The sequence below is a fragment of the Punica granatum genome, chromosome 4 (genome assembly GCF_007655135.1).
Source record: "Punica granatum isolate Tunisia-2019 chromosome 4, ASM765513v2, whole genome shotgun sequence".
NCBI lineage: Eukaryota > Viridiplantae > Streptophyta > Magnoliopsida > Myrtales > Lythraceae > Punica > Punica granatum.
The window spans coordinates 20,986,757-21,058,845 of NC_045130.1; the positions used below are offsets into that span (position 1 = coordinate 20,986,757).

The window sequence follows — 72,089 nt, forward strand, 5'->3', positions numbered from 1 at the left end:
TTAATGCACATTTAATGTGCGAGTTTTACTTTACTATATATATACTAGGTTATTGAACCCGTGCATTGCACAGATTTTATAAAGAAAATTTTATTATAAGAATTATAATATGAAGACACTTTGCTATCATATTATAATTTATATTAGTGTATAGAAAAAAAAATTATACTATATAAACTTCAGTAGGTTAAATTTCAAAACCATACAAAATAATATTAATTGAAGAGATTAAGCAAATAATTTATGTAAAATACTTTATAAATATAATCACAATCATCAATCTTATTTATAGAAAAATAATTTTAAAATCCTAAAAAATTAAAATTCTTAGCTTTAATTAATGAAAGAATAATAATCATAAAATCTGTAAATATTTTAAAGTTAGTATTAAGCTAATTTTATCTCAATCACATTTCATGTATTAAGTTTCATGAGTTTGAATAATTTATGATAAAATAGGTTCGATGTGAGATTTTTCAATTGAACTATTATAAAGCTAACAATGATTTTTAAACTTTAAATAACTTTCCATTTCCTTAAAATTATGAATAATTATTCACTAATGACATCCTCAAAATTATGAATATTTATTTACTTAAGAAATAACGATAAGTGATTAATATATTTCATTGAATATATTTATTTCTTTATTGACATAATTAATTTATATATTGTATATTAATTTATTAAGACATTTACTATTGGATATATTTATTTATTTATGGCAATAATTATTATTATTTAATTTATATATTGCATATTAATTTTATTAAGACATTTACTATTTTTATTTGTTTCTTTATAATAATAATAATTATTATTATTATTGTGATTTAAAATATATATTGCATATTAATCTATTAAGTCATTTACCATTCTACCCTTGTTTAATAGGATAGATACAACTTTATATATTTATATAGATTTTATTAAGACATTTACTATTGGATATATTTATTTCTTTTTATTATAATAAATTATTATTATGATTATTATTATTACTATTGCGGTTTAAAATCTATATTGCATATTAATTTACTAAGACATTTATTGTTCTACCCTATTTATTTGGGTGCATACATCTTTATATATTTATATAGATTAATGATTGATTGATGAGGTATGTATAATTTTTTATTGTAAAATATATAGTCGAATCATTTATTACGATCTGCCAAAATTTCATTCAATTCTTTGGTGACAAAATTTCATTTTAAGGAATAAAAATTAAAAAGAATGAGTTTTCATTAGATCACTACAAATAAGCGTAGTTGAAATTAAAATATATTATTCTAAAAAAATTCATTATACTAGCATGTAAATAACAATTATAAATAACAATATTGAAACAGAAAAATCATCTTCAATAAATAATTAATTAACTCATTTTAATGTATTTCAACAATTAAAGCTGAAAGTATAAATTAGATAAAAATTATGGTTCTCAGAATAATAATGATTAAATATATCAAAATAATCATGAATTAAATGTTATTTAGACCATATGATGAGTGCATGTAATAACAGAGTATGTAAATCTGTATTTATATTAGTTTAAATTGAAACTTTAAATTTTAGGAATGTTTTATTATGTCCAAAAGATTCAAAGTGAATTCAGAATATCAAAATGTCTATTACAATTTCCATACTAAAATTTTGAAAGTTATTTTTACGAACCATAAAGAATTAAAAAAATATGTTAATTTTGGTTAAAATAACTTTACTGAATTGATATTACTATTCGTAAGCGAAATATATAAATTTAATGCTACTTATAAACAAAGTAATTTGGTAATTGAAAAAACATTAGTAGGAATGACTCATGAATTTAATGTGTTCTATTAATGGATAGTTTTAAAAAATTATCCAAGAGTAAATTGCATAATAAAAAAATTACTATTTTTTAAACCAAATGATATTAAATAATAAAATATATTAAACTTTGTCACAAACTGTCAGGGCCCAATTTTGGTACACCGGCTCCAGAGGGGCAAAATCGTCATTTTGTCACCCGTAAGGGAAATATTTCCGATTAATTACTTGAGTATTCGCGACTTTTTGGAACTAGCAAATTTTCATAATTTAACACCAATTTTATGATTTTTCAAAAACTAATACAATTTGTGACGTTTTCAAATTTCACATACATCGACGACAATTTTCAAAATCTGGGACAAAATTCAAGATTGAAAATAATTTTATCGCATAATATCGATCAACGAATTTTTCAAAGCACGAGATCTGGCTCTCTCTCTCTCTCGGTTTTTTGACAAAACGGCAGCTCACGGATTCTCGAGGGGGACCGGTAGCTCACACGAAAAAAGACCTCAGCTCGCTCATTGTTCGGAAACGAAAAAAACCTCAGCTCGTCCCGGTCCTCATGCATGGCCGACAGATCGATTTTGCGGATCCTCAGCTCGGAACGACCGGGATTTCTCGGAGCTCATCCACAGACACGGGGCTCACACTCTCTCAAGACCGAGAAAACTCCCAGCTCGACCTCACGCCCGAGACCCACAGCTCGCCCACGGCCGAGAAACTCCCAGCTCGACCTCACGGCCGAAACCCTGCAGCTCGCCCACGGCCGAAACCTCCAGCTCCCTCGCCGAACCCGTAGCTCTTCCCATAGCTCGACTCTCCGTCTCCCTCCTCCTCTCGCACACGACTCGTCCTCGACGCCCACAGCTCGCCCGACCCGAATTCTCCCTCGGTTCCTCACCCCGATTTTGCATTCTCTCTATTTCGTTTCCTTTCTAACCGGGGTTCCTCCTCTCCGGCCAGCACAGGCAGTAGCCCAGTCTAGCGGCCCAGACAGCGTCCGGCGGCCCAGCCCAGTTCTCCAGCGGCCCAGCCCGTTTCAACAGGAGTCCAGTCCGGCCCGGTTCTCCCCCATCCGTCCGAATCCCTTCGGCCCAGTAGCCAGTCCGGTCCACTCGGCCCAGTTCGGCCCAGTCCACCCCCACATGATCTCGGCCCGTCACAGCCCGGCCCAACTCGCCTGGCGCATTTTTAACCTTTTTTTTATTTTTTTATTTATAGAATCACCCCTCAACTTTCCGAACTAGTAACATGTTTAGGGCTCCATTTCTGAATATTAACGTTTACTTGGATGGATATGATGTAAAATGAGCGTTATTGGGTTGCGTGGGTGATTGGATTTATCCCGAACTCGATTTTACGAACTCTCTGTTTTGTCGCATTTCAGTCCAGAGAACGCATTTTTATTTTCCAGAACTGCCCCGAATTTTAAAATTCTTTTCAGTCAAGTCCCAGTCATTTTTATCATTTCCCATTCAGTCCTTGAATTTCCTAGAATTTTTCAAGCATCCCAAGGAACTTTTCAAGTTATTTCAGTTTAGTCCCGGGACTATTACCACCCTTTTCAGATCTGCCCTAAATTTAAAATTCCTTTCAGTCGAGTCCCGGCCATTTTCAGCACGTTCCAGTCAGTCCCCGAATTTTTCAGGATTTTTAAACCAGTTTCGGAAACTTTTAAAGTTGTTTCAGTTTGGTCCCTGGGGTAATTTTTCACTTTTCAGATCAGCCCGAATTTTCAAATCCATTTCAAACCAGTCCTGGGACATTTCAGCAATTTTCACACAGTCCCCATTTTTTTAGAATTTTCAAATCAGTCCCCTGAAACTTTATTTGAATTTTTAAATCAGTCCGTGTTCTTTTAAAATTGTTCAAATCAGTCCCTGGACATTTTCTAAAGATACCAAATCCTTTCCTACTTGGATATCCGACCGAGAACATGTGTGCCCCGTTTGAATGTGTTTATCATGATCATGACGGCACCGATTGCATAAAATATGTATGTTTTGTCGTGCTTGATGTGATAATGTGCTCTTGGTTCGTGTTTAAACGCTTTATTTTCTCGTTTTAATCGAAACCTCACATGAATTGGTTTAATCATGCAAACTCGACCTAAAATTAATTTTTAATCACAAGGTGGTCGGGAATTAGGATTTGCATCGGACGGTTCATCAATGATCGGCTCGACGGTCTAAAACCCGCATATTTAGAGCATTTGGCAAAACATTAACACTCTGTTTGGTTTCAGAGTTAAAATCACAAAAATTTTAACTTTAACTTTAACTCAACACACTACACAACAAAAACACACGTTTTCCAAGTCAAATTTATAATCACATCTCATTTGTCATTTTCCACAATCAAAATCAAAATTACTTTAACTCCGAAACCAAACGCACCATAATTGATTTAATCAATAAATCCACTAACGGGGTAATTGGGACGGTCATGCGATTAATTAACTCACTTGGCCCGAATAATTTTGCACGAATTGGTAATAAACCGGTGACACGCGTCTATAGATTGCAAACATGCGTTGGTGCCCTTTTCAAAACTTGCAAATTTTATAAAACCCGAGACACGTGGCTCGATGTGACATAGATGTCTAGGAAGGACTTACGCGTCTTGACTCAAGGCCTCACCTGATTTCAGGAAACTCAGGTCGGGACTTGGAAGATCTTCTTAGATCACTTCTGGATAGATTAACCGATCTTTTGGCTTTTTAGGGTTCTTGACAACCTTGGAAGGTCCAGGGGATCGGTTAGCGCCGGTTACAGGCCGAGGTGGCCCGCACCGCTTAATATCTCTTTTCCGAAAATAATTTTCATCTCAAGGGCAAAACCGTCTATTTGCAACTTAGCGACACCCCTAAGGTTAGAATAACAGAAACACTACGGTATCAGGGTAGGGATGGGCTACCTGTCTAGGCGCAACTTCATTTGCATAGCCCGCTCTATTTGACCGATGAGTTTTTATTATTCTAGCATAGTCTCGGGTAGTTAGTTCGGGTGGATTGGCTCAAAATACAAATACCGGACTACTTGTGTACTTGGTTAAGACAAAAACGGGCAATAGCGAGTTAGGCACTAGGTTCTAGGGTTTACGGGCGGAATCATATTCTGTAATAACCTGTAACAATCGCAGTGTCACAACATAGAACAATCCTAAAGTCACCCACAAACACAATACTTGACAACAGACATCATGTACGTCAGGTCCTCGAAAAATAATGCCAAATGCGAAATACCTTCCCGAGGCGATCCTTGATCGATTCAAATCTTGCACCCACTTTGTCTGCTTTAGGGTAGGATTTGCATGCCAAGATACCCCAGTTAATAATCGGTTAATTCACGTAAATTTGGCAATAATAAAACCTCATTGTTTGTTTATTTATGCCCGCTTGTTACATTCTTGTACTTGTTTGTTATGCGGATCAAGCCCGATCCTTTAGGACACGATTCATAGGGGGTCCAACGCCCAATCGTAGATCACGGGGTCCAATCCCCCTAACACTAAGCGCGCGTCTTAATTTCAATTCCAGTCATTTCAAACCACACGGTGAGCATGAGTGAAATAATAACCGAACGCGAACCGACCGGGATTCAGTTGTTGTAATTTGCATTTTTATTCGAGAGGACAATATAAGGATTTATGTTGTACATTTATTCATGTAAGAATCCCGGTCGGAGAGTGGACGGTTGGAGTGTTTCTTCGAATTTACGGTGTCAAAACACGTAAGATGAGCACAACTTAATTAAATGGTAATTGAATTAAAATGGCAAGCCTAGACAAGTTAGAGTACCGATAGGGCGTGCGAGATATAGGCTCGCATGTAACAGAACCCCCGAATTCGGAATCTCGGGTTCCGCAGACCATATGCCTTAGCAATTAGGTGTACCTCGTACCCTTAGACCCGGGTAACTTGCCGGCCCTTCACCTTCGGGTTGTAAAATGGCAAGTGGCGACTCCTTCTCACGTGCGTCCGTCGCGCGTCCCCGGGAAGGTGGACACTCATAAGCCGCTTTGCATAGGCACGCGCACGCGTGCCCCGACGAGATAAAATTCGGGTGCGTACAGCTTGGCGACTCCACTGGGGATACTTAGAGGGTTCGGGCTCGTTCTCGCTTGCTTTGTTTGCTTGTTTATTTACCGCTTTCCGCAATTTGCCGCTTATCTACTTTACGCACTTTTATTTCCCGCACACGCATTGCATATCACACTAGCTTCTAGGTACCTATGGGTCGCGTCCCACGACCGGTAATAGGAGCATAGGTTAGACAGGGGTTCAAAGTAGGGGTACGGCGCGCAGTTCGACTGCCGTTTAGGCCTTGAAAAGAATCCCGCTCGGTTTTAAGGAATTGACACCCTTTAATCGGGGACCCCCATCCCTAAGATAGCACGGTCCTTATAGCACCAAACCATGCATTGTGCTAAGCCTCCATGCAAGCTTCCAACCCGGCTCCGACAAATAGTCCATCGCATCGACTTGCATGCCACTTGAGTGTTTTCTATTTCAAGAGCGACGTACCTTGTAATTGTACTAAGCCGTGGGCATTTAGGCCCCGTTTGAATTGTTAAACTAATTTTAGAATCATGATTTTGATTTTAACTCAACACACTACACGACAAAAATACACGTTTCCCAAGTCAAATTTATAATACTATCTCATTTGTCTTTTTCCACAATCAAAATCAAAATCAAAATCAAAATCATGATTCTAAAATCACACTAACAATTCAAACGCAGCCTTACTTTCTTCGCACACATGCATCATCTGTTTTACAAAATTAGGGTGTCATCCATATAGACGAGTCCTAAGTCAGTCTTCCTTTTGTCTTGGTAAGAGATGCCTTGCTCAACTTCTTGTTCGCGCCTCGACAAAGTCCGTCAACACACAAGGATCCCACCGAGTCTCCGCAAACCATGACCCGCACACCTGCCAGGACATCCCCCACTTCAGGCACAGCCACCATAGTCTACCTCACCAACAACAGGATCGATCACCTTTATCGGTAAGTTGCTGAGAAAGATGAGGAACTGGTCGGCCAATTACAACCTCAGAGGGAGCTCGCTCAGACCCATGCCAAACTACAGAAACGCAATCAGGAGCTCAATTGAGCGAACGCCGCCTTGGAGAGGTCTAGGAAGAGAGCTCGTGGAGGACCATACATGCACTCTAGGATAGATATCTCCGCAGGGCCCTCACCTAGAACCAATGCTTTCCGAGGCTGCGCTGGCTCAAGCTCCGAGTGTAGTGGAAGATTGGCTCAGGACTTTATTACAAAATTTACATTGTACTTTGAACCTTTTGAGTCAATGTGAATGACGGTATTAGTTTTGAAAAACTCACGCATCGCATGCATCCTACTCATTTACTATTTTGCATAACAGCTAACATCCCACCATACAAGTGAGTGAAGACCTCCTTCGCAGGTAGACCAACCGCGACCTTCACTCTCCCCCACGGCAAGGCGAGCCGTGGCCCGAGGGCCGATCCACCTTACTTGGCAAAGCTAGCTTCTCACTAACCCCACGCAACCAAGCGTCATCGCCTGATCGAGCACACGTCTCTTCGCGCAACTGAGCACATCCACCAGCACAACCGAGTGCGTCCTTCCGCGTCGTGTGAGCATGCATCCACCTTACCCATGCACACACCCCGGCGTGCTCGCACGACGCCTACCAAGCTAGTTCGATCCTCTACGCCCTTGCGTTGAAATTGTGAACATTGTTTGCTCATTTATCGTTCCCCTTTTTCCCATTGCAGGAAATAACCGACAATGAGGTAACCTGAATCCCAAGCGACCACAATCGAGACAGGAAACACTTCTCTGCTACCTCATTGGACTCCAAACACTGAAGACCGACCCTCCCTCCACGAAAGATCACAGGCTACAGCTCTAACGAACATAGCATGTCCCAGCCCACCTGCCACGGGGCTCCCAGCACGATCACGCTGCCGATCGAAGAATAGGCCCAACCCACCCTCCGCTATGGCCACCGACTTGCTACCGGGGCAACACACACTCTCCTTCAAATACTCTTTTACATTTATTCGCATTTCCAAACAAGCTCTCGGCATGAACGAACCATTCAAGGGGCACTTGAACAGTCTTGAAGACGCCCTATTGGTTCTATCGGACCTGTCCGACTCGCATGTCCCAATGGGACTCGGCTCCTCGAGCTTTCCCTAAGACGGCTGCGCAGACCAACCCGCAATCGGGGAAAGTACAACTATGCGATTCCTAGTCACAGTCTAACCGCTCCAGCGTGGCGATGACCGGACTCCCGAAATTGAGTGTCCTGCAAGCGCGGCACCCCATGGGTCGCGCGCTGGATGAGGGAACTTCCCATGGGTCCACCTTACATTTCTTACCACATATTTCACCGTATAATCACCTAATATATCATCTTCTTTGTCATCTTTCATAGGGGCACGCCGGCTACAAGCGAAGAGCGATACACGGGTTCACACCTCCACGAGAACTCCTATCGGGTCTCTCTCCCTATACTTCAATAGGAAAGAGGCTTGATGCGGAAGTACCCCCCTTTTAATAACGCTGAAGACAAAAACGACTGAGTAAGCCACATGCTGTCAACCCAACCATCTCAGTCGATAGCAAGCATGGCCCCCGAAGCAAAGCACGTACGCCGACTTCAAGAGCATCTATCCTCCTAGGGGCACCCTCCATGGGAGCGACAAGACACGGTCAGGAACGACGTCCGATGCAAACCACGAAGGCCAGGGCATCCGCGTTCAACACTCATGCCGGGGCAACCTCGGTCATCTGCACCCCAGGGCAAATCTTATTCTTCTTCTTAGACGATAGAGGAAATCATTTGTAAAGTTTGCAAGGACAAGCAACACGAAGTTCGGCTTCCGAATATCTAGGAGCCAAACCTCCATGAAAGGCCAGCCCTCACAAAATAGGGCAAGGCACACCAAAGTGACCACGCAATGCAAAGTCGAGGAGTTTCCAACAAATACACGGGGCACAAAACAAACCCCAACTGCAAGAAAAAAACAGAGCGAAAAGAAGCGGGAAAAATCCGCCAATGAAGAGAGAGAAAAGACGGGGGAAAAACCTGCCAATAAACAAAACAAAGTACCGCCGAAATATAAAACTCCAGCACCGCCAATTCGAAGAAGAAATCAACAAACCCCGACAAAAAGGGGAGCAACAGACGCAACTCCTCGACGGAGACAGAACACAATACACTTGGAGGTCGAATCCTTCAAACCCTTCGCCCTTGCAAACTCGAGAGACAAAAGAATCGAGCCCGCTAAGTCGAAAACCCCTCGGGGCGACCTAGGCAAAAGCTAAGGCAAGAAAGAGACACGACTGAAAATCCCGAGGCGGGCAGTTGTGGCAAAATGAGAGTTAATTCCCTTTAGATTGAGAGGTACGACCCCAAGGTGGATAACCGTAGCAAAAGGGGAGTAAAACGAGAGATAAACAAAACAGTCACCCTAGGCTCTCGCACACTACGTGGACCAGGGATCCCTAAGGAAAATGACCAGGTTATCTACTCCAACATGATCCCCAATCGGCTCTCCTGCACTGCTCAACTGTCTAAAGCGAAGTCTCCCTCCCATACAGTAGGCAACCAAGCATACCATCCGAGCAGTTTGGGACAGCCTACGCAACATAAGGGCAAAGGAGAAAGGGGGGTACATGTCGCTGCAAGCATGAACCCATATATCCTTTTGGCTTGGGGCAGCGTGCTCCCTAAGCTTTATCTTTTCTCTTTGTTATAGCATAACTCCAAACGGGTCATAACTACCCTACAATCGGCTACCACAAAACCAAAATCCTAGACACTCATCTTTAAGAGTCAAGTCATAACACTTTGGAAATGAATAGACTGAGGTCTAACCAAATTTGCACGGAAACCCCCATGCGGGTCACAAGCGCAGCCGCCCTACTATACCCTAACGAGAAGGGTCCTAAGCCGACGGGCGTTTCGAATAATCGACAGAGCCACTATGGCATCATTGAGAATGTCTTGATATGCTCGTGCATGGCCAACAGGAGTCTTGGAGGCCTCGCATTGAGGCCTTCGAAAATGGGATCTCATTCGCATCGCCAAAGCAAAAACTTTCTACGCGACCCGAAACTGAAGAACATGCGTCGCGAACACATCCTTTTACCCGTGCTTACAAATTGCTAGTAATCCCATGACTTACTAATGATGTTAGGATCACAGGTACAACAAACGCGGGAACTACGGCGGACTCTGATTACCCATCCCTCGGGGTACGTGGGCACTTCGTCTAGAACTCGAGTCCTTCATTGCAAGACTGGGGCATCCCCAGCAAACTACAATCGCCCCTGCGACAGAGCCGGCATCCGGCAGAGCAACGAGCAACCGCCCTAGTAGTGAGGCCGGCCTCCGGTAGATCAGCACATTTGGGGTAGCATCAGCCCTGCACATTCAGCGTACACCACCGTTCACACGACTAATGGAAAGCGGTGCCTATCTCGGCGGGAGAGCCACGTGCAATTCTCACTCTCCACCGAGACAAGATGCGTCTTGGTCCCGAGAGTTAGTCCAACCCACAGCACCGCTTTACTATGGCAACGTTCACAAGCAACAGCATCCTCGGTGAACAGAATGATCAGACTATCCCCGCCAAGCACGCGACACAAGTCATCCAGCACGCACCCAATCATGCGACAAACTGCGAGCCACGCCTGCCGCTGCACCATCCCAACAAAGCCTTGGCTCAATGCCAAGTGCCCCTCTTCAGCGCCCTGCGCCATTCCCTAACACTAGTCGTTGCTTCTGCATTCTATGCACTTTCGCACCATGTCGACATTCACTGCTTTCAGGACTTCGCGTCCACATTTACTGCTTTCCGGACTTCGCGTCCACATTTACTGCTCTCAGGACTTCGCGTCCAAATTTATTGCTTTCTGGACTTCGCGTCTACATTTACTGCTTTCAGGACTTCGTGTCCACGGACTTCGCGTCCACATTTACTACTTTTCGGACTTCGCGTCCACATTTACTGCTTTCCGGACTTCGCGTCCACAGTTACTGCTTTCAGGACTTCGCATCCACATTTACTGCTTTTCGGACTTCGCGTCCACATTTACTGCTTTCCGGACTTCGCGTCCACAGTTACTGCTTTCAAGACTTCGTGTCCACATTTACTGCTTTCAGGACTTCGCGTCCACATTTACTGCTTTCCGGACTTCGCGTCCACAGTTACTGCTTTCAGGACTTCGCATCCACATTTACTGCTTTTAGGACTTCGCGTTCACGGACTTCGCATCCACATTTACTGCTTTTTCGACTTTGCGTCTACAGTTACTGCTTTCAGGACTTTGAGTCCACATTTACTGCTTTCAGGACTTCACGTCCAAATTTACTGCTTTCAGGACTTCGCGTCCACATTTACTGCTTTCAGGACTTCGCGTCCACATTTACTGCTTTCTGGACTTCGCGTCCACATTTACTGCTTTCCGGACTTCGCGTCCACATTTACTGCTTTCCGGACTTCGCGTCCACATTTACTGCTTTCCGGACTTCGCGTCCACATTTACTGCTTTCCGGACTTCGCGTCCACATTTACTGCTTTCCGGACTTCGCGTCCACATTTACTGCTTTCCGGACTTTGTGTCCACATTTACTTCTCTCAGGACTTCGTGTCCATATTTACTACTTTCTGGACTTCGCGTCCACATTTACTGCTTTTAGAACTTCGAGTCCACATTCGCGTCCATATTTACTGCTTTTAGGATTTCGCGTCCATATTTACTGCATCCATGACTTCACGTCCATATTTACTGCTTTCTGGACTTCGCGTCCGCATTTATTACCTTATGGGTTTCATCCCTGCCTTTGCTGTTTTGAGTTACAAATTCACACTGTATCGCTACCTTGCCATGACTCATTTGTCTTTTTCCTCCCACAAACAGGTCTGTTGCATCTGGGAGAATGTCAAGATGGTCGTCAAGACCAAACGGATGCTTCTCATGATCTTTGGCCGCGCCCCCTATCCGAGTATGCAACCAAAGAGGGGCAAGCTGTCAGCACCCAATTTTGGTCCGCCGGCTCTAGAGGGGCAAAATCGTCATTTTGCCACCCGTAAGGGAAGTATTTCCGATTAATTACTCGAGTATTCGCGACTTTTTGGAAATAGCAAATTTTCCTAATTTAACACAAACTTTATGATTTTTCAAAAAATAATACCATTTGGGACGTTTTCGAATTTCGCGTACATCAACGTCAATTTTCAAAATCTGGGACAAAATTCAAGATTGAAAATAATTTTATCGCATAATATCGATCAACGAATTTTTCTGAGCACGATGGCGGTCTCGAGTTATTTTTCCGATGTCCGATCAAGAAGACGGAATTTTCAATTTGTACGCGCGTCGAATTCGATTTTGAAAAAAAAAAAAGGAGGTCAAAACGGTCAGAAGCTGGTCATAACTTCTGACCGTTGCTGCTTTAATTTGACCTCTTCTTCTTCTCCTTCATTTTTTCTTTTTTTCTTCTTCTCTTCTTCTTCCCTGCTCTGCACGATCCTGACGGAGCCTGCGAACGGGACCCGATGCACGCAATCGGTTCACCGACCCTCTCTCTTCTCCATTTCGTCACGACAACGACTCCTTGGAAGGCGGCTTGCCCGAGATCTGGCTCTCTCTCTCTCGGTTTTTCGATAAAACGGCAGCTCACGGATTCTCGAGGGGGACTGGTAGCTCACACGAAAAAAGACCTCAGCTCGCTCATTGTTCAGAAACGAAAAAAACCTCAGCTCGTCCCCGTCCTCATGCATGGCCGACAGATCGATTTTGCGGATCCTCTTAACTCGGAACGACCGGGATTTCTCGGAGCTCATCCACAGACACAGGGCTCACACTCTCTCGGGACCGAGTAAACTCCCAGCTCAACCTCACGCCCGAGACCCACAGCTCGCCCACGGCCGAGAAACTCCCAGCTCGACCTCACGGCTGAAACTCGCAGCTCGTCCACGGCCGAAACCTCCAGCTCCCTCGTCGAACCCGTAGCTCTTCCCACAGCTCGACTCTCTTTTTCCCTCCTCCTCTCGCACGCGACTCGTCCCCAATGCCCACAGCTCGCCCGACCCGGATTCTCCCTCGGTTCATCACCCCGATTTTGCATTCTCTCTATTTCATTTCCTTTCTAACCGGGGTTCCTCCTTTCCGGGCCAGCACAGGTAGTAGCCCAGTCTAGCGGCCCAAACAGCGTCCGGCAACCCAGCCCAGTCCTCCAGCAGCCCAGCCCATTTCAACAGGAGTCCAATCCGGCCCGGTTCGCCCCCATCCGTCCGAATCCCTTCGGCCCAGTAGCTAGTCCGGCCCACTCGGCCCAGTTCGGCCCAGTCCACCCCCACCGGATCTCGGCCCGTCACAGCTCGGACCAACTCGCCCGGTGCATTTTTAACCTTTTTTTATTTTTTTATTTACATAATCACCCATCAACTTTTCGAACTTGGTAAATTCTCGACTTAGTGGCATGTTTAAGGCTCCATTTCTGAATATTAACGTTTACTTGGATGGATATGATGTAAAATGAGCATTATTAGGTTGCGTGGGTGATGGATTTATCCAGAACTCGATTTTACGAACTCTCTGTTTTGTAGCATTTCAGTCCAGAGGACGCATTTTTATTTTCCAGATCTGCCCCGATTTTTAAAATTCTTTTCAGTCAAGTCCCAGTCATTTTTACCATTTCCCATTCAGTCCTTGAATTTCCTAGAATTTTTCAAGCAGCCCAAGAAACTTTTCAAGTTGTTTCAGTTTAGTCTCGGGGCTATTTTCCACCCTTTTCAGATCTTCCCTAGATTTTAAAATTTGTTTCAGTCGAGTCCCAGCCATTTTCAGCACGTTCTAGTCAGTCCCTGAATTTTTCAGGATTTTTAAGCCACTTCCGGAAACTTTTAAAGTTGTTTCAGTTTCGTCCCTGGGGCAATTTTTCACTTTTCAGATCAGCCCAAATTTTCAAATCCATTTCAAACCAGTCCTTGGACATTTCAGCAATTTTCACACGGTCCCCATTTTTTTTAGAATTTTCAAATCAGTCCCCTAAAACTTTATTCGAATTTTCAAATAAGTCCCTGTTCTTTTAAAATTGTTCAAATAAGTCCCTGGACATTTTCTAAAGATACCCAATCCTTTCCTACTTGGATATCCGACCGAGAACATGTGTGCCCCGTTTGAATGTGTTTATCACGATCATGACGGCACCGATTGCATAAAATATGTATGTTTTGTCGTGCTTGATGTGATAATGTGATCTTGGTTCGTGTTTAAACGCTTTATTTTCTCGTTTTAATCGAAACCTCACATGAATTGGTTTAATCATGCAAACTCGACCTAAAATTAATTTTTAATCCCAAGGTGGTCGGGAATTAGGATTTGCATCGGACGGATCATCAATGATCGGCTCGACGGTCTGAAACCCGCATATTTAGAGCATTTGGAAAAATATTAATTGATTTAATCAATAAATCCACTAACGTGGTAATTGGGACGTTCAAGCGATTAATTAACTCACTTGACCCTAATAATTTTGCACGAATTGGTAATAAACCGGTAACACGCGTCGATAGGTTGCAAACATGCGTTGGTGCCCTTTTCAAAACTTGCAAATTTTATAAAACCGGAGACACGTGGCTCGATGTGACATGGATGTCTTGGAAGGATTTGCGCGTCTTGACTCGAGGCCTCACCTGATTTCAGGAAACTCAGGTCGGGACTTGGAAGTTCTTTTTAGATCACTTCCGTATAGATTGACCGATCTTTTGGCTTTTTAGGGTTCTTGACAACCCTGGAAGGTCCAAGGGATCGGTTAGCGCCGATTACAGGCCGAGGTGGCCCGCACCGCGTAATCTCTCTTTTCCGAAAATAATTTTCACACCAATGGCAAAATCGTCTATTTGCAACTTAGCGACACCCCCAGGGTTATAATAACAGAAACACTACGGTATCAGGGTAGGGATGGGCTACCTGTCTAGGCGCAACTTCATCTGAATAGCCCGCTCTATTTGACCGATGTGTTTTTATTATTCTAGCATAGTCTCGAGTAGTTAGTTCGGGTGGATTGGCTCAAAATATAAATACCGGACTAATTGTGTACTTAGTTAAGACAAAAACGGGTAATAGCGGGTTATGCACTAGGTTATGGGGTTTACGGGCGGAATCCATATTCTGTAATAACCTGTAACAACCGCAGTGTTACAACATAGAACAATCCTAAAAGCCACCCACAAACACAAGACTTGACAACAGACGTTGCGTACGTCAGGTCCTAGGAAAATAATGCCAAATGCAAAATACCTTTCTGAGGCGATCCCTGATCGATTCAAATCTTGCACCTAATTTGTCTGCTTTAAGGTAGGATTTGCATGCCAAGATACCCCAGTTAATAATCGGTTAATTTACGTAAATTTGGCAATTACAAAACCTCATTGTTTGTTTATTTATGCCTGCTTGTTACATTCTTGCACTTGTTTATTATGCGGATCAAGCCCGATCCTTTAGAACACAATTCATAGGGGGTCCAACGCTCAATCGTAAATTTGGCAATTACAAAACCCCATTGTTTGTTTATTTATGCCCGCTTGTTACATTCTTGCACTTGTTTGTTATGCGGATCAAGCCCGATCCTTTAGGACACGATTCATAAGGGGTCCAACGCTCAATCGTAGATCACGGGGTCCAATCCCCCTAACACTGAGCGCACGTCTTAATTTCAATTCAAGTCTTTTCAAACCACACGGTGAGCATGAGTGGAATAATAACCGAACGCGAACCGACCGAGATTCAGTTGTTGTAATTTGCATTTTTATTCGAGAGGACAATGTAAGGATTTATGTTGTACATTTATTCTTGTAAGAATCCCGGTCGGAGAGTGGACGGTTGGAGTGTTTCTTCGAATTTACGGTGTCAAAACGCGTAAGATGAGCGGAACTTAATTAAGCGGTAATTGAATTAAAATGGCAAGCCTAGACAAGCTAGAGTACCGATAGGGCGTGTGAGATATAGGTTCGCACGTAACAGAACCCCCAAATTCGGAACCTCGGGTTCCGCAGACCATATGCCTTGGCAATTAGGTGTACCCCGTACCCCTAGACCCGGGTAACTTGTCGGCCTTCAACCTTCGGGTTGTAAAATGGCAAGTGGCGACTCCTTCTCACGTGCATCCGTCGCGCGTCCTCGGGAAGATGGACACTCCTAAGCCGCGTTGCATAGGCGCGCGCACACGTGCCTTGACGAGATAAAATTCGGGTGCACACACAAACAATAATCTCACGCAACGAGTGGGTTAAGCAGCTAGTTAAAGCTTTTAAGAGGTTTATGGTATACCATCTCGGCTCGTTCCAATCCACTTTGGCAAGTTTCTGAATAGTCACTTCCGGGTTCGGCTTTTAAAATTTTGGCAAATATCACGACAAATCATTAAATTTTTACTTTATTCTCCGATTTGTTACCAGAAAGATGTCATTATTACCATAGAAAATCACCACATTTCATTTTCTTCTCAAATTTATTCCAACATTAATTTTTTTTATTTTTCATATGCTGACATAGAGAATGATAAAGCAAGTGTGGACCCCCAATCGCTTACGCGGCACACTATTCATTGCACGACATGTCGTCAATTGAAACTAAATTCTTCAAAATTAGAAAAGGGCACAAAATTTCAGAAATTCACAAAAATTTATAAAAATTTCATGAAATTCCAAAAATTATAAAATAAAAAGAAATGTTAAAATGTATTTAAAAACAAAGATAATTCAAAAAATTTTAAAAAAATGAATTCAAAATTTTTAAAATAAAATAAAATAAAAATAGGAAATTTAAAATGTTAAAAGGCAATGGAAACAAAAGAAAACTAAGAAATTAAGAAAAATAATAAATTTGAAAAATTAAAACCAATGAAGAAATATTATATAAATTTTAAAATTTTAAGTTCAAAATATAGAAGTAGACATTAAAAATGCAAAAATAAAATTAAAAAATAAACGAAAATATACAAAAATAAATAAAAGAAGAAAAAGAAAATTCAACTCTCTCATCTTATTACTGACACTTTGATGAGTTTATCCTCTTTTGGCTTTTGCCCCACTTGTTACTCGATGGTCCTTCAGCCTCCTCATTTTTTACTTGATCCTTCTATCTTATCCTCGCACTTCTTGCTTGATATAGAATAGAAAGACTGAGAGGAAGAATGGGGAAAGTGAGGACTAAAGGCGAATCAAATGGGGAAAGCAAGAGGATATGTTAAGGAATGCTCGGAGCCACGTCACAAGTTCAAAGAGAAAAATGAAGTTTTATGAGGTGTTTGGATTGCAAGTGTGATTTTAAATTCACAATTTTAACTTAACTCTACCCACAACAAAATAACACATTAAAAGTAAAAAAGGTGGGTCCCACACAAACATTTATATTACTCCATTATAATACAACTCAATTACAATTAATTCTCAACTTCACCCGTTCATGTCCATACTAAAAGGCTCATCCTCTTTCAGTGTGCCATATTTGATTTGCAATACAGTCACGTACTGCATCCATCTCTCTACTGCTAATGTCAATATCATTTCGGATTCCATTTCGTTGAGGCGGATTGTGAAATTCATCGTAATATTGTCATGCATCACCATACTCCTCAAATAATCTATCGTGATAATTATTGATCCGAATGAAATTGTACAACATAAAGCAGGCAAGCGCAATTTGTCCTTGGCGGCGCGGTCTGAAGTTTGACATTATCCGCAGTATTCCAAATCTGTTCTTGATGACACCGAAGCACCATTCTATTATATTACGAACGGATGCGTGTCGCTGATTAAACAGCTCTTCCATCGTCGTTGGAGGATTGTCATTATTGAAGTCACTGCGGTGATATCGTTGTCCTTTATAAGGGGCTAAATAACCGAGAATATTTGGGAAGCCCGTATCAACTACATAATATTGTTCTGCGTGCACACATGTACAAATAATGTATATATTTGTAGTTCCATGTGTTTATCGAAATACATAAGAGCTTGACAAGAAAACATTGTATATGGAAAATAACAGCTTACCGCATTGTGGTGCGGGGAATGCCGGTAACGTTGCGGCATCAGAAAGAATTCTGGAGTCATGTGCCGAACCCTCCCATCCAGTCATGACATAAGTGAAGATCATTTGATGGGATCAAATAGCAAGAACATTTTGCGTTATGTCACCGTTTCGATCGCGATACGCGCCTTTCACCGAGGTTGGCATAGTAGCATCGACATGAGTCCCATCAATTTCCCCGATGCAATGTTGCAATAATAATAAAAATCAATACGAATTAGAGTACATGTAATAAAAGAATAGAAGTTCATTTCGACAGTTGTGCGATAATTACCCTAAAGAATGGGTACCATTGTCAGCATCTGCGAATTTCAGGCTGCTCCTTAACGTTCCTCGGTCTTATGTACGTTGGCACTAACGAATGAATTCCTTGAAGTATTAAATTGAATACTCGTGAGACTATCTTCTTAGAATGCTAAAAGCGTTCGGCAATAACGGCGTATTGAGTACTATGTGCAACTACGAATAAGAACATTCCAAGCATCTCCTCGACGGTTATACCTTTCCTTATATTTCGAATACCACATTTTGCTCTTAACGTGTCGCACAAATTATGAAATACGTGAGGGTCCATCTTGAAATTCTCGTAACACCTTGTGTCATTTGAAAGCACTTCGTTAATGTACTCACTGCCTCGTAGTGCCGAAGTTCTACATGGACGTACACGGGGGACATGTTGTTCAGACATTGCAGACTGTATCGCCAAAAGGACGAGCAAATCATCTATGCTACTGTCGTCATCGTCGCTCGATTCATTATCATATCGTGGTGAGTTCACGTGCCTTGGCATCCTCCTCTTCTGTTGAGGTTGACGAGCTGTATGGACAAACGTTAACATAATAGATTATCAAAAATAGACACGAAATGACGAAGGGAATTATGTTTCAAACATATATCCAATGCATTATCAATGAAAACCATAAAAGAACACATCACAGATATTCACACGAAACAAATTAAAGTCAATCAGGTTCAAACATAACAAATGCAAAACAAGAGTTTGGTTAATGTCATAATAGAAAAACGGAAATCACAAATAAGAAACACATATGAGGAGAAACGTTCAGCCATTCAAGGACGAACAAGGCTGTGCAGCCATTTGCGCCTATCTTCATCGTACATGCAAACGAACGTCTGTCGCCATCGGTCATCCTCCGTAATATGTGCTGTACCGGTGAGATACTCGTGTACGGAAATTGTTCACTGCATTTTATTGAGCACATCCATGGCTTCGATGATGCTATCCGTGCTGGTTTCTCGGGGCTCGTCACTAACTTGCTCTTCTTTGACTCTGGAAGGGTAGAATTTTTCGCTTTGTCCTTCTTGGTCTTACTTTCCCTGTACAAGTCGATCAACTCCTGCAACTGCGTATTGGTGTGCGAACCACTCACCGCCTAGAGCCTGTAACGACAGGTTTATCAACTTCATGAACGGGATCATCACTGTCGCCGGAGCCCTCTGCTAGATCGATAGGCTCTTTGCCACGGCTGTTCCTCCTTTTTAGAAATTCAACTTCTATGCGTGCATAGGATCAGGGGCTCTGAGGTGGGTCGGTTGAAGAAATTCGTAGGCCCCTGATGTTGTAGCATATTTGTACATCAGTTTTAAGGCCTCATAATGCTTGCAGCCTTTCGACCGAAAAGTCCTGAAGTTGTTGTGCCTCTACATGTTAGACACATGCAATACTTTTAGTAAGAACAAATTTGCGTGAAATGGGCAAATTTGTAAAGAGTAAGCGGTAGAGTACCTTGATAAACTTGTCCCAAATATCAGGATTCGCCTTCACGGTGTTGGTTGGCCCATCCCATCCTACTCCAGTGTGCTGAATCAGCTCTGTGAACTGACTGTACTATGTCTTCAGCCTTTGTGCTTTTGTTTCCACCTTTTCGGCGTCAAGAATCACACCAGGAAATTTCTCTTCCAGTTCCCTACTGATATGTTCTCAGTCCTTCAATTTCCAACTTGATGTATGCGTCCTTTGGAATTTATCAACCATGATGTCAATGAAAGCAAGCTCGTCTGTCCACTCAACTATGCCTTCACCCTTGGGAGCCATCTCAGCTGCAGAGCAGTACCGATAACTTATAAAGCACATACAACAATGAAGGTTAGCTAGGCACATACTTGATGATCGACAATCTAACAAAAGGGATGACGCATAAACTATTGTCCGACCCTACATTTGACATTCTTCATAAGATACTAATGCAAGTAACATGCCCATTAGCACAGTTTCAGATTGAACCCTGGAGACCAAACGGAGTGGTAATTTCATACGCACAGTGGACGTTATACTAGCTCGTAAATTCCCAATTTTCTCATCGCCAGCTGAACACTCCATGGATCCTTAGCGGTTTTCTACAGCGTGGGTCTAAATCCAAAAGCATTGATTCTGTATATCAGGATTAAAGGAAAAAGAATTCTTGCACAGGAAACTGTCAGGCACTTAGCACATTGCCTAAAACCTCATCTAAGTTACCGCAGAGAAAACAAAGGACAACATTCACATGCAAAGAACAACTCAAAAAATTATCTACAGAAACTGTAGGTGCTTTCTTTGATATATATGGAAGAGGTGAGACGTTTGCGCAAATAACATATCATACTTCTAATGATATATTAGCAGTCTTTTTTTTCCCTAGTTTCCTGCTAGAGACTCGATCCATTCAGACCAAGCTAATCCATCAGGATTCGATAGGGTGTCACCCCTGTAAATCGTCACATCCTGCAGCTGTTAACAGATCAAATTGAACCCCGGAGACCACAGGCAAGCGCTCTCAAACACTCCTATTGGCTTCACTAACCTAACAAACTCAACATTGACAGCGGTATCAATCCTTCGATTCGATCAGCTCAGTCAAACAAGAAAATAACAGCATAAAATGTTCTGAATACCGTATCAGCTCAGCTAATTGGAAAAATTTATATCATCAACACTTAAAAGTATAGCACAGCTTTCCCACAACAAAACTGTCATCAGCCGCGGATCATCCCCAGAATGCAAGCACGAAAAATCACGATTGGACTCATTCACCAATCACATAGAACCGAAAGCGAGAAATGAGTTTTGAAAATTACCTTTGACTGGTTATGGGTATGATTGAAAGCATGCTGAATCCGCTTAAGAAGTGAAGCTCTGAGGTAGAGGCCCAGATTGGGATGCCCGGTTCCCCTTTATCTCGACTGTGACAGATGTGGAGATGCAGGGGTTGGGGGGCGGTACTTGCGCAGCTCACGAGGGTGTAGAATCTTGATTCCCGACAAATTTGAATGGAGAGCTGTCGAGCAGAGGAAGCAAGAGGGGCAGGGGATGGAGGGGGGCCGGCTGTCATCAGTAAGGGGAGGGGCATGAAAGAAGGAAGGGGGTGGGGGGGCGGGTGAGGGGGCGGGGTTCTAAAACCCTATGGTGGTCAAAGAGTCAACAGGAAGGATGGAGGTGGGGTCCACAGCTGACATTCAAATGGTAGGATGAAGGTGTTTTTAAAATCAAAGTGATACACTAACAATCCAAACAAGTCATAAAATATTATAACTTATTAACTACTCAAGATCCACCTGGATGTTATTGTTCATAAATATCTCTAGTGACAACTTTTTTTCGTGATGAATTGAATTTGTCACAAGATTTCATTAACAGTTTGTAACAAATTTTGGTCAAAACAATCATGACAAATTATTGTGACGAAATCAAATTTTATCACAATAAACATATTATTTGTGACAAAATGAAATAATAAAACACTTCTTGTTACAACTTAACACTTATTCTGACAAAATTATTTTTTGTCATTATATATATATATATATTTCTTCTAACAAAATTTTATTTGTAGCAAAAGATTTGTTAAGATATATGAAATTTCTTGTAGTGCGTCTTCGGTTCATTGCTGGCAAATGCATAGAAATTGTTACAAAAGAAAATGAAAGCGATATTTGCTTGTCTAAAGCCTCATTAAGTATGTTCAGATCATTGATTTTCAAATTTAGTTGGACATTTTTTAGACAATTTGTGATCGCTTAAGCCCAGGGTGTCTATTTTAATTACTTATATATGAATTTTCAAAATCTATAGAGCAAAAACACAGAAGGAGTATAATCATCGGGTTCATGAAAACAAGATCAAAAGATCTCCAAGTGCCACTTTGCTATCCGAAGGGATGCAAGGTAAAGTATCCATAGCTCAAATCTTCTCTTCCCTTCTTCTTCGTCATGTATAGATAACCTAGATTAAAGATAAGTCAACTAACTGAAAGCCTCATCAATTGAATAGCCTAAAGACAATATAGTATAATGTATTAATATTCCATGTAAATGATATGAAAAAGTTTGGTAGAAGCAGGACACTGGACTTTGCACTTGTCTCAAAATGAAAGCTCCGTCTTAAAAGGAAAAAAATATATGTATAATATGCATATGATTGTGTATCGATTAATTACTAAAAATGTTATCAATTGTTTGATACAAAATATCACTTATTAAAATTACATAGAATTCCTTAAAATGTTGAATTCCATAAATTCAAGAGGATCGAACTTTTCATTTACCGAAAATGGATATTGAACACAAAAACTAATGTAACATTTGGAACAACTAATGTATATATTCAATCACTGATTAAAAAAATGTATATATTTAATTTCTTACTGAAAATGTATGAATTTAAATCCAAAACTTAAAAGTTATTTTATCATAAACAAAAAAGATAGATGCATCAAAAAATTATAAGAAAGGCCCTTAATTTAAGATCATGAAATCATTAACTAAATATTATAATTAAAATGCCCGCACAACGCGTGAGTCATGAAACTAGGATGAGAACAAAGTGAAACTTGGTGATTTTTTGTATAATTTGCCCAAAATTTATGCATGGTTAGACTCACCAGGCCGCAATTCTAGGAAGATATAGCATTTTAGGGAATTCAATTTCATTGAACGGTTTGAGATACTATATGAAATTCTATCATTTGAGATAAAATCCGAATATTGACGCCCATTTTTGAAGCTATTTTTTATTATATACTTATTGAATTCCATTTTTTTAAGAGAGTGCCTCGCGTTATGCACAAGATGAGAGACATATCAATTTGTAAGAGCAGCTTTATATTGCACAAGTAATTCCCCATCTTATGAATTATATTTAAGATATTAAATTATTATTTAATGTAATACATTCTTTTTATGGAATCCGAAAGCCCAACGGGTCCCAACTCATACAAATCATGCCCGGTCAATCCACTAAGGTAATATATTTAAATTAGTGTAAATTGACTATGTGAGAGAATTTTGCTCACATGGCAACTTAAGGGACTTAAAAAATAAAATAAAAACAAAAAAAAAGAAAATCGAGATTGGGATTAGAGATAGGCGGGGATCGTGCTTTTCAGTGCAATTTTGGAAAGGTCATCTAGAACTAGAAAAAAGATGCAAAGGTCATACTTTTCTAAATAATTAAGTTTTAACAAATTGATAGAAAACAGTAAAATATTTTATAATTTGTTTTGAGTTTTAATTATTTTTTCTATTTAATTCTACTTTAATTTTAAAAATGAAAATTTTAAAAAATGGTGATTTCTCGGAACAGAGAGACTGGGTGGGGAAGATGGGGTCTGTGTGGGAAATATTGGAAGTGGGCACCTCGCTGGACACCGCACCTACATATAGCCTCGCCGAAGATATTTGATACATCCCTCATGGTCACTTGAGGGTTCAAAGAAAGAGAATGGGACAACTCTGTTAGTTATATGCCATAGAGCCAATATATATAATTGGATAATTCCTATGTTTTGGCAATGCCATTATTCTATTATTCATATATTGTTAGTGTATATTAAGATAAGCTCGTGAGATGTTTGTTGAATGCTTCATTCTTAAGAATTAAAAATATGAGTGGACTGGTTGTGTTTGGTTTTAGAGTTGAGTTTTGGTTTTTATTAGTTTATAATGATTGTGTTATCTAATTATGAGAAAAAAAATATGAAAAAAGTAATGAATAGTTGAGAGAAAATAATGATTGTGTTGTTGAATTGTGAAAAAAGTAATGAATAGTTGAGAGAATTTAATATTAAAAATTGAATTGAATGATTAAAAAATTGAAGAAAAAGGGAAAAGTAATAATTGTGTTGTTGAATTGAAGACAAGTGAAGTATAGTTAAATAATTTTGGTTTATCAAACGAGCCTTGAGTAATTCGATACAAATATCTTAAACTGTCCGCAGTAGTAGGAGACTTAATTGGGCATTATTTCTCCAAAAAAATCGTCACTTCTAGTTGGCAACAGTTGTCAGGACAGAGTGGACGGTTATGTGATAAATAGGTCGAACGTAACGTATAGATAATATTCACATTGTGACTTTACTAATGTCAATTAATACTATTTAGACCATATTAGTGCATTTAGTTCTTAGAACTGAAATGACACGGTTATTTCATGTATAGATAACTAGGATTTACTACTGCTAATGTACTTTGTGCTAAGCGTGCGTATCGGCAGACAATAGATCCTACTTAGCTATACATGGAAATAAGTGTCCAATTAAGACGAAATTCACTAACTTGAGTAAACAGGGAAAAGATCATATTGGTATGAGTTTGATTCTTGATTGAGAAATCCTTAGTCAATGTAGTTAATTAGGCTTGAATAGAAACAAGTTTTTATTTAAGTCATATTGATCTAAGAATAAAAACTAGAGATTCCATATGGTCAACTATAGAGTTTGACAATTACTATGGCCCTGATTAGACCAAGATCTTGTAGTGAAGGGCCTCGAGTGCATGGTATGTATGGTCATTGGTTCATCAGAATGTCTTAATCGCACATTTGTCACTATTTGAATTGTCATGATACACTGCTATGCATCACTCATGATCTTTGGGAATCAATGGCATTTTGATAATTGTGTTTTTTGGTTATGGAAAGGAGTTTCCGGTAATGTCAAAGAGGTTGACATTATAGTCTCATTGCCATTTAGTGATAAACTTAATTAGTCACACACAATATGATAAACTTAGTTAGTCACACACAATATGACTTGTTTGAGCCGAGAACGAATTGATTCTAATTAAGGCAGTTAATTACTAATCAATTATCAGATTAGACTTGCAATGTAGTTGTAGGGGTGCTAACATATCCGGAAGTCAAATCCAACATTAAGGTGGACTTGTTTAACAAATGATTATATTCGACATAATAGTTTCCTTAAATAGAAAGTTAATATATATATGTATATATATATATATATAAAGTCTATATATGAGGAAACTTTAGTTAAGAGCGTCGCGGTCTTCCTCTTTTGGGAATATCGTGGTTTTGGAAATATCTAAAATTACAAGGGCAAGATTGCAAATAAGTAGTTAATTAGATTTGCAAATAAATAGTAAATTTAGATTTGCAAATAAGTTCCTGAGGGTTGAAAGGCAAAATATATAAAGATACATGTTGTCTGGAAACCTTGGTGCAATTCTTTAGTTGCGAGACACCCGAAAGAGTGAGAGAGAGCATAGGAGGAGAATGGTTATCACCATAGCCACATGCTCCACCTCTCGAGGCCGATTGAAGGCAAACCAAGCCTCCTTTGGCCTCCACTTGCTTGAGCGGACCACCCCCTGCACCCGTTCGGTTCGTGGATGCCATCTATACGTGTGGACAGCCGTGTGGTAGTGTTCATGACGTTGACGAGCACCCCTTGGCGAGTACAAGTTTGAGTGGATGAGCTAGAGGTCAAACACTTGTGCGACTTCAAATGTTGTTCGGGAAGGCGACCTTATCATCTGGACTCCGCTTCAAGAGGTAATTCTGAAGAGAACTCCTTAATAGTGATAGGGTTAAGTTGTCTAAATGATTAAAATGTGATACCACGTCGCAATTAGATTTCGGTCTCGATCCTGAATTTGTGTGAATGGTTAAAATTTTAATTATTTGCTATTTTATTTTCCGCTGCATATTTTGCTATTGTTCTTAACAAGCTCGGCGGTGGACCACTACCTCAAGCAACCTCGTTGGACGCATCATAAGTCTTGAACAAGGTCAGTTGGGAGGCAATTTTCAGCGGGGGGCCACCACCGATTTATGGAGGAGGCTGATTAGTGGTGGCAGTACTCTCACAGGCCATCCCCGATCTCTTTTCCAAGGTAACCTCGTTGGAGGCTTCTAACGCTTCCATCGAGGTACCTTCGGAAGCGATCCCATCACCGATATGCCCCTCCTTTAACTTACAATTTTTTGTAAAATTTCAAAACTATATATTTTTGGGAAAATAGCACCATGTACCATGGTTTTTTGACTTTTCTCACATTGCAGCATAAATTCAAATCATTTTCTTGTACAACATGAAAAAAAAATTGCACCGCACAGCACGCCATCAGTTTTCCTTCGAAAATTGGACGGAATGCTAACATGACGACTTTTTATAGGGTATTCTCGCACAAAATATAACTTTGAGGGCCTATATTTAATTAAATAAACTATAAAACTTTAAAGAAAAAATAGGGAAAGGCTTGATTGGAGGGGCTCCCAACCCCCAATTCAGGTCGCTGGCCTTATCTGAGGAGGCCGACAACCCCAACTGGGAGGGTAGGTGGCCGGCGAGTGAGCCCCTCAATTTGAGGGAACCTAGCAGCGGGATCCCCCAAATTGAGGGAGTCGGGGGGGCTTCCCTGTGGGCTACCGACCCCCCAGTTGGGATCCCCGACCTACTCAGACAAGGCTAGCGACCCCAATTGGGGTGTCGGTGGATTGGGGAGGGAGCCCCGATCCTTGGATTGGGGTTGCAAGCTGGCGGCCCCAATCGGGGGGATCGATGGCCGGCCGAGAGGCACCGACTCCTTCTAATCAAGCCTTCCCTTTTTTTTTAAAAAAAAAAAATATAGTTTATTTAATTAAATTTAGGTCTCTAAAGTTATATTTTGTGCGAAAATACCCTAGAAAAAATCGCCACATCAGAATTCCGTTTGATGGAAAACCAACGGCGTGCTGTGCGGTGCAAAAAAAAATCATATTGTACAAGGAAATGATTTGAATTTGTATTGTAACGTGAAAAAAGTTAAAAAAATCGTGTTACACGGCGTTATTTCTCCTATATTTTTAAATTTAAATAATAGAATGATGAAAAGAAAAGGAAAAGAAAAAGAAAGTGCTTTATGTTCGTTTGTTAACAGAAAGGCTGAAAGGAGGAATAAAATATTGTACTTTTCAAGGGTCGGGAGCTGTAGAAATGTCAAAATGGGTAAGGACCCAACTGGCATGCTCTAAGTGATTGTTTGGATTGAGAGTTATCGAGAATTATAGAGAGGAGGGTTATGCATATATTGAAACTCTCATAACCCTTCCATCCATAACAATTCATAACCAGCATACCCCAAACAAGTTATAAAAAGATTATCCTAATTCATCTTAAACGATCCTTGGTTAGTATTAGCTCCTTCCTAACGAATTCTTATCACAATCTCAATCCTATCGTCATCAAATAATATTAGTATTTCAAAAATCCCATCCCCTCTTTATCTGGCCTACCCAACATGCCCTAGAGATGAAAAGCTTAGGAGTTTTGCTAATTTAATCAAGCAATTGTGAGAGAATTTAAATTCGTCCTGAGGTGTAGAATGTTTAATAATGGTTTGGTTTCCGCTCGGATTGGGCTTCAATAGAAAACCTCCTTGGATAATTGGCGTGTTCCTTTGCAAAACCTTCTCTTTTCAAAATAAATAAACAAACAACTGACCAAGAAAGAAAGGAGAGAAAAAAAAAGGGAACAAATATCACATCTTTCAAAAGCCAACCTGAATTTGATGCTAAGGTAGTTCATATACAACCAACAAGTAGAAGAAGGAAAAAAAAAAAGAAAAAAAGAAGCCAAATTGTAACATTATTCCGAAATAATATACACTTTGTCTGATTTGAGCTTCCATCATGTCAAATGCTAGCGAACGAATCAAAAGGGTGGTCCTCTTAAGCAAGAACTCGTTTAAGCGCAGCCCTTTTTATGAATCTCTGAACGCCCTTACAACATCCATTATCGGAGCTCGACATATTGGACACTTCCCGCTGCTCCACTGTAGCTCATGTGCGCACTTCAGACAAGTACACATATGCCCACATCTGGAAAATTACATGAAAACATTTAAGAGTATTACGTGAAGAGAATGTAAATTTGGTTGAGATAAAGATGAGATTATGCTATACGCTTCCAATTGTAGAACTTACCTGTAGAGCAGCGAGTCGACTTGCATCTCATAGCATATGCAACACATGCCTTTTCTAGGTGCCCCCTCCTGTGGTTTCATCCTTTCACCCCTGACTGCACAAATTAATTCGAGCTAATCGGTTATCAACAGGAAACCGGTGAGCTCTTATATATTCTAAGAAACATAAACCAGCTTAAAATCCAGAGCAGCCATTCAGTTGAACCAGCTGAATATGGGAGCTCTTCAATGTCCATGACATATTATAGTTGAAAATGAAAACTATTCGGTTATGGAAAATGAAAATACCGGATGAAATGAAGAAACAAACACATTCATCTGTACCTAACAGTACGTTTTATACACCATAAGGTCCTGTAACACTAGGATCCAAAACGATTTTGCCTTGGTTTTATAATGTTTTTATAGAACAGAAAATGAAACTGGAAGACCTCAGTTAGTAATTTCCAGCAAATTAACGAACCAAATTTCCTGACTTACAAGAAATCATGTCCTCTTTGATCGAGTCTTGCAACTTGACCTGCATATCCACGCAGCTATTAATTGATTTCCTGAGCTCAGACATCTCCTGGTACAGTTGCTTCATTTGTGCCCTTAGATCATTTATCAGTTCCATCTCCTGCAATTCCGCCGGCAGCATAACATCAAAGCTCCACATCAGAAATTAATGGCCCACCCGTCTGGCACAATGGAGAGGAACCAGTATATGCAGAGTCCCAATTCAAAAGGTCTATTTGTTATGACCGTAGATGATTTTAATGAAAACCTCACAATGGATGACATAGCTGAAAAAAAGTAAATTAAATAGAAGGAAATCTCACAATGGAAAGGCGATCGATGGAGTTAAAGTGCTGCCAAGCATCATGTTGATAAGGATGCGAGTTGAGTGGTTCCGGAGAAGATGTTGAAGCCACGGGTTGAAGATCATTATTGTTTGCCTCGCAACTTCGATAGCTCCAAGACCTCATGTATGTCGGGGAGCGCATCTTGAAAGATGATGTGTTGCTGTGGTTGAAGTACTCCCTAGCTTCGTGATATCTCCCGCCAATTGTGCTCTCATCTTCTTCCTCCTCCAAGTCTGCCATTGCATCATTGTCATTTTCCTGTTCGTATTCATTTTCTTCTATTGTAATGTGTCCTTGTTCCTCATCCTCTTGTCCTTGTTCCTCCTGCTCTTCTTGTTCCTCGTCTTCTCTATATTCCCTTTCCTCTATGCCCATATCGTCACCCTCTTCTCGACCTACGGCTGAGATTTCATTAAAACGGGATGAGACCAGTTGGCCCATTCTCTCTTGGCCTCTCAAGTATATTTGCTCTTCTTCTGCTTCTTCCTCTACCTCTTCTTCTTCCATCGATTGGTTCATTCTCTCTTGACCACTCAAGTAAATCTGTTCTCTTTCTTCTTCTTCTTCTTGGACTACTTCTTCTGCTTCCTCTACTTGTACCACTCCCTCTACTTCCTCCTCCTCGGGTTCTTCTTCTTGCTCGTCTCCATGACCATCAGCTGATTGAGAATGATATCGCAAAAAAGATGAAAGAAAACGATTCATCCTGTCATTATTGCTCGGGTCATCTTCTTGGTGACTCATTTGATGGTTCTGTCTTTGCAAATGGGATGCCATCAAACTGTTCATCCTGTCCCGAAAATCACTGGTGAGAAAAGTTGATACCCTTCTCCTGCAGAAATAACCTCACAGGTCAATTTCCTGAAAATGCTGATTACTAGAACATGCCTTTTATCTTGATTATTCTTAACAATGCTATAGAATTTCACTTTTAATATCTTCTTCCTACATATATAGACAATGGTGGATCGACAAAAAAGATTTTAAAGCACCTTCTTTGAAATCGCAAGGTAGTTCAAAATGTAATGTAGTTAAAGAATAGTGGAACAGCGTACCTCTCAACCAATCGCCGAATGTCCGAATTCTCAGACTCGGTCTCTAGCACATCCCTATATCGAGCCTCCCTCTGCTCCTCCCAATAGCTCCGTGGCCGAGACACACCAAGGAACCACTCATACCCACTCTCACTAGTCATCGGCTCCTCTTCCATATTACTTTCTTGCCTCTCTTCTTCTGCTGTCTCTTCCTCATACCAGCAACCATTCATTGAAGTAAATGACTCAGCTTTTTCCTGCAACTCGAGGCTGTTAACCTCAAACCCCGTCTCTTGGTAAGTGATGTTTGAGGTTAGACTCCTCTCATCTCGGAAATTTTCAGCTGTGGTTTGCTCGAAACCTGTCTCTTGGTAAATGATATTCGAGGTCAGACTCCTCTTGTCTTGGAGATCTTCAGCTGTGGCTGGCCCGAAACCTGTCTCTTGGTAAGTGATATTAGAGGTTAGACTCCTATCATCTCGAATATCTTCAGCTGTGATTGGCTCCTTCTGCTCTGAGTGTGAACTTCGTTGCAGAACATGAACTTCCATGTGATCACTCTCCCTCACAAAGCTCTGATCACCGCTGATGGAAGAAGAATCTTCTGAACTGGCACATTTCTTTGTCGGCTGAGCTTGAGGATTGTTTGCAGTGTTATTTGCATCATTTCTTGTTGTCACAGCTACTTGACTAGAAGTTACCTTGAATTTTTCCCTGCTTCAATTCGAGTCTCCACGTTAATTCAATGGAATAGTATAACCAAAATCCTTTCTATCAAGCATTAATTCTGAACCACTTGCATCTAAAGTGCCTAATTGTGAGATTGGTATCCTTGTATATGTGCAAACCTAGGGCAATCACAACTGAATAGAAATACGGGCTAACGACCAAACAATATGAGTAAACTGCCAGTGAGGTATCTAGTAGACGGATGGAACAGTTGCTAGATTTAATACCCGAGATGAACAACGGTGGAACTATGGGATGAGCTGCTCCCTTCAGCAGAACTCGAACTTCCTGGACGCTGTTGCTGTTGAGTTTGGAGATGGACACCCATCCCGCGCTGCAGAACTTTGAGCCGCAGCAGTGACTGCATTTATGCATAATGACGAAAACGGGATTACTATCATTTCTTCCCTACTGCTTTGTTTACACCTTTTTGGATGTAAAAAAAGTTTTGCATCTTTTAGGGAAAACAGATCTTCCAAACAGCAACCTGACACTCATTTCCTTATTCGCTTTTAAAACAGAAGAAAAATGGAAAACTGAGCAATCAGTGTAAGAACTCCGCAACGGCAAGATTATAAAAATTTTCTAGTTATGAAGATCCCAGTTATGACATAACTAGTCGAATAGTTGATCTTTCCACGGTAACTTTACCTGGATGCGACCTTTTTGAGAGAAACGTGAAACAGCTCGGCGTTCCCCTAGCGAGTCGAGTTCCCTCTGCCTGTCGCGCTCCATATGCATGAGAAGGTCATTTAAGGCCTGCCGCCCCCTCAGCCTTGGAGAATTCGTCATTTGCACCGCAAAGAACCTCTGCTCCGAAGAATGATCAGACCCCACAGACCGTTCCCGCTCTCGGTATGGAGACTCGACTCCAGCATTGGTACATGGCTCATTATCATTCTCATCACTGGAAACAGAAGTCAACCTCCGAATGATATCTGCCACACGTGGTGTCTTCAAGCTCGTTCCAGTATTGGTATCCCGGTCCTGGGATGAGGAAGAAGATGTCGAAGAAAAAGAAGAAGACGGAGGCCGGCCTTCAGGAACGGCCCAATCTGATTCCTGGTCCCCTATCGACCCCTCGTGGCTTGGTCGGCTCTCTTCAAACATTTCCCCGACTTCTGACTTCCTCGGGGGTTCCTCGTTGCTGCAGCTGAAGGGAGAATTGCCCCTGCTGCTGCTTGCTGTAGGTGTCCGGTTCAAGCCATGTGACTGGCCAAGCCGGGCCTCCCATATCTGCACAAGCGATGACGCCCCAAGATTCGATGGGCCTGCAGCCAAATGATCATAGGCAACTGATGCTGCTTCCTTCGAAGACAAAGCCGAAGTTGAGCACACCACATGCTCAGGCTCATCGCTTTGCTTCTCAATCGTGGAGATCGTATCTCGGGCCTGTTGTGTGGCCCACCGGTCCAGGACCCTGGACTGCCTCGGGCTTAGGGCCAATGGCGGTTCCTCCCCCACGTACTTTTCTTGATTGCCACCCAACAACTTCAAGCTCTGCCTTTCGCCCCTCTGTTCATTGTCCTTGGAATCTGGGGAGATGTTGATGCAAGTGACAAGGTCCTGAAGGTTCTTCCGGAACGCGTTGCTTTCTCTGCACCGGTCTCTCCGGTTGTGGTCCCGAAGAATGCAACCGAAGGGTGCCGAAGCCGCGATTTCCACCTGGGAGGAAGCCATTTTCCTCGTTGAATTGAATCGAATCAAATTCACCCGATCACGAACAACACGAGACAATACTGATTATTCATCCCATTTCGGAGATCTTGTATCCGAGGCAGAGACTAGAAACAATAGGAGATAACCCATTGAGAGGGAATGGGTGGAGAGATTGAAAAACCGATCAACCTCACAAGGAATCCCCCAAAGAATTGAATCTCTCTTTTCTACAACGATTACGAGGACAAAAAAACCGACAGAAGAAGCCCGAGAAAAGAAAAAGGAAACTACTTCAAGGAATAGGAACAGAGGATGTTTTGCCCCCCACCTTGTTTAAGAATGTCCTTCAAAATCGCCAATCCTCTGTCATCAGCCACCCATTAATCCCACTCCCTCTGCCTATATTTAGACCTCCCCTTGACCAATCTAACAGAGAGAGATATAGATATAGAGAGAGAGACAAACAATATTCTTAAATGAGATATGACATAGATTATATTAGAAGTAAAAATGACATGTTTGCGTTTTTTAGGATGAACAGAAAACAGAGGGAGGGCTCCCTAAGAGACAGAGGAGGCTTCGTTTGTTTATTTTGTTTGGTTGGTTGGAGATGTTGGGGTTTTCGAGGGGGGAGAGAGAATTAAGAACCGTTATGGTTTCAAGGCTTTTATTTCATGGGAGAAATAAGCAAGATTTCGTTTTTTTTTTTCGGTTGAAAGAAATAAGCAAGATGGGCACTTTTAAGAGCCTGCAGTTATTTTCTATATTACAGTATTTATGATATATATGCAGTAATATGGGTCTCTACATCACATCAATTACTTTACCATTTCGCATCAATGGCTTCGATTTCCAATCCATCCTTTATATTTGTTTCCATATGTTTTGTTTGTGTTATCGTCTCGTGATATGAAAAGCCTATAAGTTTAACTTGACATATAATTACTGCGAGAAAAGAAACCAAATATGACATGTCGCAAATATGTCGTAAACGTAAGCTACTCAGAATCAATGCTGGTCCCTTTTAGTTAGTTAATTCATGTGTTGTCGAATGTTCACCTTTGTTTGTTTATATGTTAAGGCTCGGGAATTAATTAAACAAACATATGTAATCCAAGGACTATAAAAACTCACTAAGGAAATGGGAAACAATCTGCGCTAGTACTCTATATACACTTTGAACTATCAGGTTCTAGGTGGTCTTCTATTGTCACTTGTGATGGAGTCTGAGCCCTGAGACTGCGGAGATGGCGGCGGTCATGACTGGTAGGACGATGGAGATGGAGATCTCCGGCGAGATTGATGTGAGAGAGACCTTGGATGGAGAGAGAGAGCGCTTAATTGGGAAAATGGATTGTTTCCTCCCTTGCCATATCGGGCAGAGCCCCTTATATATAGCAGTTGAGCCGGACATTGTCTCAAAGCCTTGGGTTTTTACTAGGGTGGGCCCATCCTACGGGGCCAATTATAGTGGGCTAAAGCCCATCCGAAGGCCCAGTCCATGTCAACTTGCATAGTTGCATCATTGATGTCCATTTACTTTATATTTTCTTTATCCATGCCCCATTTTAGGCGCACATAACTCTGTTATCATTGAAAAATCTACGTTTACGTATATCATCAATCATCAATATATATATATATATATAAGAATTGATACATTAAATGTGCATTAATATTAAATATTATTATTTTATTATTAAATCAAATAAAGTAGATGTGTGTAATATGCGTTTAGTATTTTAATTGTCTACTCTCCATAAATCATGAAAAACAAAGGAATTTATGGCCCTAACAATATATTCTTTATAAATTGATTAATTAAATAAGTTAGTATAGTTACTTACATGATTAAAATTTGGAGTATCCAAAGCATTTGACTGAAAAATGTATGCACTATTTACAATGGGTTATATTTAAATAACTAAATCGATTAATCATAAAAATTACAATTCGTGGCCTCAAAAGTATAATTTTGATAAATTAATAGAACAACAAAATATTGTTACTAACTTAAAATAGAAATACTCAAACACTTGACCCATAAAATATTTAATAAGCCAATTAATTTAATAACTTATATGATTTATTATATGCATGTATATATATATTGTCAACACCTTGTTTTGGTCTACTGGCTCTAGTGGAGGATATCGACAACATTCACCGCTAGAACTCCTAGGACTTGATCAAAAAATGACCTGACAAACCATTAGGTTGCTATTTATAGCTGGGTCAACAAAAACACCCCGATGACCTCAAGGCACGACAATAGAGAAGCCTCTAGGGTCGCCCATATATTCAACAAAGCAATCGGAGAACTCAAACAGTTCTTCTCTTTTCTCTTCTACTTTTCTTTTTTTCTTCTCATTTCTCTTTTTCTACCATCCACTCTTATATATCTATACATACATATACATTATACTATCTACACTTAACCATTCACCATCCAACACACCTCCCAAAATATCTTCATCTTTGTCTTCCATATACACCCACAACCATCCTCCTTTAAGACAGTTTCGCTATCACTTTCTTTCACTAAACCATCAACTCTCAAACTCTCTCAATTCTCTTTAAACTCCCTAGAACACCCCAAATTCGGCCATCCCACCAGTAGTTCCATAACAAAAGCCAAAACGGCTCGATTTTTCGGTAAACCGCCTCCCAACTCAACCCGAGTTTCAAACAAACTACATCCCCCCCCATTTTTTTTCGACCTCCCGATTCCATTGGTGGCATTAATTTTTCCATTTGAGGCTCCCATATACCCATTCCAACACTGTCCAAAAACGGGTTTCTCAAGTTTCTCGATTTTCTCGATGAGTTTCTTCCTCCCACGACTAAGGTGAGTCGTGCCCACACTCCTTGACGGACCACCCACGGCCCATTCTCTTCTCCATGACAAGGAGGTCACGGTCCAAGAGCTAATCAACCGAGCATAACCACTCTCGGGTCCCCTCACCATGCTCTCAGGTCAGCTCACCATCTTGCTCGGCTCCGCTCTAGGGTGGGTCAGCCCCTGGCCCAACGACTTGAGCGCCACCTACAACACCGATCAAGAACCTTCCAGCAGCCTCGGGCCCCCATGCATAGCCCTTGCAGTCGCGCCAAGCATCCTCACCAACCAAGCCTTCCCTCGACTCATGCGAGTCACTCGACTCCAACAGGGTCTAGCGGCCTTCCTCCCTCTTTTTCCCTCTTTCTTTTACCTTATTTTGTAGGTTGGGAGCCTCTCGAAAGCCCCTGAATTGCCGTTTCACCTCCAGTAGCTCGAAGACCCCGAAAACACCATCTCGGGTCTATGCGGACCCGAATTTAATCTCGTCGGGGCTCGCATGCGTGTGCTATGGCGCTGCTTGGGATTGTCCACTTTCCCGTGGGAACGCGTGATGAACACGCGTGAGAAGGAGTCGCCTCCTACCATTTTACGACAGGAAAGTCGAGGGTCGGTAAGTTACCCAAATCTAGGGGTACATGGTACACCTAATTGCTAGGGCATATAGTCTGCGGAACCCAAGGTTCCGAATTCGGAGGTTCTGTTACGTGCTGGCCTATATCCCGCACGCCCTATTGGTACTCTAGCTTGTATAGGCTTGCCATTTTTAGTTTAATTATCGCTTAATTAGGTGCTGCTCATCCTACCCATTTTGACACAGTAAATTCGAAAAAAACGGTCGATTCGGACTAAGAACCGAGAAAGAAGTAGGCTCGTACATCGAGGAATCGATTCGCTATCCTCATGCAACGGTTCATCGGACCGTGATGGTCGACATCCCTCGCGAACCGAAACCGCGAAGCATTGGGTTTACTTGTTTCTAGGTAGGTAAATCGACTCGATCGATTCAGCACTCGAACCGTTCACTTTCCGATCGGAATTCTTACATGAATAAATGTACAAAATAAATCCTTATACTGTTCTCTCAAATAAATGAAGACACAAATTACAACGACTAGATTCCGGTCGGTTCGCGTTCGGTCATTATTCTACTCGTGCTCACCGTGTGGTTTGGAAAAGACTGAAAATTAAATTAAGATGCACGCTCGGTGTATGGGGGCATTGGACCCCGTGATCGACGGTTAGGGTCGTTGGACCCCGTGTGAATCGTATTCTAAAGGATCGGGCTCGACCCGCAAGGAAATAGGGAAATACAGACAAAAATGGATAAAAACAGACAAAAACAGATAAAACAGATTAATATAGACAAGTTGTGTTTTAAATGCTGTGTTTACTCGGCAGTGTTTTAGTGGACCCGACAGACGTGATGTCTGTAGTCAAGTCTTGAATATGTGGGTTATTTTTAACTTGTTCTGTAATGTGATAATACAGCTCTTACAGGTTATTACGGAACTTGAATTTTGCCCGAAAACCCTAGAACCTAATGCTTAACCCATTATTGCCCATTCTTGTCTTAAACCAAGTGCACGATTAGTCTGGTATTTGTATTTTGAGCCAAAATACTCGACCTAAATACCCCAAACTATACTAGGATAACAGAAACTCATCGGTCGGATAGGGAGGGCTACGCAGATGAACCTGTGCCTAGACAGGTAGTCCGTTCTTAACCTAGTACCGCAGTGTTTCTCTTATCCTAATCCTAGAGGTGTCGCTAAATTGCAAATAGATGATTTTCCCTTATAGTGAAAATTATTTCAGAAAATAGAGATTACACAATGCGGGCCACCTTGGCCTGTGACCGCCGCCGACCAAATCCCTGGATCTTCTAGGGTTGTGCAAGAATCCCGAAAGAGCTAAAGAACTGGTCAATCTATTCGGAAGTGATCTAAAAAGAACTTTCACGTCTTGACCTGAGTTACCTGAAATCAGGCGAGACCTCGAGTCAGGACATGCAAGTCCTTCCTAGACATCCATGCCACATCGGACTGCGTGCATCGGGTTTTGTAAAATTGCGAGTTTTGAGAAGGGCACCAACGCATGTTTGCAATCTATCGACGCGTGTTACCGATTAATTACTAATTCGTGCAAAGTTATTAGGGCCAAATGAGTTAATTAATCGCATGAACGTCTCAATTACCCATTGGTGGAATTATTGATTACATTAATTAAAATTTATTGAATGCTTTAGTTTACGGGTTTGGAGCCATCGGAACAGCCATTGATGGATCGCCCGATATAGCTCTAATTTTCGACCGTCTTGAAATTAATTCAGACTTTTAAGCTCGCTTTATGTGATTAATCCGAATTCATGTGATGTCTTTATCAAAATGACGAGGAACACATTTAAATACAGATCAAGAGCACACGATCATATCAAGCACAATAAACATACATATTTTACATAGTTAGTGCCGCCAAGATCACGAGAAACGCATGCAAGCATACACAGACATAATATTAACAGAATCGATAAAATGACACCGACTCATGGAAGCGGAAAAATATAAAGAAAAAACATATATTGACATGTTATATACGCATAATAAACGAGACAAAAACATATTAAACGAGAACATGCATATTGTCGGTCGGGGATCCAAGTAGAAAAATGTTAGAAATCTTTTGGAAAATGTCCGAGAACTGAATTGAACAATTTCAAAACAAACTGGGGCTGATTTGAAAATTCGGTTAAATCCCAGGGACTGATTTGGAACAGTTCAAAAAGTCAAGGACAACTTTGAAAATGGTGAGTTAGACCAGGGACCAATCTGGATTTGTTAAGAACATTAAGGACTGAACAGAAATTGGTGAAAAGCTCTCTGGACTGATTTGAATCGCCTGAAAAGTTCAATGGTTGAATTGAAAGTTTTCAAAATGGCCTAGGACTTGATTGAAATGGATTTGAAAGTTTAAGGCTAATCGGAAAAAAAATGAAAATAGCGACAGGGACTGAATTGAAACAGTTTGAAAAATTCTATGAACTGATTTGAATCGCCTAAAAAGTTCAATGGCAGAACTGAAAATGCTGAAAAATGGCCCAGGACTTGATTGAAATAGATTTGAAAGTTTAAGGCTGATCGAAAAAATGAAAACAGCGGCAGGGACTGAACTGAAGCACTTAAAAGTTCTTTGTACTGATTTGAATCACCTGAAAAGTACAATGGCTGAACTGGAAGTTTTGAAAATGGCCCAAGACTTGATTGAAACGGATTTGAAAGTTTAGGGCTGATCGAAAAAAACGAGAAGGGCGGCAGGGACTGAACTGAAGCAGTCTGGAAAGTTCTTAAATCCGAGTTTAGAGTAAATCACAAACGTTTATTTCACGTTGTCACCATTTAAACAAACATTAATATATGAAAATGAGGCCATAAGCATGCTATTAAGTCGGGATTTATACTTAGCTTCGGGGAGAAGAGGGAGTTCTAGAATCGGGTCAGATGAGTCGGGTCGGGTGACCCGATCGGGTTTGGCAGACCTGACTGGTGGAACAAACGCCCGGGAACGAGCAAGACTAGTCCAGGAGGCTCAGACCGCTATTGACGATTGACCCGACGACTTCAGACCCTTTTGAAGCTCCCGATGGCACCTGGAGATGGCTCGAAGGTTCCAAGAACCTGACTCGACCCGAAAAATACAAGAGAACCAGTGAGAGCGAAGACAAAACCGAGAGAGAGGAGGAGGTGGCCGGGTGGCTGAACACGGCGACGCGAGAGCTTGGTTAGGCCCTGAGTGCTAAGGAAGTGGTCGCTTGGATCATGGTCATTGAGCCAAGGGAGTGGCGTGGGCTGAGGGATGTCTCCGGGTGGTGAGCTAAGAGGAAAGGGAGAGAGGGAGGTCGAGCTGAGAGAGGAAGCTCGTGTGTGTGTCCGTGAGCTGGGGGGGTGTTGCAAGGGAACTTCCGCAGGGGTGTTCTGTGGGAGTTGAGGGAACATAGGGTGAGAGGGGAGCTGAGAGGGGAAGGAGTGTGAGGGGTTCGATTCGCCGGAGTCTAGCTGAGGGGAAGAAGGCCAGCTGAATAGAGTTATATCGGCTGAGGGAGAGGGGGAAATGGTCGTGGGTTCTCTGCTGGGGGAAGTCCGTTTCTTTTTTTAGCTGTCCCAGAGCGAGCCGAAGGAACCCATCCCCCGAGCTTAGGATATCTATGTCGTTCAAGAGGGAGAGTTGCAACTGAGGGAAAACGTGAGCTTTTCTCGGGACCTTGCTGCCAACTATTTTTTCTTCGTTGTCCCTCTGCCACCGAGAGAAAAAAGTTTGTCCTCCTCAATGCATGGGGAAGAGCTAGGGGGCTTTTTTCGTGAAAGGGAGAGGTTGCTGGGCGTGGAAGCAGAGGAAGAGGAAAGGGAAAAGAGAAAGAAAATGGAAAGAACCAGTCAGCGGTTCCACTGGTTGCAAGTCACGAGTGAGAAGGGAAAGAAGAAGTGGAAGATAGAGGAAGTAAAAAAGAAGAAGAGACCAACAGATTGCAGGCTTGGGAAGGAGAAGAGAAAAGGAAAAAAATGCAGGTTCTGTAAGCTTCGGTCAGGGATGAGTGGGGAAAGAAGAAAAAAGAAAGAAGGAAGAAAAAGAGGAAGAAAGAAAAGAAAGGAAAAGAGAGAAGAGGGAAGGCAGGAAGAAATCAAAATAAACGAGGGTTGACCCCTCTGTTAACATTTCATTTTTTTTTACTGGGTGTTTATTGATCGATAAATTGATTTCTCGGGATCCATCGATGTTTTCGAAATGGAGATTTTGATATCGTAAAATTCGAGAAATGATTGACTCTATGAGAATTTCAATTTGTATCCATGGGGATCGAGTTTCGATCAAATCGATATTGAACCTCTATCACGCGTCAATTGTAATTGCTCGATTATTTTGGATTTCTCATCTTTTCAAGCGGGTATCCAAAAATGATCTAAAAGCACCATTGCATTAAGAAAAATTCGAGGATCGATATCATGTGGAAAAATACTTTAAATCTCGAGCATCACCTCGAACTTCCAAAGAAATTAAGATTGTTGTACGTAAGGCCTGAAATTTTTATCTTTTCAACCAGATACCTGAAAATTGATCCGGGACCATCATTGTGTTCAGAAAACTTCAGGTATCCGTATTATGCAGAGAATTATTTTTCTACCTCGATTTTCGCTCCAAATTTTGAAATTTAAGTTTGACATGTGTAAGCCTCGAAACGTCTCGTAGAGCATTTTTCTAAAAAAATGTAAAATTAGATTTAAATTAAGAAAATGCCTCATTTTCAAAGGTTGTGAGTGCTCGAGCAATTAACTGAAAATGCTCTTCTCCGATGGACGACATAAATGACGATTTTGCCCCTTTAGAGCCAGTGGATCAAAATGAGGTGCTGACATGGCCCACTCTCATGCCCGCCTCTGTATTGAATGTCTTCAGCTCTTTAGCACGCCTTCTCTTTGCCTTTTTCCTTTTCTTTTACTCTATTTTGTAGGTCGAAAGCCTCCCGGAGCATCCCCTCCAACTGCACTACCCCAACAACCTAGGGAGCTCGAAAATCCCTCTCGATGCCAACCTACTGGTCGAGTCTGTGCTGAACTGTCAAGCATAATTTTAGTCATTTTTCGACTTATTTCCACATCCAAGGCGTAGGTATAATACCCTCTAAACCCTTAGAGAAGTTAAGACTTTTAATTTTCAAATTTTGTGGGGAGATAAGGTGGTCCACAACCGATTCGATGTATGTTCTTTTCTAGATACATTTTTATTTTACTTGCATGATTATGTAACGATATAATATGTGCTAGCATGTCGGGGAGGGGTTAAAGTCGAGGCTAAGGAGACCGTCCCGGCTTGGGGAAGCCAAGGGGCCTTTTGGCCACACCTTTAGGGAGGTGGCCGAGAGCCTCTTGGCTCTCTTGAGCCCAAACACGGCCTCCTGCTCTTTGATTTAGTCGTTTTCCCATGTTTTTATAATTTCTCGTTTCATGTGCCAGTGCCGTTTTATCGATTCCTATTAACATCATGTTTTTATGCATGCTTAAGCGTTTGCTTGCATTTTCCGAAATCATGGCGACACCAGCTTTGTAAATGCTTGTTATTGTCGTGTTTGATGTTTGATGCATGCAAAAAGCGATTGAAATTAGGGTGAGGAGACCCCGTGAGACCCGAATCAGGTCAAGGAAGCCCTCTGCAATCCTCAAAGGGAAACGACCGAGAGTTTCTTCACCCCCCTTAGGTCAAGTCGTGACCTTCCTTCATCGATTTAAACTCGTTTCTCGGATTGTATGTAATCATGTTCCCCACATCAACATTAATCGGATGATTAATCACTCATTAAACGCGTAAGTACGAACCATGCATGTATTCGAGTCACAAGGACCATCGCGGGCCCACAAGTGCCCAAGGGGTTCTCGGCCATCCTTGGCCGAGCCTACTTGCCCAATGAGGACCCATCATGATCCTCATGTCACAAGTCGTTTTCCCTGATCGATTCCACAATTGAAACCTGCAAATCCAAAGCATTCAACAAACTCACTTGATTTAATCAACCACACACGCATAGTAAATTGGGACGACTCACTCGATTAATTAATCAACTCGACCTTTTAATAAATCGCACAAACCAGCCAATAATTTGTAATCACGTCGATGATTCATAAACGGGTGGCCATGCTCTTATTAAACTCAGTTCTTAAAATCAAACACCGAGACACGTAGCACCATAGCATGGACATCTAGGAAATACTCGCGTGTCTTGACTCGAGTGTAGGCCTTATTTGAGGTGGCTTTTTAGACTACTTCTGAGAGGAGCAACTGGCCTCTCGGCTCGTTCGGGGTCCACATGACTCCGATGGGTCCAACGAAACGATTGACACTGGCCACTGACTTTCGATAGTCCAGGCCACGTACTCTTGACTCTTTATACACATACACACACGCGCGTGCGCATTTTCCCGATTCAAGGGCATGACCATCGGATCACGATTCGTCGACACCATAGGCGTTAGGATGATCAAAACACGCCAAACAAGAAAGGGGCGGGCGCCTGTCTAGGTGCAATTATCACCTGTCTTACCCTCCCTTTTTTGTCTACATGTTTTTGTCATCTTAATGTAGATTCAGGCGCTTAGGAAATTGGACTAGATAAATGAGCAAGGACGGTCCGCGAAAAGTTGTTCGGTCCCTCATGGGACATGAGCAGAGATCTTGGCACCCCGTGGTGTTTCGTGCTCACACTTCCCTAAGTTTGTGCTTAGAATTGGTTAAAATGCGAAAAACAGATTAACTTCAAACCTGCCATAATCAAAACAGGAGAAAAAAGGTGGGACAGAGCATCAGGCTATAGGTTTTTGACAAAACATATTCTCGATTATAATTTGTTAAGCCCTCAGTGTCGCTAAACATAACAACTTAAAACAAACTCACATATTTGAGGCTTGATTGCAGACATTATGTCTGTCAACTCCTTTCGGTAAACATTTCCAAATGCTACATAATCTCCCAGTTGACCCTTGGCCGATTCTCATCATGCACACTTGCTCTAGTTTTGTTTGTTTAGGATAGAAACATGTTTGCCAATCCGCTCAGTTCATAATCAATTAATCACGTAAATCTGGCATTAATACACAACTTGTCTGTTTTTATATGTTTTTTATCTGTTTGCATCTGTATTTTTGCGGGTCGAGCTCGACTCCATAGGATTCGATTCACACGAGGTCCAATGCCCCAACCATCAATCATGGGGTCCGACGCCTCGCACACAATGAGCTCGCGTTACATTAATTTCAATTTCAGTCTTTCTAACTTCACGGCGAGCATGAGTTGAATATTGGCTGAATGCGAATTGACCGGGATCCTTTCGTTGTCATTTGTATTTATTTGAGAATACAGTGTAAGGACATTTATTTGTATATTTATTCATACAACGATCCCAGTCGGCGAGTCAACAGTCTGAACATTGAACCGGTCGAGTCGGTCTACATCCCCAGGGATGGGTAAACTCAATGCTTCATGGTTCCGGCTCGCGCGGGAATCGGCCACCATGGTCAGACGAACCGTAATGTGAGGATGATGGGCCGAACCCTCGATGTGTGTGCTTATCCTTTCTTGGGCTCCTTGCTCAAATCAATTGTTTCTATGAATTCAAGGTGTCAAATCAAGCGAGAAGAGTGAAACCTAATTCAATCGGTAAACAAACTAAAAACAATGAACCTTAAACAAACTAGAGTACCGACAAAGCGTGCGGGATATAGCTCCGCACGTAACAGAACCTCCGAATTTGGAACTCCCGGTTTTGCGACACCGCGACACCGTGTGCCTTAGTAAGCTAGGTTTATCCTTACCCCTAAACTCGGACAACTCACCGGGCCTCGACTTTCAAGTCGTAAACAGGTAGTGACGACTCATTCTCATGTGTGTTTGTCACGCATCCCCCGAGAAGGTGGATACTTCCAAGCCGTGTGGTTAGCGCGCATACATATGGACCCCCACGAGACGAAATTCGGTTCCGCACATATATTAATTGTATTTATAGCATGGGTGGTCTAGGTAAAATATGTATACAATATACAAATATATGTTTATGTTATATTTATATCAAGTGAGCCACGTTAGAAGAGTTTCTTTTTTATATGTTTAAAAAATATTACTAAAATAATTATCCAAAATTAAAAGAAAAACTTTGTAATAATTAAAACCAAAACTTTTCTATATTTTATAATATATATATATATATATATATAAAGTTGTATCTTCATAATAAATAGGGCTAGAAAAGTAATTTTACATACAATATAAAGCCATAAAAGTAAATGTCTAAGGGGGCGTTTGGTTTCAGAGTTAAAGTCATTTTGATTTTGATTTTGATTTTGATTGTGGAAAAAGACAAATGAGATGGTATTATAAATTTGACTTGGGAAACATGTGTTTTTGTTGTGTAGTGGGTAGAGTTAAAATCAAAATCATGATTCTAAAATAATTTTATCAAACCAAACAGCCCATAAATAAACAATTTTAAGTGCATATACAACTATTAACTAAATTAGTAAATGCATATTGTCAACATCTCATTTTGACCCAAGTTTTGTGAAAGGATTTCAAAGCGCATCTCTATCAGAGAACATAGTTAAACAGAAGAACTTATGAGGAGATTACCTCTGAAGATGACGTTCAAGATACATCAGATAAGACCTTGAGGGTCCCCTCTTAAGTTTTAATTTATTTTCCGGTGCTGTTGCGATAAAAATTGGATCAACACAAGTGTACGTTATCAAACAACTAATATATGAGAGTAAGGGTATCGTCTCACGGAGAATAATCTAGACCTCACTAAGTACCAAAACTACTACAACTAGCTTTTAGCTAGACGATCGGGTTTCGAAAGAGTAGATTAAACTAAATCTAAAAACTAAACCAAAGCGATGAAGTAAACACGAGTAAAGTCCATAAAGATGAACCTAAGACTTTTATGTTGCGTTTGGTTTCAAAGTAGGATTTTAAAATCAGATTTTGATTTTGAAAAAGAGTGGTATAAATAGTTATGTATGTGGCCCACCCTTTGACTTTGTATGAGTTATTTTGTTTTGTTGTGGAAAAAAGAGTGGTATAAATGGGGCCCACCCTTTGACTTTGTATGAGTTATTTTGTTTTGTTGTAGGTAGAATTAAGTTAAAGTGTGATTTTAAAATCACACTTTGAAACCAAACAAGCCATTAATTTCCTCTAGTACCTTATATAAAATTGATCTTTTTCTCCCTATTATGTCAAATTCATGAATTACTAATTTAGGATTACATTATCTTTCTACCCTTTTTCTAATGTCAATTATACTATAAACCAACTCAAACCTAACCTAAACTCGAGATCTAACTTCAAATAAGTCCATAAAAGGTACCAAGCAACTCTATTTCATAAAGTTAACACATCTCCAAATTTAAGATTTGCTAGTCCTCAAGAAAATAAGAAAAGAAAACAAAAACTAAACTAAACAATCGATCACACCTCTCTTGGTAAGTCACAAATCAAATAAATGTGAATTGTCCCCTTAAAGTCTTCAGGAGTGACTGCACACAAACTAATGCTGCGTTTGGTTTCATAGTAGGATTTTAAAATCAGATTTTGATTTTGGAAAAGAGTGGTATAAATAGGGCCCACCGTTTGACTTTGTATGAATTATTTTGTTTTGTTGTGGAAAAAAGTGGTATAAATGGGGTCCACTCTTTGATTTTGTATAAGTTATTTTGTTTTGTTGTGGGTAGAATTAGGTTAAAATTGTGATTTTAAAATTGTATCCACAAACCAAACAAGCCCTAATTGTCTCATTCCTTCATCACATAACTCAAGAGTGATAAATGATGCATTACAATCTTCCAGAAATCTCTTTAAAAAGTGCGGTTAAAATTTTCAAAATATTTCAATCAAAACTCTTTTAAAACTACACTTAAAAATATCTTTCTTCCAAAGCATTTAAAAATCCTACACAACAAGAGTAACAAATATATCATATTATCCAAAAACATGAATTTTCATGAACAAATCATCCTTACTAGCCCAAATATTTCAATTGAGAAGCCAAACATATCAATATAGCAAATCATCACCAAGACATGTGTATACACTCAACACTCAAGTGTTTAATATATGTATTTGCACTCAAATTAATTCCATGAATATGTACTACCATAATCTTGCTTTTCCATCTTATCTCCACCACTCAAATTATATACAAACATGAATCAGAATGACATTAATTCCGGTTATAATGTAGCTAGTTATCTCAATGAACTATTTGGTTGAAAAATAAAGGGAAAGAAAGTGGCTGATACCCAAATAACCGAAATCCCAAAGAAAACCCATGATATAATAATTCTTTTCTATTCACTCTCAAATACAAATACTATAGCCCGTTTGGTTTTACAATTCTTTTTTAACTCTACTCCACTTATCTTTAATTCAACAACACAATTATTATTATTATTTTTTCAATTTTTTTAACCATTCAATTCAATTTTTAATACTAAATTCTCTCAACTATTCGTTACTTTTTATACATTTTAACAACACAATCATTATTTTCTCTCAACTATTCATTACTTTTTCATATTTTTATCATAATTCAACAACACAATCATTACAAACCAATTAAAATCAAAACTCAATTCTACCCAACTCTAAAATCAAACACAAATATTTATCTTTCTTTTCAAACAAAGAATTTCAATCACTCATCAATTTCCAGAACCATTAATTCTCAATTTTCACTAACCACAAACCTCAAATCAAGTCGTGAGTGCATTCTTTCACTATTCATGACTTATCTTCCTCTCTTAATTCTTTTTTATATTCTTTTATTTTTTTTTTCTGAAGAAGAGAAGTACTAACACAAATAAACAACTTATAATTGGCACTCTTACTCAAATTTCTATTCGCTTTCATCCCAAAAATGAATACCATCACTCAACCTAAAAATCAATAATTCATATATCCCATGGGCCATGAAGAAAGAAATAGGAAAACTATAAAGCTCAAAATAGCTCACTAAGGGATAAAAATGAAATAGAGGGGCTTTTTGGCTCAATCTCAACCTAATTGCCTTCGTCTTTTTCATGAGTGCATATAAATGTAGTGTCAATAGGTATGTGAAGCAAGTTTTAGAGTAATAATAAATATGAAATAACTCCAATGAAAGAAAAATATTGATTGATAAAAAATATATCAATCTAGCAAGAAAGCTCAAAATGTCACCAAGGGTAATTTGATCAACTATATTGACATGAATACTTTTAAATCAAAAATCACATCAAAGACAACTCAAGTGGTAAGTTGAAATACTTAATCAATTCATAATATTTTCAACTTGATCTATTCCTACTCAAAATATGCATGACTCTAAAACTAGTTTAGTTCATGAAATCAAACTTTTTAAAATTTTTATAAAGCACAAAAATTCATTAGCAAGATGTAAATGCAATTAAACTCAATCTCAAGTCAAGTTTTAAGAAATCCTCCAACAACCATATATGAATACAATCACTGAAATTGTCATTGAACAAGGACCAATTCACATAGATCTTCATTGATTCAAGCCAAGATACGACTCTAACATTAAAAGCCTAGATAAATAGAAACTAGAAACCATAAATAAAAATGCACTAGACCTATTCAAAACTCAACAAATAGATATCCTCAACTATCACCACATCATCTCAAATCAATAAGGGGGTTATGACTCCCTATATTCCATGGTTTTACCGTTTTCTCAAATGTATCATATGCTTTAAAAATTACCTAAAAATGCCTATAGTTTATATCTTATTCCAAATCTATTCTACCGTCAATTTATCAATTAATGAAACTCAAGTAAGTTTCAAACCTATCCCATGATTTAATTTTTTCTCAAATCTATCCAACCGTTTTAATTTTTTTCTCAAATCTATCCCGGGTAAAGGGCCACAGTGTCTAGAATGGACTTACTTATGTTCCACGTTAGCAACACTGTTAAATGTTGACGGAGAAATTAATGCCATGATAGACTTGGAACCAAATGTAAACAATGAGATATTTGGCATAATAATCCGAAAGTTATAACTAAAACATATGGTACCCCATTATGTCTCCTTCTATATTCTTTTACTAGGTGTTCATGTCCCCCCCTTATAAATTAAAAATTTTAATCTGAATCTCTGGGCGTTGCCACTTACTAATGATATCTATGAGGAGCCACATTCCACTTGTCCCAAAACGAGAAATCTAAGACAACGAAGGGGAAAAAGCATGAACCAGGGAGGAACGCAGCATACAAAACTCATATATATATATTAAAAAAACAAAATTGACCAAAAATAAAGTTCCATAACATAATAGTATATTCAATTTCAGAAACAGAACAAGGATAAAAGGGGACGGTGGTGATGCAAGCGGGCAAATTATGTTAAGTTAAAGAGACATACATATAATTAACCTTCACCACCAAATTTCATTAAAAGTTGGTCTATGTATATGTGTATATATTGTTGTAATGGTGGTGACGAGCTGAGCAGGTCCTTGTTCGGCACCTCAGACGCCATCGGCCAGAATCATAGGGGCCATCTCCAAGCCATCACCCCCAGTCTTCCTTCCCTCTCCCTCTCTCTCCAGCACCATCTTCCGGTACAGGCCGTAAGCGTAGGAGCAGAAGCCCCACGTGCACAGCACGGTGGACACAATCTTAACCCCACCAAAGTCGTCCCCGTACACGACAACCCCACCCACCACGTTCATGGCCAGCAGCGCCGTCATGCAGATCCCGCCAGTCAGACCGGACGTCAGGAATATCATCCCTGCCGTCCCCATGAAGCAGAGCTGCCAAGTCACCACGTTGAAGAACACCGTCACCACGTAAACCCAGAGGCCCCGGTCGAACGTGCGTTCCCCCTCTATCCTCATCTCCTCGACCCCGCCATCTGACGCCATGCCCACCATTGCCAGGGCTGAGGCCGCCGCCTCCATCACGAGTTGCATCTCCATCACCATCGCATAGCAGTAGACCTTCTGGTAGATCTTCTCCATCACTACATATATATATTATGTATGAGGAACAATTTATTAATTGGCATCTAGTATATATATGGTGATATATAGATATATATATATATCTTCTAAATGTAATGTTATGCATATATATATATATATATATATCCTGGTGATCTCACTCGGAAGATACAAGGCGAACAAGAGTCCGGCGCAGATGGTGCAGAAGAAACCGATGAAGTACTTAGCCTGAGTGAGGCCTTCAGGGCGGTCGTGGCTCGAGCCGAGGGCCAGGAGGACGCAGCTCAATGTCAAGAGGATGACGCAGTTGAGGTTCGAGAATGTGACCTTCTGCTTCACGATTACGACGGATAGAATGAGGTTGAACACGAGCTGGGTCGAGAGGAGGAGGGACGAGGTCGAGACGGGCAGGTAGGAGTTGCCCCACGAGAAGAGGAGGTTGTTGACGCCCAAGCAGAGGCCCACGAATAGGGAGAAGGCGAGGAGCTTCAGGGTGAACTCGGTGAACGGCCGCCGCTCAGTGTAGTTCAACCAGTAAGGGAGGTAAATCGGGGGGAGGAGGAGGGGAAACCCGGTGGACTGGACCCAGGTGGAGACCCACCGGCTGGAGCCCTTGTGGATGAAGTAGTACTTGGATAGCAAGCTGGAGGAGACGGAGCCAACGAAGAGGCATAGGTAGTTGACGATCAAGAGAGGCATGTAGTGCCTGCCGGTCTTGTGGACGGTAGGGTGCTGTTGCTGGCCTTGGCCGTGAGATTGGGCCGACAGAGTCAGCCCTAAGGCGGAGGAGGAGGCCTCTGAGGCCCCTTTTGGTGGCTGCTGGGTGGACATCTCGATGTCGTTCATGATGGAAATATGGAACGGTGGTGGGGACTTAGGAGGGTGGCCGATGATATTTGGTGGTGGGGCCTTGCCCAGAGAGATTGACTCTCCTGAATGGATTGTTGGGATTGAATTTATTAAGAGGGGACCAGCCTTTGACCATAACTTTTGCTCCTCTCTCCCACCCCTTTTTGGGATTTACAAAAAAAAAAAATGCTGATTAATTATCATTGGCTTTTTGTCAGCTAGATTTTGCCAGGTGGAAGTGGAACCTGGGGAATCGACAAATTCAGTTCTACGTCTATCCAACGGGGATTAATATAAGCGGAAAATTAATTTAAACGATTTGACGCTTATTTCAGTTAAGTAATATTTTGAGTTTGAGTGTCATGAATGGATAAAATCTTTAATTGGAAGAACTTTACTATTTGGCAAACTAATTCGGCTCGAACTGAATTAATTAACTCAAGATTAGGCTCTGATACTAGGGATGCATCAAAGAAAGCACTCCATTTTAAAATTCAGTTTTATGAATTATATGAATGAGTGTGCAGTGGTGTAGTGTCACTCAATCTAAATCCTTAATATTAATTAATTCGATTTCTCATTACCGATTATAAAGAAATCTAATGAAATTATATAGAAATAGAAAATTTAATAAAGCGATAGAGGGAGTCTCAGTCCCATTACGAGAATTACAACTAGAGCCCTTAGGTCATCAAGCGATGACGTGTCCCACTGCATTATGCTTTTTTTCCTCAAATTCCATTAATTTTGTATTTAATTGTAATATCAAATAGCATATATATATATATATATAATTGTATTGAATTTTAAATGAACAAAACTGAATTCTTGTCCAGAATAGGATGTATCCACCACATTTCTCAAAATTTAAGAATAATTAATAGAGAAAACACTCCATTTTGGGTCCCCAACTATATATGTGCGCCCAGACTTACATGTCCAACGAGTAAGGATGTTCACATGAGTCATGTGGATTAACCGGACGAGGTCCAATACCAAAAAGAACAAATAAATAAACATGATTTAGTAGAATTTCAGAGTTTACGGGAAAATGAAAAAGAAAATGGAGATTTCGCCTAATTAATCAGGGGTGTGAAATATTAAATAAGAAGGAATGACCTGAAAACCTTGCATCATAGTATATGTTCAACTTTCTTGTTTTGCTGATGTACGGATGAGCATAGATAGAGATCTTGTTTAAATTTTAAACGATTACGTGGACGTGATTAAATTGTGGAGTAATAAGAATATGGAAGTGTCAATTTTTTGGTTACATATACTTACATGTTTCATTGTTGAATTATTAACTATATTATTCATCATGCAAGGAATTGTGGATTAATTATTTACGGGTCATTTTGAGTGTTCATGCTATATGTATGGATCTATTTCAGTAATTATTTCATGTTGGCACGTAGCCTGTTTAGTAAGTGGATCGTGCCCTTTGCGCAACCAGGATCACCACGGAAAGCTCTCTCATGTCAATCATATTTGAGGATGAAGTGGTTGAACCTTGAATTATATGTCACTCCTATTAACTACATAGTTTCCCTAAATGAATCTCTTGAAATTCATGTCCACGACATATAAGATGCCAGAATGCTAAACTCTTTTCTTAGAAAGTCAATTAATTTTTAGAAAAAGGATTTGCTCACACTTAATTAAAGTATTCCCTATTAAGATGGTCTTTCTAGTACAATGGTCAATATATATTGACACAATTTGAGTGTCCATTGTGTATCCAAACCGTTAGCCCAAACAAGACATGAGCATAATATTCACAGTCATATACACGAAAAAGGACCATCATATATAATGTATTCCACTAATTAGTTACGATATTTAGCTTGAAAAGAAATCAATTAATCAAGAGTAAACTAATCATTTGCCTCTCGAGAGATTGTTGTTACATCAAATCAGATCTCATGAAATTTTTTACATCAAATTGGACCTTAATAGATTAAGTGTACATCAGATGATTCCTTCCGTTTGCTAGTCGTCCAATAGTGAACAGAAACATCTGATGTGACATTATTTCTTACTTTTTTTTACATCAATTTTGACACTAACCTATTAAATGTACATGATATTGTCCATTTTCTCAGAGGATTCCATTGAGTTTTTAACGGCAAACAGATATAAGGGATAATATGATATACATTTAATATGTCAAGGTCAAAATTGATGAATTTTTTTTTGAGATCATATTTGATGTAATATCGATTTTTTGAGGAGCAAGTTGTTAGTTTACTAATTAATCAGTAATAGTATATAAAAGTTAGAGAGCATACAAGCAGGTACAACACCTTTAGCTTGTGATTGCTTATCTTTAACTTGGTTAGAGAATTTAAAATCATTAATAAAATTATGATTTCTTTTTATTTTTATACTGGAAAATGAAAAGAACTTCACTATTTACGTATAAATAGTAAAATTATCTTAAAAAATAAAAAAATTACCTTCATAAATAAATATTAAAAACAATTTTGAGAAAAAAAGGTTCTCTTGATAAATTATTAAAATGCTTCTATATAAATGTCAAACAAATTAAATTTTATTAAAGTTTTTACATGCCCGCGCAATACGCAAGACTCCATCTAGCTATATATTGTTAATTGCGACGACAACAATGGTTACGGGAAAGGTATTTGAAATCGAAACAAAAGTTATAGTGGATTGATTTACTATTCGTAAAAGCCGGAGGAAAATAAATGCTTCAACCTCAAATTGATAAGAATGCCATCAAATGATACTTCCCCTTACAGGAAATGGATGATGCGGAGAAGTAAATGCGAGCGATGCAATTTAGATAAGGTTCTCACTAACCCAAAATTAAATCAATAAATCTGGGCAGGCAGCGTACAGACTTTTCATGTACCGTAAGGGTCTTGAATTTACTTGAAATATTTCATGGTCGGAATTCAATTGACGGCTGACTAAAAATTTAGCTAATAGAATAAAAACACCTCTAGATTCTATCGAAAAATTAAATAGAAAAGGCAGAGAAAAAAATTGAAACTTATCCAGAAAAATTGAAAAAGAAAAAGATTAATACCTTTTTGTAGGGTGATAGGTAATAGCTAGTTCCGATTGTGATGACGGCTTGAGAACATTGCTATCAATTTCCGCGTTGTTCATCGTATTACTAATGAAATCTCTTCCCTATGGGAATAGGTTTTGGCAAATTTGGGTTATTAATTAAATGGTTTTAGTACCAACCAAACATGGAATAAAAGTAAGTGAAAAGGGACTTCCTCCCATGAATTTTTTTTAAAAAAAAGAAGAGAATTTTGGTCCTATAAATTTGACATTCAGTCAACTTTAATACTATAAATTTTAAAAGTATTAAATTAATCCTGTATATTTGTTCCGGACAACATTTTTGGTCCATTCCGTGACCGAATAATAACAGGTGCTGACGTGGACGCTAACACCGTTAAATAATTTCCACCTGTAAATAAATAAAGTATTAAAAAATTCAGAAAAGTTTTTAAAATAATTTTTTATTTTTATTTTTAAATTATATTTTATTAATTTTTCATTAATTTATTTTTATTTTTATTTTTTCTTTTAAATATTAAATTTTCAGCCAATAAAAAATTATCACGTGAACAAAATTAACGGTGTTAGTGTCCACCTCAGCATCCGTTGTCATCCGGTCAATGAATATACCAAAAGTGTCTTATGAAGCAAACATATAGGATTGATTCGACACTTTTAAAACTTATAGGATCAAAATTTACTGAATGTCAAATTTTTAGGATCAAAATTGCTTTTCTTTTTCTGAAAAAAGTTCAAAGATAACTTCATATAATTGGAGAGCACATTTTGCTCGGTGCATCACAAGCAATTAATTAATAGCTACCGTAGATAAATTATTAACGACCATTAAATCAATAGCCAAGGCTAATTCCACAATCTAATCTATATTTCCACAAGTATGATGATATTTTCGGCCACGTATCTTCTCACCGATAATCGATATCATCCGAGAATGAGCCGGATTCTCTTCGATATTAAACTGAACAAAAACGCATTGGTTCAACCAAATAAGAAATAAATAGTAATAAAAAATAAAAAAAATTACAAAGAAACATCAAAACAAACGTTTTCTAATGTTCTTGTCCAATTGAACAAGAACCAATTGAAGCCAACATATAATCTCGACGAATCCCTAAAATCGCCTGTGAAAATTTCGATTGAGATTTTGTCCTTCCATACTGCCGATGACAAAAGAACCCTTTTGTTCTTAACAAGATCTAGATAAATATGCACATGACTATTAAAATGATATTCTACTCTACTTTGGCATGATGTGATATGTTTAATTATATATGTAGCTAAGATATGCTATGTTTGAAACATTTTTGAAGGATCTGTGAAGGAATCAATAAAAGGGACAAAAATGAAAAACAATTAAAGTTTGTAGGAAAATGTTAAAAACAAGGAATAAAAGGGAAATTATAAAATAAGGGCTAAAATATGTTAAGTTTGAAATTTATTTTGGAGGATGTGACTACATGAGAAGAATTCGAAAGAAAGGGGCAAAAATGAAAAAAATTAAAATTAATTGAAAGAACGTTAAAAATGAGAAAAGAAAAGGGTTAATATAAAAAGAAGGAAAATGAAGGACGTGTGTTCTCGTTTCCTTGCAATGGACACTAAACCACAGTTTTAGTTATAGGTAAGATTAAAAATCCAAAAGAAGTTAAAAGGGAAAACCCTTAAAACCCTAGGCGCAATGACTGTGCAAGCTGTGCAACCACCACGATCACATCTACCAAATACGGCAACAGGGTGGCCAGCAACCTCAATGCAGTCACCAAAGGCCCTCGGTCCGGGTGGGAATGACTTCAAGTCCAATCAAGTCTAGATTTCGCGAAGCCAGAAATTTTTATATCGATTATCCGACATGGAATTTTCTTTCATTCAATTGTCAAAATGCAAATATAAATTTAACGAAAAACGTTTTGCTTGGGCTTTTGCCCCGTTTATTTATAACGAGAAATGGAACAAATCACGTGAGAACAAGACAAGGTAATAGGCAAAAACTGTGGTTTGCAATCTTAGGGTTATAGACCCCATTAGGGTTTATGAGGGATTTAATGAGATGGCAGAGACGGAGAGAGGACAGGAGGATAAATGAAAGAGCATACGTTCACTGTGGATGAAGGAATGCAACGCATGGGAAAGTACAGGTGGAGAAGAAGCCTCTGTTCCCGAGCGGCTGCTTTGACTGCTGAGCCCCACGTCTACCACCCCACCCCGCCAAATGGCAAATAACCTTACTCGCTCAATCAAACACCTTCGTCATCATTATGGGAATTATGCATAGATTTTTGGTGATGTTATGCTAATGGAGTCAGTATTTATACTGATTATTCAATTTGTTAAATATATTCACCGTTAAATATAAAAGGTTGAATATTGCATAGTAAAAACGATAAGATTGTTATTATTGCTATTCATCTTTTTATTTATCCAAAATAAAAAAAGAAAGACCATCATCATCATACAATAAATATAATCCCAAATTGTGACCGAACTCTGACCCGAATGATAAGGCGACCTTTCTGCCGTTCAAATCTTCTGAGCTTGATTATGATGGTTGTTAAGCACCGTGTTATCACAAATGAAAAAACTTATAATCAAAGAGAGTGTAGTGTAACAAAGTACACTCTGGTAATCAAAAGATCTCAAGTTTGATATTTAGGTAAAATATCCGTACCCTTTATTAAATATTTATAGTGTTTAGATTCATGAACTTCCATTGTAACCGGCAAAAAAAAAACAAAAAACTTTTATGTCCGTAATAAGTTGTTCTGAGTTCTAACTCCGATTCATGGAGAATATGATCCTTTGTATTAAAAACTGATTTGCCCCATTCTGATCTCTCCACCGTTATGTCTGGATTAGGGGAAAAAGAGAGAGGGGGAAGCAAAGGGAGGGATTCCAAATCCCTTATTTTGCATTGTAAAATTTGAAGAAGAGGGAAATATATGAATTTACTTTCCTTTTTATTTTCCTCGGATTCTTTAAATTTTAATTCCCCAAATTGGAGGGACTTTGGGGAGAAACAGAACATTTATTAATAGTTTGGTTACTCTTTTCGGTAAGTAGAGTTTGGTTACTTAGAAAAGTGTTCTTTATTTTCATTTCCACTTTTCTTCTCATTCTCTAAATTTATTTCTCTAAAAAGAGTGAGAAATCATGCTTACAAATTTTCAAACTTATATTTAATGTCTAACAACAATTGAAAACTTTTTAATTAAAGAGATGAGAACTGATACACTAAAAAAGAAAAAAAAATGATGGAAGGCCTTCCAATTAAAGAGAAGAAAATTATTAAATCATTAAAAATACTTTTCCAAATTGCTTTGAACTTGGAGAATAAGAAGTATTTTTTTCTAAGAAATTATTCTTCATGTGCGCACCTGAATTTTAATCTCGTCAGGGTAAGCATGCTCGAAACCTATGCAACGCGGCTTGGGAGTGTCCACATTCCCAGGGACACGCGACGGACACGCGTGAGAAGGAGTCGCCACTTACTGTTTACGACCCGTAGGTCGAGGGCCGTTGAGTCGCCCGGGTCTAGGGGTACAAGGTACACCTAAATGCTAAGGTAATGGTCATACAGAATCGGAAATTTCGAATTCGGGGGTTCTATTACGTGCGGGCCTATATCCCGCACGCCCTTTCGATACTCTAGTTTGATAGGCTTGCGTTTTGTTTATTTACCACGTAATTTAGGGTTGCACTTGACTCGCCCGTTTTGACACCGTAAAGTCGATGAATTGATCAAGTTGGGCCAAGGCCCCGAGAGAAAAGTAGGCTTGCGTCTCGAGAAATCGGTTCACTATTTTCGTGTTACAGTTCATCGAACCGTGATGGTCGATTCCCTGCGCGAACCGAGACCACGAGTGTTCGAGTTTACTCATCTCTTGGTAACAATAGACCAACTTGACCGGTTCAACACTCGGACCTCTCGCTCGCCGATCGGGGATCCTTACAAATGAATGAATGAATATACAAACAAAATCATCGCAATGTTCTCTCGAATAATTACAAAGTACAACTGAATAAAATAAGTGGATCCCGATCGGTTTGCGTTGGGCCAATATTCCGCTCCGGCTCATCGTGAGATTTTTGAGTGACCGACAAGTAAATTAAGGCAACGTAGGCTCAGGGAGCCAGGGGTCGGGTCCGATCGGACCAACAGATAGCAAAAGAGTCGATGGATTCTCATGTAAGCTGTTGGAGCTGTCGAGCTCCTGGGCGATTGTCTAACCTCGATTCACGCACCCGATCCAAGTGGTCTTCCACATAGACACTGCTTGGAGCAAGGTGGTGAGTCGGGGCTAGACCCCATTCCACACTCGGGTTGCGCGCGCTCGGTGTACGTGGGGGTGCTGGACCCCGTGATTGATGGTTTGGGGCGTTGGACCCCGTGATATGCGTGGCCTAAGAGTTCGGACCCGAATCGCAAGGAATAACAAGTAATAGTAGAAAACAGATAAAAACTGATAAAAACTGATAAAACAGATGAAAACAGAAAAATACAGACAAGTCTTGTATTATGCCAAGTTTATGTAATTTAGCCAATTATTAACCGGGGTTAATTGACAGACAATGTCCCTACCCTAGGCAAACATATGAATGCACTATGATGCAGTTCTAGGTCAACTATGTGTGTGAATTGATTTTAAGACTTCGTTTTGTAAATGACACTGCGGTTTCACTGAATACGCCAAACTCGTGTTTTGACTCTAGATTCGGAACCTAGAGTTCCACCCAGCCATTATCTAATGTTTGTATAAGCCGAGTGAATGATTAGTTTGATTTTATGCTTTTTGTGACAGAAATAACAACGTTAGTTACTGAATCTACGGTAAGATGACGGAAACACCGAAAGTGGATAAAACGGGCCACGCGAATGAGACTTGCACCCGAACGGGCTGCCCATTCCTACCCATAGATCAAGGTGTTTCGATCTCCTTAACGCCTAAAATGTCGGCGAATCACGAAACAATGGTTATGCCCTTTGCCTTGCGAAATGTGAAAAATTGAGATCACGTGACATGAAGGGGTCTAAGGAAGACTTGTGTGCTTCGACTTGAACTGCCTCAAATTGGGCCTGGATTCGAGTCGAGGTGCGCAAGTCCACCCTAGACCTCGACTCTATTCGTGTTACGCATCTCAGTATTTTGAAATTGTGAGTTTTGAGAAAGGCGTTTCCATTGGTTCATGATTTTTCAACGCGCTTACAAATTGATAGCCGATTCGTATGACTTTGTTTGAGCTGAATGATTTAATTGACCAAATGATACATCACGTTTCCCATTTGTGAAGTGGTTTAATGATTGACACCTCGAACCTCAATTGTTATGAATCAATGAAATGATTGTTTGATATTAACGTACCTAACATACGAATTAACATGAAACCAGCAATTAAATGAAAATTGTGATTACAATCAATTCCAAGAATCGGTTTTGACCGTTTCTTGCATGCATAAAACATCAAACATGATGACAACGTACATTTTTTACATAGCCGGTGCCGCCATGATATTAGGAACGCAATCAAACATACAAACAAGCACAAACACGATATTTAGAGGAATCGATAAAATAACACCGACTCATGGGAAGCGAAAAATGTAAAAACTCGGGAAACGACTTGAGTCAGGGAAAGGAGGCCATCCATGGCCCGAGAAAGCCAAGAGGGGCTCTCGGCCACCTCCCTTGGGGTGAGGCCAAGAGGCTCCTTTGGCTTACCCAAGCCAACAATGTCTCATTGACTCCGATTCAAGCTATTTCCCGACATGCTAGCACTGTATACGATGAAGACATGCATAATACGATGTAAAAAAAAACATAAAAACATAAACTTGCATGCGAATCGGTCATGGACTGCCTTATCGCCGTACAAACGCAAATAAAACGTAAAAGTCCTAACTTCTCTAAGTCGGGAATGATTATACTTAGCCCTGGGATGCGGGAAAAGTCGAGGAAAGCCAGAAAAAGGGGCTTGGGAAGTTGGTTTTGTCCCCTGGAATAAACAGACCCGAATCGGTGCAGTCGGGTCGACTGGCAGACCTGATTGGCAGTTCGGCTTGTCGGGGCTGTACCGGTTGATTGGGGTGGCCTTTTCATGCGGGGCCGGTTGCGTTGGATTCCCAAGAGACTAAGGATCATGCCTGCGGTGGTTTCGAGAGGAGAACACATGTAGATTTTCTAGAAATAAAAAACAAAGTCGGGTTAGCTAGCATAAAATAGAACCCACTGGGCGGAACTGACCCGACTGGGCAGGTCAGAAAGAAATGGCTGTCCCGGAGGCTCCCGGTGGTATTTTGCTGCAAGGTCAGCGGCATTGGACTCCTAACTGACTGAGGATCATGCTTGCGGTAGTTTCGTGAGGATTGGACATGTATATTTTTTCTGAAAGATGTGAAGAAAACCGGTAAAAAACTGGAAAAATCTGTGAAGGGAGAAAAGAGGGAAATGACGGTGGTGCACGGTTGAACGGCTCTCGGCACGCGACCACCTCGTCACGGGGAAGAGTGAGGGTTGTAAAGAACCCCTAGAAAGTGATGGTACGACTCGCCATAGTCTTGGGGAGGAGGAAACGTCGAATGAACCTGACTAGGTCCCGGGGAGCACTTAGGAGACCGATTCTGTGCTGGAGCAAAACGGGCTATTGGAGGCTTCAAACTGAAAAACTAAGCTCGGGAATGGACTCGAGGGGTCAAATACATGTGAGATATGAAGTTTGGTCAAGTTTGGTTCGGGTTGGATGGCGATCGCCGGAAAACGGTTGAGTTTTTTGGAAACCCGGCCTTGTATCCGGGCTGTTATAGGGCTGAGCGAAATCTGGAAAATGAGGGGAGTTTGGAGAGTATTCTTGAGTGAGAAAGCTAGAGAGAGAGTGCAAGAGGAGTTCTGATTAACTTAATGACCCAAGAGGCTTATATATGAAGGCTAATGATGCAAAATTAGTGAAATTAAGTGCAATTAGAGGGGGGTGCTTAGGGCATCCGAATTTTTAAGAGGGATTAGGGAGGGGAAGTTGTCTTGAAAAGTTGATGGGAGGTGATGGATGGAAGAAGAGAAGTGATGGGGTGTAAGAGATATTTTGAAATGGGTGGATGGGGCTCATTTGGCTTGCACTTAGAAGAGAGCCATGGCTCATGGCTTGGCTAGCTCAAGGGTCCCACTTGACTAGGAGAAAAGCCGGAAGAAGCTCGAGGCTCGATTGGTCGCGCGTTCAATTTTCGTGGTTCGCTTGAACGACGAATTATCAATTTACGCGCGAATACGGTTTTAATGAGCCTAATATTGACATGCTTCTTGTAAGCGAATGCTCGGGTGACCCGGGGACTCAAAAGCCGGTTTTGCTCCGTTTGGATGATCGGGGTGGAGTTGTCCGTTTCTGTCGCTTGTTCGCGTCTCTGCGTGATGTACTGCTCGTGTCGGCGTGCTTCGTGATTTGGGCGAAATGGTTTACTCGCCGGCCCCGGCCGGGGATCGATAAACGGAGACGTCCTAGGGATCCGTGAATGGGGCTCTCTTAGTGCTTCCCAAGTGTTGTAATGTGTTCGGAGACCACTGCGATCTCCGTTTGTCCAAAACGAGTCACGAAGGTTTGCCGGGAGGCGTTAGAGACCATTAAAACGTCACTCGGGAAACCGATATGCTTTGCTTGGTCCGAGCCAAAATGATTTCCTGGGCCCTAGGGGTTGCTGGGAGTGGGTGGCGTAGAGTTTGGGCATCAACATTCCCCTGAATAGGCTCTGAGCGCGATATTCCATTTGAAAGGGGCCCTTTTACTGCCGGAATGATACTCGGGAACCCTAAACGGATCGTGCAATGTGATCAGGGCTTATCTCCTAAGCCCTTGAGGTCCCTAGGATTGATTAGCGCGGATTTCGTGTGCTGACGATTCGTTAAAAGGGTCTCCGGCTATGTTTTTGCGCAGAAAAGACCCATTTTTTCGGGTCGGGATCCACTCGGAAGACCAAGATGAGTTCCGAAAAGCAGTCTGAAACTTGTTCCCTGGTCCTAGTTACCCTTGAATGCATGTAGACCTGTTTCCGGGTGCCGTTTATTTGTTCGTGGATCAGGTGTCCGGAGAGCCCCGTTAGGAAAGCGTCTGCAAATGTTCGGGGGTGCCCCGGCTTAAGTAGGAGACTTCTGAAATGTGCTCGGAGGTGCCGTCGGTCATTTTGGTACCAAGATGGATTTTTAGAGTTCCATATTGGATACCTTCTGACGCTCCAGTGATCCGACGGTGAATAGTGCCATAGTGTCGACTTTTGCTGTTTTTGGGCTTGTTGCTCGTCTGTTCTTACAACTGCCCCCCTCTTGGGCCTTTCTGGTGGTCCCTGCCATTTTCTGTGATCCATGCCCTGTAATTGCATGTTTGCCTCTACTGACCCGACTGTGAATAGTGGCCCGAGCTTCTGCTTGGTGTTCTTCTGTTAAGCTTGTCGAGCTGTGATCAAGGTTATCGGTGGTGCTCCCTATTGGAGTCAGTGGGCCAAAATGGGATGCTGACATTTCATGTTAAATAGGTAAACACAGAATTTACGATTTTTCATATTTATGAAAATTTTTCAAAAAATTGAAAAGTTTTCTCCAAATAAACAAGACCTAAAATATTGAAAACATGAAAAGATGCCCTCGTTTAATATACAAACTAAATTATGAAAAAGGTATATTAATCAATTGATTTAAGTAAATCTTTCTTCCGCTTCCAATTAATCGAAACTAAATCCTTCCATTTACCTTCCCTTCCTCCTCTTGCTAAGTGATATCCCAATAAAGGGTTAAACTAGGAATTTAGAATAGTAGCGCACACCTTTTTATTTTATTTTATTTTGATAACTCCAATTACTAGTCATTTATCGATGACTAAAATGCATGAATAGTTCATATTTCTTTTAGCGATTGTGCGCCAACTATGCACGAGGTCAATTACAGATTAAAAGAATGCACAACCAAAACGCGATATTGCATAATTTTATATTTTTTACTTTTTTTTGTCTTAGGTGTTTTTGACTTAGTATCCCACTATATAAGTAACTATTTGATTGCACAAATGTACCTTTTATTAATATAAAATCAAAGCATATTATTAGTTTGAAGCTAGAAATACTACTATTTTCTTGTAAATATATTCATAAGAAAATATTAGATGAGTCGGAATTTATATGTCAATATGTCAAAAATATTACTTAGGCTGGGGTTGTTTTCAAATTTTCTTTTATTTTTCCCGGCTAATACACTGCATTTATTGGTCGTTGTACCAACATACACCCTATGACTTATTTATAACTGTGATAAAAATATAAATAAATACCCAAATCACTCTTCCAGATCTATTATTTCCTTTCTTATATCATGCACACTTCCTACCATTTGATAAAAACTCTTTTTTCTCTTTTTATCACAAATGATCACTTACTGACATTAAAAATTTTAAAGTATATATCTTATATAATAGATAAAAAGGTGCTCTTACTTAAATTCCAAATCTTCTTATTTAGAAAACTATTGCGCATTAAAAGATTAATTCTGGTACGTTAATCAAGTATATTATATAAAAGCTCAGGGAACCAATGTGGGTTGGTTCAAGCGGTTTGGCGCTTGTTCAGCTTAAGCAAGGTCTCGGGTTCGAGTTCTTGTGAATGCAGAAAATCCACGCTAATGGAGTTTTACCACTTAGTGGGTGTCAGCACCCCATTTTGGCTCACTGATTCAAATTACATTATTAGCAATGATCTAAGCCACGAATTGAGCAGAATACAGAAAACGGCTCGGCAGAGCAAGAAATCACTATTCATCCTCAAGTCGGTGAAATCAGGCAAATGACACATGCATATGACAGAAGGACTCCAGGGGTCATCAAGGAGCAACAGAGTGACTAGAGAGCTCAACAATGTCCAAAACCGGCATTTTCAGTATATCACATGGACGGTTCTATTTTTCGATAGTTCTCTCGATCATCGAAAGATAGCCAATATTGGACTTCAAAAATCCCCTCCAATGCCAAACAGATGAAAAGTGTCTTCAAACGCATTTTGCAAATCATCTGCTCTATACAGAACAACTTTATGTATACAAACAACTTTTCAGTGGAAGTCCAAAAATGCCGGTTTCTTGGAAAAAAGTTAATTCCAAATATCAGATGCGGCCATGCCCCACAATCATACAGAGCATGAGCAGTGCTTCAGATTATCTTTTGGAAGCCACACAGACATTCTGAATGACTTCCGAGCTACAAAACGGGCATGCCCCTCTTCGGAAATGCATAACCGGAGGCTGGTTTGACGGAATTACGGCAAATGAAGTTCATACTACGTTGCCCTGAAAACTCTAGCGGACATTTGCAATTGGGCAAAACAGACAGCAAAACCCTTTTCAGTTTCCCGAGTAACCTCCGAGGAGCGGAAATGGACATTTTCAATGGAAATGCATATTCGGAGATCCTTTTTACGGAAACTTGACACTGGGTGCCTACCCTACATAGTGCTAGCCTTCCCAAGGCTCAACGTGGAATCGTCGGAATGAATCACACAACTCATGTAGACCTCCCGAGCAGTGCTTTAGAGGTCTCAAGTACACTTTTCAAGTCCTCAGAGATCTAATCTCGACAAACGGAGATCACAGTGATTTCCGGAGTGCCCAAGTACCTCAGAAAGCAATCTGAGCAATCCAGTTTCGACCTCCTAGGACATCTCCGGCTCCACGTTTGCATTACCGGCTTAAAGGACAATTGTTCACGTTGTCTGATAATTTACGTCAAAATGACCAACGTGAGATGCATACACAAGATATGCTGTCAGAAGCGGACAACTTCGCTTTGGTTACCTGCAATGAGCAAAACCGGCTTCCGAGCCAAAAATCACAGAAATCTTCCTTTGGGCAAAATGGAGGATTTTGGGCTCGTTTGAATCGTTTTCGCACGCACAATGACATTTTGACATTTGTTTGATCCACGAACCTCGAACGCACGATCAATCGAGACCCGAACTTACCTCACGACTCGTGGGACCCACGGCCAACTCATTGCCGCCTCACCCATGCCCATTGCCGTCCATGGCTTCTTCCTTCAAGGCAACTTGCATTTGTCTTCCACATTAAAATATCTAAGTGTTTGAAGACAACACTCCAAGCTCATCAATGCTCTTATCTCTTCTCCATTAATGCAATGGATGAGGATTGAACTTGATATTTCCTTAAGAAATTCGGATTCCACTAATCCATGGCCCTAATTGTACTTTTCTTCACTAATCTTGCATTTAAGCTTTCCTATATATTGTCCAAATGTCATTAACTTAATCATACACCTTCAAGCACTCTCTCTCTAGCATTTCTCACTCAAACAAATGCTCTCAACCTCCCAAGAACTTCAGCAAAATTGCAGCAAGCAAGAACAACCCAAAAACCAAGCAAAACACTCAAGACTTAAGTCGGAATCCATCCCGACTTAAATCCAAACTTCACCAAACTTCATATCCTACATGTTTTCGACCGCGTCTATCCATTTCCGAGCTTAGATTTCAAGTTTGAAGCCTCTAAGTTGGAGAATCAGCTCAGTACAGAATCGAGCACAGTTTTGGCCCAGCCGGGTCAAAACTTCCAACCCTGTTTTCTCACCTTTTCGAGTCGGTCTGAACTTTCAAAACCCATCAAACACCTCCGGGGGTTCGTTAGGAGTCGAAAGCCACCGACCTTGCTCAAAAATTCCATCGGAATCCACCGTTATGAATTCCGACCTGAAAACTGCCCAGTCGGGCCAGTTTCCAGACGTGCTTTGTTTTCGGTGATTTTTGCAGGACTGTACGGGTCGACCCGACAACTCTGGGAACAAAGACCACCACGGTCACCTAGAGGGGTCCCTTGGCTACCCAAGGCCGCTGACCTTGCCTCAAAATTCCATCGGGAACCTCCGTGGCGACGTCCGACCCGACTTGTGCCAGTCGGGTCTGTTGCTACCATTCGGGTTTGTTCAAGCCAAAACAGCCCAAACCCGACCCACCAACAGTCCAACCCGACTCTTGAAGGTCCCATACCGCCTCTCGGGACTAGGTATGACCATTCCCGACTTAGAGGAGCTAGGATTTTTATATTATTGTTGTGTTTATGGAGTTTTAAAGGGTTTTAAGCATGATTTTAATTCTAAACTTTAATTTTATGCAATTTCCTTATTACACCATGCATGTTTATCATCGTTTAACGTGCTAGTTTGTCGGGAAATATTTAAATCGAAGTTGAGGAAACCATCCCGACCCGGAAAAGCCGACATCGTTCGGGTTAACCTTTCCATGAGGTAACCGAGAGCATTCTTGACCTTTTTGGGTCAAGATCGGATTCCTTTGCCCCGATTTAAATTGTTTCTCGAGTTTTATTGTTTTTCTCACATCCATGAAGTCGGTATTATTTTATCGACTCCTTAAATAATATGTTTGTGCATGTTTGCATGTTTGAATGTGTTATTTAAATCATGATAATACCGACTTTCGTTTAATCGTGTTATTTAACATGTTTGATGTTTGAGCATGCGAGAAACGATTCAAAACAAGACGGGGAAAACTCGTGAAACCAAATACAAGCCATGAGACCTCTAGGCTTTCTCCAAGGAGAATAGGTCGAGAGTCTCATGGAGTATTCGGGTTCCATGAGGCTTCCTCTTCCCGTTTTAAATCTATTCTCGGATTTCGTGTAATTTGCAAGTACAATTACATCGAGAATCTCACATGAAATGTCTTTCCAAATCAAAATATGCACGGATTCGCAATTCGGAGACCCTTTCGGGACCATCAGGACCAAAGGATGTTTCGGCCATCGTTGATCGAATCATCCTCGGTCTTTCTTGACCCGTCTTGGTCGCCGAGTCACGAATCGTTTTTACAATTAATGCATTCGGCACACCCTTAAGCATTAATTTCGCGAACGGGTTAATCGGGACGCTCACATGATTAAACCCATTTCACGCTGATAAAGTTTACACGAATTGGCCATTAACTGATAACTTGCGTCGATGAGTTGTCAAATGACGTTGGTGCTCTTTTCAAGCTTATCAATTTCAAAATTCGAAACGCGTGGTCCGATGTAGCATGGACGTCTGAAAATGGCTTCTGTGTCTCAACTTGAGTTTTTACCTGATTCCAGGTAACTCAGGTCAGGATACAGAAGATCTTTCTAGATCACTGTCAGCACCCCATTTATGCCCACCGGCTCCCTACACGATAATCCACGGCCAAAGCCCGGATTACTATTCATCAGCCGACAATCGGAGGCGAACGTGCGGGCACAGAGTCACGAATGACAAGAGAAAGCAGGGTCCACTAGGAGAGCACGAGAGGGCGATCGAAAGAGTAAACAGACAACAAGTCCCGAAGCGACAGGGGCTGGCAATGCGGCACTATTCACCACCGAATCACTGAAACACCGAAAGGTGTCCAATATGGGACTCTAAAAATCCCTCTCGGTGCCAAAGTGACCAATGACACGTTCGGGCACGTTTCGAAGGCATCCTGCTTAAGCTTAGACACCCTCGATCTCTCACAGACGCCTTTTCTGACGAGGCTCCGGGGGGTCCGATCCACTAACGAGTAAACGGCACTCGGAAACGGGCCTGCACGCACCCAGGGACCACCAGGGTCATGGAACAAGCTTCAAATGACCTTTCGGAACCCTACAGGGTTTCCCGAGGGACGTTTCAGTGGTCACAAACGCCTCCCGGCGAACCTTCGGGCCACATTCATGGAAAACAGAGATCACAGCGGTCCCCGAACACCTCGAGACATTCGGGGAACACTGAGAAAGCCCTGGTCGTGAGTCCTTAGGTCTCATCCGGCTAACGGTCTTCGGTCAGGGACGGTGAGCCAACGATCTCGCACAAGACAAAAGGCTCACCGAGACGAGCACTACGATGCACAATGGAGCAATTGGAGAACGGGGACACTCAACTCCACTATGAATATCCAAACGGGGCAAAATCGACTCTCGAGGCGCCGAGTCACCAGAACATTCGTTCACATGACATATGGCGATATTAGGCTCATTCAAATTCTCTTCGTTCAAGCATTCCAAATCTATTAATTAATCGGACATCGGAGATCGGACGCGCGTTGAATCAAGTCTCGAGCTTTTCCCGACTTTTCTCTTAGTCGAATGGGACCCACAACTCAGCCAAGCCAAGCCACCAAGCCACGGCTCAAACCCAAGATCTCGGCTCAATCCCCAAGCCGCGGCTCAAACCCAAACCCGGCGGCTCCAAGGGGTTTTCCCCTTCCCTCCACCACAAATTTCAAATCCTTCTTACACCCATCACTAGCTATCACTTCCCCATCACCTCTCATCAACTTTCCCTTCTTTTCCCCACACTCTACATGACACAAACCCCTCCCTAATTGCCTTGAAAATTTCGGCAGCCACACTTAGGCCTCCTAACCGCACTTAACTTCCCTTAATCGAGCCATTAAGCTAGCCTATAAAGCCCCATTCATCATTAACCCTAATCACTTCATCATCCTCACTCTCTCTCAAGCCAACATCTCTCCAAAAGCCTCTCAAGCCCAGCCCTTTCCTTCACTCTACGTTCAGCCCCTCTCAAGGCCGGAACCAGCCAAAATCACCGAAAAACCGCCCGGTATTCCGGTAACCACCCGACCCGACTTAAGCCAAAAATCACCAAACTCCCTAGCCTACATATTTCCCACCCCCTAAATCCATTTCCGGGCTTAGATTTCTCATTTGAAGCTTCCATCATCACGTTTCAGCCGCGCGAACAATCAGGTCTCAAGGACGCCACTCACGTGCACCCGGACTTCAACAGCGTGCCATTTCCTCCCACGACTTTGCCGAGTCGTGCCATCACGTTCAAAGGGTTCCTCATAACCCTCACCCTCCCCCGTGAAGAGGTGGTCACGGTCCGAGGGCCAATCCACCGTGCACAACCACCGTTCCACCCGTTTCTTCTTTACCGGGTCCACTTTTCTTTACCGAGCTTTCTCTCACTGTTTCAGGCTTGTCCAGGGTTTGGCACATTCGGGACTGTCCACGAACGTCTAGATCTGTCCCTTAGGAGTCCGACGAGCCCGATCTTGCACCGTGCCGTGGTCAGAGCTAACGTGCCGAGCCCGATCTTCCCAAGCTGCCGCTGCTGCCACCTCTCGGGTACCCGCCATCCGTAGCGTCCAACCGAGTCTTGCGACTCTCAAGGCCACTTCCCCGACTATTTCCCTCGTGCATCGAGGCTAGGTAACATCCCTCTACGACTTAGAGAAGTTAGGATCCTCGATATTTGCTTGTATGAAACGTTGATGTGATCAAAAGAATCGGAATGTATGAAGACGTTATTTTTCCTCTAGATTCGGATTCCTCATGCAAACCCATGCATCGTACGTGTTTCATTCCTTTTATTACATCCGTATGTTGTGTGAGTATGCATGCATAACGTGAAATGGTCCGAATCCGAAAGGATGAGACCGTCATAGACTCGAGAGAGTCATAGAGCCTCTCGGCCAAGCCTCATAAGGGGGGGGGGGGGGGGGCGTGAGCCTCTTTGGCTCTCTAGGGTCCATGACCGCCTCATCCTTCCGGATTAGGCCATTTCCACGATCGTGGTGTCCCTAAGCATGACTAAGATACAATGGCATGACGAGAGATACTCGGGATCTAGGAGGGAGAGGCTTTGGAGGGTTCAGTCGTGTCAAGGAACCCACGGCCATCTCCTTGCGATGGGGCCGTGAGGCTCCTTAGCCCACCCGAAGTCTTAGGGCTCTCCGTTCCTTGAGGCCGTGTGATTCCCGTGAGTTATTTCCAAGTTTATCGTTGAATGAGTTAACGTCGTTGTTGATTCCTTGAATATGGTGTTTTTGAGTGTCTCACGTGTTTATTTGTGTGAATCGGGGTCGTGTTGATGTCGATTTAGTGAAATGTGTGTTATTCTCACGTGCATGTTACATGATATATGCAAGGGACGATTAGGAATGACGCGAGAGACCCACCGAAACTTGAATCAGGTCAAGGAGCATTCGGCCAATCATCCTTGGGGGGTGGCCGACTCCTTCGTGACCTCTTTTGGAGTTCCGGTTGGCCTCTTCATCATTCCGAAGTTGATCCTTGGAATTGTTTGCAATTACGCTTCCTTTTAATTGTTGTCTACATGTTTATTACTTATTAGACATGCTAGATCCGGATATAGCCCATCCAAACCATAACCGCAATGTGGAACAATAATCACCGAAGAATCTCACAAACGGGAAAATGGGACGTGTTATTTGATTAATTAAACTACTTGGAATAAATAATTGGATAAATTGATTATTAATTCGTAAACGAATCAATGGTTCACGGAACGGCGAGAATGCCCTTTTCCTTAAAAAGCTCACAATTTCAAAGCATCGAGACGTGTAACACGAATAGAATCGATGTCTAGTGAGTACTCGCGTGCTACGACTCGAGTCCGGGCCCAATTTGAGGCGGCTCGAGTCGAGACACGTGAGTCCTCCTTAGACTTCTTCGTGTCACGCGATCTTCAGTTTGCACACAAACATCACATGTTTTATTATCCAAGGGCATAATCGTCATTCCGAGATTCATCGATATCCTAGGCGTTAGGGAGTTGGAAACACCTCGATCTATTGGCGAGAGAGGGCAACCCGTTCAGGTGTGAGTTTCATTCGCACGACCCATCCCGTTCACTTTCAGTGTTTTTATCTTCCTATCGTAGATTCGGTGGTGAGCCTTTTATTTCAGTTATAAAATACGAAGAACCGGATTAATCATGCACTTGACTTAACCAAACATTAGACAATGGACAAGTGGAATGCTAGATTCCAATCTATAGTAAAAAACATGAGTTTGGCTAATTCGGTGAAACCACAGTGTCACCTCACTGAATAAGAATTCTAAAACAAACTCACGCATGTAATTGGCTTAGAACCCTATTCTAGTCCACCATCTATGTTTGCCTAGGTTAGACACATTGTTTGTTAATCAACCTCGGTTAATAACTGATTAAATCACGTACATTCGACTTAATATACAACTTGTCTGTATTTATCTATATTTGTCAGTTATTGTCTGTTTTTCATCAGTTTTATCAATTTTCTTCTGTTTTCTATTTACTTTTGCTAATTTGTTGCGGTTCGGGTCTGAGCCCATAGGTTACGTGTTGCACGGGGTCCAACGCCCCAAATCACCGAACATGAGGTCCAACGGCTCCTGACTCACTGAGCGCGTGCAACCCGAGTGCGGAATGGGATCTAGCCTCGATTCACCATCATACTCTAAACATGGCCTATGCGGAAGGCAATTTGGATTGGATGTGTGAAACGGGTTTAGATATCACTCGGGAGCTCGATCGGTCCAACGGTTACAGTGGGAATCAAGTGTTCTCCTGCAAACCGTTGGATCGATCGGACCTGGACCTTCGGCTCCTTGAGCCCGCGTTGCCTTAATTTACTTATCGGTTATTCAAAACACACGGTGAGCTGGAGCGGAATATTGGCCCAACGTAAATCGATCGGGATCCATTTACTTATTCAGTTACACTTTGTAATTATTCGAGAGAACGTTGTGAGAATTTTATTTGTATATTCACTCATTCACTTGTAATGATCCCGATCGGCGAGCGAGAGGCCCGAGTGTCGAATCGGTTAAGCTGGTCTATCGTCACCAAGAGATGAGTAAGCTCGAATAATCGTGGTCTCGGTTCGCGCAGGGAATTGACCATCACGGCTCGATGAACTGTAACGATAAGATAGTGAACCGATTCCTTGACGCACAAGTTTACTCATCTTTCGGGCTCTTGGCCCAACTTTATTAATTCACCAAATTTACGGTGTCAAAACGGGCGAGTCAAGTACAACCCTAAAATCACGCGGTAAATAAACAAAACGGCAAGCCTAGCAAGCTAGAGTACTGGAAGGGCGTGCGGGATATAGGCCTGCACGTAACAGAACCCCCGAATTCGGAATTTTTGGTTCCGCACGACCATTACCTTAGCATTTAGGTGTATCCCGTACCCCTAGACCCGGGTACCTTGTCGGCCCTCGACCTTCGGGTCCTAAAATGGCAAGTGGCGACTCCTTCTCACGTGCGTCCGTCGCGCGTCCCCGGGAAGGTGGACACTCCCAAGCCACATTGCATAGGCGGGCGCATGCGTGCCCCGACGAGATAAAATTCGGGTGCGCACAGCTTGCCGACTCCACTGGGGACATCTAGAGGGTTCGGGCTAGATTCCGTTTGCTTGCTTGCATGTTTATTTATCGCTTCCCGTACGTTTATTTTTAAGCACATTTATTTCTTGCATTTACTTTACGCATTTGCATCGCATCATTCTAGCGGGTTCTTAGGTACCTTGTCCGAAATCCCACGGGCACCCAAATAGGAAGCTAGGTTAGTCAGAGGTTCCGAGTAAGGGAACGGATCGAGTCGGCTATGCCACCGAACCGGCCCCCAAAGATCCTCCCTCGGTTTCAAGGAATTTACACCCTTGTACCGGGAGCCTCCATCCCTAGTTAGCGGTTCTCCCAGTAGTGCCGAAAGCCATGCATACACAGGGACCGTCATGCTGGACCAATCTTTGCCTCCATGCCGTCAACCGATCCCAAAGTCGAGTCATTGAGTCGGCCCGTAGTTTTTCTTTAGGACGGGCATTTTTTTGTTTTTCTGCGAGAAAGAGCGATGTATACTGTAAAGAACACGGTTATAGTTTATCTTTCCGCACTGCATGCATTATTTCCTGAAAAAACTTAGGACATTACATTGGTTTGACACTTAAAGCGTTGAGCCGACATCTCCTCCATTTAGGTAAGGATGGACTGCCCAGCTCCCGGTCTCAGGCTCGAAGCAATCACACCGCTGAGACAAGAGATCATGCGCATTTGGAGGACTCTCCGACTGGTGGATCGCGCCTTCATTCAAGGCATCATCAGAGACATGGTTATGTTCACGGAAACTCCGGTGGATTGGATCTTCTTGAGGTCCGCCATCGAGTTTTGGGACCCCGAACATGCGGTGTTCAACTTTCAAGGAACAGAATTGGCACCCACGATCGAAGAGTATGCGGCGCTCATCCAGAGGCCCACGTCTACGACCCAAGGCATCTTTGTGCCCAACCCGTTCGCGGTAATTCGGAGTCAGCTCTCCAACCTCCTCGGCATACCCACCCAAGAAGTCCACCAAGAGCTTCATCAAGGATGGGATCACGGCATCAGGATCGCATGGCTCTCCGACTGGACGCTTCTCCGCGCATTGACACCTTCGACGGCATCCTACCAGCGCGACGAGTGTCACGGATTCCTGCTCTTGGTCTTCGGCACCCTCATGTTCCCATACTCGCCGAAACTCATTGACGGGGCTATAGCCCAAGTCGTCCTCCAAGCGGTAGGAGGCCATAGTTATGTGGAGGCTTTACTAGCCGAGACCGTTCGGTCTCTAGACTATGTTAGAGAGGTTCGGC

At 41.2% G+C, this 72,089-nt stretch overlaps 2 protein-coding genes and 1 long non-coding RNA gene across 6 annotated transcripts; all 3 read right to left on the minus strand.

Moving 5' to 3' along the window:
- Positions 1 to 18,796: 18,796 nt before the first annotated feature.
- LOC116206015 lies at positions 18,797 to 21,281 on the minus strand. The gene is made up of 3 exons (XR_004156619.1): positions 20,998 to 21,281; positions 19,667 to 19,980; positions 18,797 to 19,581 (listed from the first exon to the last, which is right to left on the minus strand). It is a non-coding gene; the product is annotated as an uncharacterized LOC116206015 (long non-coding RNA).
- Positions 21,282 to 27,661: 6,380 nt separating this feature from the next.
- LOC116202366 (trichohyalin-like) lies at positions 27,662 to 33,002 on the minus strand. 3 transcript variants are annotated; one of them, XM_031533899.1, is made up of 7 exons: positions 31,376 to 32,998; positions 30,952 to 31,085; positions 30,017 to 30,712; positions 28,938 to 29,793; positions 28,597 to 28,735; positions 28,118 to 28,211; positions 27,662 to 28,012 (listed from the first exon to the last, which is right to left on the minus strand). In XM_031533899.1, the coding sequence occupies exons 1-7, from the start codon at positions 32,402 to 32,404 to the stop codon at positions 27,895 to 27,897; spliced, it is 3,066 nt and encodes a 1,021-aa protein (XP_031389759.1). In that variant the 5' UTR covers positions 32,405 to 32,998; the 3' UTR covers positions 27,662 to 27,894. The 3 variants fall into 3 exon arrangements, with proteins under 3 accessions (XP_031389759.1, XP_031389760.1, XP_031389762.1); XM_031533900.1 differs by having other exon boundaries at positions 30,017 to 30,709; positions 31,376 to 32,997; XM_031533902.1 differs by lacking the exons at positions 27,662 to 28,012; positions 28,118 to 28,211 and having other exon boundaries at positions 28,675 to 28,796; positions 31,376 to 33,002.
- Positions 33,003 to 48,076: 15,074 nt separating this feature from the next.
- Positions 48,077 to 49,805, minus strand: LOC116203214 (probable purine permease 4). 2 transcript variants are annotated; one of them, XM_031534884.1, is made up of 2 exons: positions 48,985 to 49,805; positions 48,077 to 48,781 (listed from the first exon to the last, which is right to left on the minus strand). In XM_031534884.1, the coding sequence occupies exons 1-2, from the start codon at positions 49,605 to 49,607 to the stop codon at positions 48,439 to 48,441; spliced, it is 966 nt and encodes a 321-aa protein (XP_031390744.1). In that variant the 5' UTR covers positions 49,608 to 49,805; the 3' UTR covers positions 48,077 to 48,438. The 2 variants fall into 2 exon arrangements, with proteins under 2 accessions (XP_031390744.1, XP_031390743.1); XM_031534883.1 differs by having other exon boundaries at positions 48,923 to 49,768.
- Positions 49,806 to 72,089: the final 22,284 nt, after the last annotated feature.

Excerpts from the sequence above, each read along its gene's own strand:
- LOC116203214 (XM_031534883.1), bottom strand. The coding sequence starts at position 49,607 with ATGAACGACATCGAGATGTCCACCCAGCAGCCACCAAAAGGGGCCTCA. Across the intron at positions 48,782-48,922 it reads GTTCGCCTTGTATCTTCCGA|TGATGGAGAAGATCTACCAG; the intron begins GTGAGATCACCA and ends ATATATATGTAG.
- LOC116202366 (XM_031533899.1), bottom strand. The coding sequence starts at position 32,404 with ATGGCTTCCTCCCAGGTGGAAATCGCGGCTTCGGCACCCTTCGGTTGC. Across the intron at positions 29,794-30,016 it reads ATTCGGCGATTGGTTGAGAG|GAGAAGGGTATCAACTTTTC; the intron begins GTACGCTGTTCC and ends TTATTTCTGCAG. Across the intron at positions 28,212-28,596 it reads CAAAGAGGACATGATTTCTT|TCAGGGGTGAAAGGATGAAA; the intron begins GTAAGTCAGGAA and ends TAATTTGTGCAG.